Source organism: Portunus trituberculatus, chromosome 13, assembly GCF_017591435.1.
Source record: "Portunus trituberculatus isolate SZX2019 chromosome 13, ASM1759143v1, whole genome shotgun sequence".
In the NCBI taxonomy this organism is placed as follows: domain Eukaryota; kingdom Metazoa; phylum Arthropoda; class Malacostraca; order Decapoda; family Portunidae; genus Portunus; species Portunus trituberculatus.
Window position 1 is genome coordinate 9,275,774 of NC_059267.1, and position 72,089 is coordinate 9,347,862.

Genomic DNA, 72,089 nt, shown 5'->3' on the forward strand with positions numbered 1-72,089 from the left:
AAATCAGCCTGGTCCAAATCAGCCATGGTCTGAATAAGCCGTACCTCCTAACAAACATATATAAATAGACAAACAAGAATTAGCTGTATGTATGTATGCAGGTATGTATGTATGCATGTATGGTTGTTATATGGACTACTAGTATATGCATGAGAAAAGATAGAGGAAATATGTGTATGTATTGACCTAGTTGTATTTACTTTTCTTTTTTCTTTAGCTGTGATTTGCTGCATTTGAATTAACCAACCCTCAAGCATTTTTTTTATCACACTGTGTTTTCTGTACTTAGCTGGGTGATGCATTCAGCACTGGTGAGATGCCAGATCAAGAGTAAAAAAAAAAAAAAAAAAAAATGAAGTCACAAGTACTACCACACTACTCAGCTCACCTGCTGTGTGCCAACTGTGTCATGACCTTTGCTTTGTGGTACAATGCACTGTCTTGCACAATAGCTGCACTCACAGATGTCCTGTGTACTGCCTTAAAAAACCTCAATGTCACATTCCTTTGAACCATATACACACCCTTCCACACACCAATCCTTTGACTGAGGCAGAACCACACCACTAGGGTGAGTGTACCTCACTGTATTCTAAAACATTTGGCTCTCTCACAAGGAATAATTATCAAAGACTATGGAGGGGATTCACTGGGGTTTTTTTTTTTTTTTTTTTACACTGATGATGTAGATAGAACCACAGTCATGAGCACAGCCTTGAAAGTTCCAACAACTTGTTAATAGTGATCAAGATAAGGAGGTTTAGGTGTGTGCAGTGTCCATGTACTGCCTCACCAACCTGACTAGTAGCACGGATTGTGAGAGTCAAGAGGGGCTTGCTGCATGTCATTGGATCACTTGCACATTTCCTAGCACTCAGAATTGTCTCTTAAAAGAAGTAGTTTGTTTGCTTCATTGTTTACCTTTGTGACTGTTTGTCTTGATGACAGTAAAGCTGAAGAGTTAATTCTTCACAGAGGTGCATTTTCTCACTACATCTTTCACTGAGTAGTCATATTCTTAAATGTGTTAACACAAGGACAATATAGTATAAACTACACTCTCTAGTAAACTGTCCCACTTATAGTATGTATTCACAGCCCTCACATCAAAGAAGTTTCCTTTCTAGATCTTTTCTCCCTATCTTTTCTTCTTACCACTAAGGCACTAGCTATATGTAAAGTGCTTGCAAGAGGAGGAGAAAGGAGACCTGGATGGAGGGGGAGAGAAAGCAATATCTATGCCTCTGATAGTGGAGAGTGGCTCAGGAAACAAGTTAGGAGTGTGAGAAGTCAATAGTTTGTACAGTACATCTCCATCATGCCTCCCACTCGATCATCTTGCCTCCAGTGTAACAAGACCCAATGCTTGTAATCCTTTGTCACATGTAATGCTTTAGAGAACTGAAACAAGTTTAGTTCTGGTGCCTTATTCTGAGGTGTGGATGGGGAAGAGTTCTGCCATAAACAATCGAGGAATAAACTAGAGAATTACTTTACTAAGCCATTCCAATCAGTTATATTAGGTATGGATTTTATTTATATAACTATCTTTTTTTTCCATCAGATGTGATGCAGAAGATGGCTTGCGATGGAAGAAATTCACCAAACAAAATAACGTTCAACCAAACAATGCTATCTAGATTTATTTGAAACACACTGAAAAAAATGGACAATTTACAGTTTCACCCAACCAACGATTTTCTGATGTGGTTTATGTGTTTCTGGTGAAACATGTAGTGAATTGATTGATGTTCTACATCACTTCCGTCGCAAATGCGTAGTTTTCAAGTTATGACTTTTTCAACTTATGCCTACCTCTCATCCCCAACGATCTTGGGGGACCTGTGGGAAATTGGAGTTTTTGGGTGGGGGAGTATATACTGTATATATATACAGTATATATATATATATATATATATATATATATATATATATATATATATATATATATATATATATATATATATATATATATATATATATATATATATATATATATATATATATATATATATATATATATATATATATATATATATATATATATATATATATATATATATATATATATATATATATATATATATATATATATATATATATATATATATATATATATATATATATATATATATATATATATATATATATATATATATATATATATATATATATATATATATATATATATATATATATATATATATATATATATATATATATATATATATATATATATATATATATATATATATATATATATATATATATATATATATATATATATATATATATATATATATATATATATATATATATATATATATATATATATATATATATATATATATATATATATATATATATATATATATATATATATATATATATATTTTGCATGATATAATACATCATAATATATATTACATATGATATGCAGTGTTATGCCCGTTACTGATAACAGGGGATAATAGGGGATGGGGGGTACTTCGCTAAATGTAGTGGAGAGAGCCAGAAATGTAGCGAATCGTTGGCAACACTGCTCAACAATAACACAGCAAGGCTCACGTCAGCCGCTGCCGCCACCACCTCTTCCGCTGTCAAAAGGTGTAATTTATGTATTTTTACAGATTTTTGGTGTGAGTTTGTTGATTTTGGACCTGTTTTGCAATGCGCGTTACTCGTTTTAATACTCCCCCACCCAAAAACTCCAATTTCCCACAGGTCCCCCAAGATCGTTGGGGATGAGAGGTAGGCACAAGTTGAAAAAGTCATATAACTTGAAAACTACGCATTTGCGATGGAAGTGATGTAGAACATCAATCAATTCACTACATATCTCACCAGAAACACATAAGCCACATCAGAAAATCGTTGGTTGGGTGAAACTGTAAATTGACCAATAAAATTATTAATCACTATGTGAGGCAGGTGTCACTAGCTGGGTAAACATTGCTCCTTCATCTGTGAATAAACCTTGCTGGCTAATTAAGTTCTTGATTCAAAATTATATTTTTCTGAAAAATTTTGCTGTATTCTTAACAATTCTGGTGTTTGTTTTTTCAATGAAAATTGCCAGGTTCTCCTTCCTCAAAATTAGAGTATAAAACAGAAAAAAATAAGGATTCCCCATAAATAAAAAAAAAAGAAAAAAACTAACATCAGATTCTTTCTAAATACAGCAAAATCTATCAGAAAAACATAGCTTTGATTCAGAAATAAGTACATTACTAAAACAAACTATTTTACCGTGACTAAACCCTGGTGTGTCCCTGTCACTGGCAGACCCAGGTGTGAGGTGCCTACCTGGTAGACTGGCGCCGCCCCGCGCCCTGGCGAGGGCAATGAGTGAGTATGAGATGAGCAGGGAGTCCAGCAGAGGCTTGGTGATGTGGGAGTAGAGGTGCGCAATGCTGGAGGTGAAGGCCGTGATGTCCTCGGTGAGGCAGTGGTCGGCGTTCTCCAGCCTACCGTCCAGGTTGGACACGCGGTAGTAACACTGGTTGCGAAAATACAGGTCGTAGGAGTACTTGACGAGGCAGGTACGAAAGGTGAGCGCCAGATGGGACTCCAGGAAGCGGATCATGGAGTTGATGAAGGTGGCGGGCACGGCGATACCGATCCACTTGGTCATCATGAGTGCAAACTTAGCTACGTCCTTCCTAACGATGTACTTGACCACGCGGCCCTCCAGCTCCGCCACATAGATTGACAGGAATGTCCTGGTGACCAGCGTGACGGTGTGCACGGCCAGCAGCACCGCGGACTTTGACCACACACCGGGAATGATTATCCTCATCAGCTTCCTGAGCTGCATGAAGAAGTCCCTGTTGACGGCGGGCCCGCGCTTCTTCTCCTGGATGATCTCCTCCCTGTTCTTTTCCTGAGGTTCCTGGCAGGTGAGGCCCAGCTGTATCTCCCGCACCTTGGGGTACACCACTTTGTAAATATACAGAGCCACCACCACACTCATCCCGCCCCTCGTCAAGTTGGTCTCACTAACATTGAGCTTTTGTGAAGTGTCACGGATCAGTTTAGACACCGCGTTCGTCATTGTTCCGATATTCTGTAGGTTTACTTATCTTATAAAATGTATATATCACACATTTAAAGCCAACTGATGTATGTGGGGAGCAGAAGCGGAAGGTCGATGTGAAGTACGTATCTGTTCCCCACAAGCGCCAGACTACGACTGCTGCAGACTCGAGTCGAGTGCAGACGACACACACACAATTCGCGGGAGTTTTCTTGTCTGCCTTTCTAACGGTATACAATTGCCTTCCTTTATTCAATCTCATGTCGTATATAGAGGATTTCTATTAATTCTAATTTTCATGATTTTATTTTAGTGATATTTTCTAAATCCTAGAATCAGTATCTTTCCATTGCATTTACACTCCCATAAAACTTTCCTAGTTTGTGACAGTACTGCAGTCTCTCACATTCACAGATATGTAAGGCTATGATTGATTGATTGATTGATACATTTATTGTTGAATTAATAAATAATTACAACAAAGGAGGAGGATGGGCCTTGCCACCCACCCTCTGGGCAAGGACTTAAGGTTAAAGTATCACAAAAATAGATCTGGACAGTATACACAGCAAAATTACAAGTATTTCAATAAATAAATACACATATTGCACACCTTACTGCCTAAGACATCCTACAGTCTGGGAGCAAACTGAGGATATTCCCTGAGTATTTCCTTGAGGGTGGCAGAGTCTAGGAGATGGTCAATGAGGCTGTACAAGTCATGCTGACCTTGTGGCCTAAATTTAGCAATGAGAGGACATTCACAGACCAGTTAACTTTATTTAGATATTCTGTTATTTGATCAAGACCACTTTCTAAGAACACAATGATAATGAGTTTGATTTTCAAGTATATTTTGCTACAGATGATGCTGAATACTTATTACAAACGTTTGCGGAATCATGGAAACCTCTGATAACGCTGAAGTGTTTGTGAAGAAGGGCATGTGACTCTATTTCAAAATTTTACCATGTACGATGTATGGAATGGGCTGGCATGTTTCATTGCTTTATAACCATGATTCTTAGTTTCTCCCATATACTATACTTTCTCTCTCTCTCTCTCTCTCTCTCTCTCTCTCTCTCTCTCTCTCTCTCTCTCTCTCTCTCTATTTATGCGCCCCCCCCCCCCGTTACCATAAATATTTCTTATCCCCTTCTTGTACAGCCTTATACTATATGCATACCTGTTGTTATTTCTTACTTGTTGCTTTGTTCCCATATTTACTTATGTATCTATAATCAATATGTATACTCCCTACTTGATCCTTATCTTCTTTTCCGATTTTCTTACAGTGTCAAAAGCTCCACGTTGTATCCTACACTCATGATTTACCACACCACACACCAGGACAGCGAGGCCACAACCCCTCGAGTTACATCCCGTACCCATTTACGCTAAATGAAGTGAACAGGGGCTATACATGCATCCATTTGCCTCTTCGCTCTTGGGACTCGAGCCCAGGCCCTCTCAGTTGTGAGCCGAGTGTGTTAACCACCAAGGCAAAGAGAATATAAGGTTGTCTCAGCTAAGGGAGACTGGAGCACAAAATCTGAGGGGGGTGGTAGTAAGTAAGTAACATCACGTTTAAGAAGGATCGGCCGGTCTCTGACCTGACGCTCAGCTATGGACTGTACGTGATCTATAGTTAATAAGTATCTTGATCTCACCCACGTCCTAGAAGGTGCTGGCGCCATGGTCCATTTCACCTGGTGGATACCCTCTCATGTGGGTATCTCACTAATGAAAAAGCAAACCGCCTCGCACAGCGTGCCCTCCAAGATGACACAGTGGACCCTGGCACTGAGTACACTCTGGGTTATGTTAAGAGTAGCATTAAGGACTTTGTACATAGTAGCATTAGTGATCAGTTGGAACTTTGTTGCCATAGAGGCAGTGGCACTAGTCTTCATTATGCACGTGTCTCCCAGAGCTGCAATTTGGGCGCCGACCAAAGACAGACACGAGTTGGGTACCCTACCAACAGAAGATGCAGGTGTCTTCCTCTCTCGCCTTACCAGTGTTGTGTACACGTTCTCCATACAGTGCCCTCTCTGCCTCACAGGTGCCTTGGACGCCCCCAAATGCAGTATACAGTGAGTGACAGATGCTGCGCGCATGTGACGTGGGATGATTCACGTGCCCTTGGATGCCGCTGACTGCGTGATGTATCTGCGTGTGCATGTCTATATAGACTTCAATAAAGCACCCAAGTGTAGGTACCCCAGTGCCTGTCCTTTTCACCCAGTGTGCCTGTGTGTCTATACTGTCGTGTTTCATTCTGTCTGGTCAGTTTCCTGCCTTTCGCGCATCAACTATAGCCGCCTAGTAAGTGTTGTGTGGTGGTTAAGAATATGTGTACCTGCGTCTTTGTTATAAGCTCCATTGAGCGAGCTAGTTTTGTCAAGATTTTGCCTGAGTCTCTTCAACACTTATGGTACCCAGACCCGGGAGCCTTTAGATCAGTGGTTCTTAACCTGGGATACCTGTACCCCCAAGGGGTACGAAACCTTAAACCTAGGGGTACGAGACATGGCAGCCAGTGCAATGGTACCGTATATTTATCATGAGAAAGCAGAACATATTTTCCTAATTTTTCTCTTACTATAATTGTCTCAATTTTTTAAGCTAGTGGTGTAAACACTATCACTAATCTTTTTCATATGTTTGTATAGTATTTATATTGGAGGGGGTACGAAAAATTTTTCTGAGATATTAAGGGGTACGGGCAATGAAAAAAGTTAAGGACCACTGCTTTAAATGGATTGTACTAGAAGGTATTTAAGCCCGGTTTATTGCCAGAATGATGACTCAGGGTTTGAAAGAAGCTCGCAAGAAGAGTGGGTCATCCAAAAAGGGTGGATGTCACGGAGTATGAAAGAAATCCAAGATTTATGTGAAGACACTGACACCAGCTTTGAGTTGTTAGATTCTGTCTGATGTTTGTGTTTTTGAGCAGCGGCTGGTGGCCTTTGATGGTCTTCAGGCCGAGGTTGAGTTACTGCCAGATAAAACCTGATGACCCTGAAGCAGATATTGATGAAACTGACAGGTTCCACAGATCTGTAAAACTTCTCAGCCCGCACGAGACCCAGGAACCATCTCAGCTTAGCCGGACTATAGCTTGCGCTTGCCACCAACAAGGTAATTATGATGAAGGCAACCAACAGGAAAAAAAAAATAAATAAAATAAATAATAAATAAAAAAAATAGAAAATACGACTTGTTAGTCTGGGAAGTTAAATAAAGTACGGCAAATAGCTCAAGAAATAGATGGAAATTATTGAGTAAATGGAAAAATAAGTAGAGCAATCAATTGACTAATAAGTAGACAGGGGAAAAATGAAAGCTCAAAGCAAGATAAGTTGGTAGGGCCGTAATCCTCAGCTGTGGGATGTAAACAGAAAGGCTTAGTGAGTGAGCGGTGGGCCTCTATTTAACATTCAATATACCAAAAATCCTTACCACTGAGCCTCGCCATTCATCAGCTGCCGTAAGTAGATTGTCTGAGCTTTGGTTATGCTGTGAGAGTTCGTTGATGAAAGTCATGTGTGTAACAAAACTGAATGAAATGTAGGAGTGTTTGTGGCACAGGATTTAACTAGGATGGAGCAATTTACATTTTCACCCATCCATGGAATCTGTCATGTGGCTTGTGTTTTTCTGGTGAGAAATATAGTGAAATGATTGATGGTATATGTCATTTCCGTCGCAAATGAATATTTTTTGAGTTATGACTATTTTGAACCTCCAACTAAAGCCTACCTCGTTCCCAACGATCTACGGGGTCCTGTAGAAAATTGGGTTTTTTGGATGGGGGAGCATTAAATTGAATAATGTGAATTGCAAAAAAGGTCGGAAATCAACAAAATCACATTATAAAATCTGAAAATTGAAACTACTTTGATGTCTTTAGCGGCGATCGAATGCGCTGCGGCGAGCGTTGCTTTGTTTATATCGACTCATCGAGTAGCGTTGCCAACGCTCCGCTTCCAGCTATACCAGTTACACTAGAGTCCCCCAAGGGATACTAAACGAACCCAACCTTAGAACCTTGTAGCTGGGAGATGGGCCCCCCCCCTCCAAGGGTTCCTAACTAAAACCCAGCATAATTATCTAGCCTATTACATTGGGTTTGGTGCTTTGCCCTACTGAAGTAGTCCCTCAAGCTCTTCTTGTTTCCTGGCTCCCCCTTTGTAGCTCTTTCAGTCAGTTGACATGACATGGGAATGAAAATGTGCTAATCAAAACTAACTTGACCCTAACCTTAGCCTAACCTAATCAAGCCTAGCTAATGTAACCTAGTTGAGGTGACACACGCCATTAATACATCTTCCTCAGAACCACCTCTGACCAATAGCGTGGTTATGGTCTGACCATTTTATGAAGATCGTTCAGGTGTTGGCTTTTTCGGGGATTTCCTGACCTGTGGCGGTGCCAAACCTTGTACTGGGCAAATTATGGGATTAGAGCCTATGTGTCAATGAGAACCTTGCTTCCCACACACCACTCTCTCTCTCTCTCTCTCTCTCTCTCTCTCTCTCTCGCTCTCTCATTCTGGGTGGTAGCAGGAGAGGAAGTGACCCATGGATTAACACGGTCACTTTGACCTGTGACCTCACTCGGTCACCCAAAGGGATGTGACAACACTTGGAGGAAACGTTGTCAAGTATTGTTGTGTTTGCAAAAACAATGCAAAATATATTTGAAAATAAACAAATTACTCTAACTTGCCTTTTTAGAGTATCACAATGAATATGTACTACAATACCATTCAATTACGAAGTATTAAGTACCTGACTTGAGGTGCATATTGGTGCATGTGTGACAGTGCCGCAGGTTGGGAAATCCCTGAAATAGCCAACGCCTAAACGATCTTCATGAAGTTGTCAGACCTTAGGTATCGTTAGCTCGGTTAGGTTTGGTTTTAAAGTTGCTTTTAGTGTAGTATCCTTTGGGGCTGTGATGATTTGTATACAGCCAGAAGCGTGGAGTTGGCAACACTACTCGATGTAAACGAAGCAGTGCTTGCCGCCACAGCCATCAAAGTATTTTCAGATTTTTTTATGTGATTTTTGTTGATTTCCGACCTTTTTAGCAATGCACATTACTTATTTTAATCATTTCCCACCCTAAAACCCTGATTTCTAACAGGTTCCCCAAGATCATTGGGAATGAGAGGTAGACATAGCTATGTTGAACTTTAGAAAAAGTTATAACTTGAAAAATATTAATTTGCGACTGAAGTGATGTATACAATTAATCATTTCACTACATTTTTCATCAGAAAAACACACCTAAGCCACATGATGGCTTTCATGGTTGGATAAGAGTGCAAATTGACCCAAGGATTGTGTTAATGTTTACTCTAAGTCCTTGTCAGTAACTCATGACATATGCATGTCACAGTAGTATATTCACAAGTCAAACTATAGAACAAGGCCTTTCTCCCTTTTGCAACGAGCTTCCTCCCCAACACAAACAAACTTGGGGACCTGTTAGGAAAGTCAGGGTTTTGTGTGAAGAAAGGCAAAATAGACCAAATTTTGCAGTTTCAAAAAGTCTTATGAGACCATGCTTGGCAAAATTTGAAAAATATTGATCAAATCTAACCTAAACTAACTAAACTTAACTCATAATCGATCCTAACCTAGGGGAGGCAGAGACTCACCCTGCTCTTTCAGTTACAAATTCCTAATAGAATGATAAAGACTACTGGAATAATACTTATATGGGTAAATATTTACAACAAGCCCTTCTTCCCTATCTTCACCAATTCCCTCCCAAAGAATAGCAAGCTTGGGGACCTTGAGGGAAAACAGGGTTTTTAGTTGGGGAATGCTAATATAGACCATTTTTGTCACTTTTTAAAAGTCTAAGGAGAAAAATGCCATTTGAATCAAACAACTTTGCCAACAATATACCACATTTGTGGCTGTATCCACTACATCTAGTGAAAACCCAAATGAACACTAACCAAAGCCAACATTATAACCTAGCTGGATGGCTGTTCTCCACCAACCCACCCTCAGTTGTTAAAGTACTTAAAGTACTCACTCATTTTACTTGATCAGTGACAGTTCATAGTTTCCTGAATTTATGGAGAAGGTTATAACAATTGGGTAATTATTGTTTAATGTTAGAAAACTAAAGCATTCTGAGTTACTTCTTTTCTCTTTAGCTAAAGGTCCTGGAACAAGATGGCCGATGTACGGGACATCTTGGAGCTGGAGAGGTCCCCAACACCTGAGGTGAGCAAGGAGGTCATCCTAGGCCTGCGCAAGGATGCACCCAAGAGGAAGAAGGAAAAAGAGGTGATGCGGCGGCCAGAGGGGATGCACCGGGAGTTGTACGCGCTACTGTACTCAGACTCTAACAAGGACCTGCCACCGCTGCTGCCCACTGACAGTGGTGAGTCTCCACCACACACTGCAGTCTGGCTTACTGGATTTCCTCTTAAATGGAAATTGAAAACTGTGTCATAACCTTCTAACTTACCTCAAGTTATGCAAAAACTGCTTATGTCTGTATTTACTTACTGAATACTGCTCAACACTTCAACACTAAAATTCAAATTACCAAGTGACAAGATGATGGGTTCACAGTCAGGTAAGCCACAAACAGCTCAAAAGAAGCTATAATTTTTTATTACCTGCCAAACAATCACTCCAAAAATAATCATAAGGGATAATAGACAATAATTCCTCATATTAGTACAAGTTCATAAAAATTTCATTTAACAATGCAGTAAGAAATCATTAAGTCTTTTATCATCAAGTCTTTTATTTCTTTTCATTAAAGTAATTAGGTAACTCAGTAATGCATCACTTTTCATCAGCACAAACACTAAAAACAAGGAGATACACAAGCATATTAGTCACATAAAAATCAAACATGTAAAACCAAAGACCATAAAACATGTGATCATTATATGCAAAGTACCACAACTAATATTCCCTCACTTCTCAACATCAAAAATGAATGGAAACAACATTATACTGGACACATGAAACTGAGACACTCAAATTTTTCTATTACTTACGATAAGGCAAAGCAGAGAGTGACTAAGGATTTTGTGGGGCTTATCCCAACACTTTAGTTGTCTGACCGAATTCTGAGGGTGTCACTCTGTACTTAGCTTTATATTTGCTTTGATCTGCATTAGTGACAGGCTTACATGCGCTGCTACATGCAAGGATGCCTTGAAGGTCTAATTTGTGGCTAGTTTAATCATTCATCTCTTCAGTCAGTACTTCAAGATTACCCAGCTAATTATGTCTTGGTTTTCAATGCTTCAGGCTTATAAAAGTTATGTCTTGCATGTGGTCTTTAGCAATCTATAGACCTTTTTTTGGCTGAGCGATCCATGAAAGTAAAATAATTTTAAATATATTTCTGGGAGAGCCATATATTTTTTTTATCAATAAATACAACTAAATGCATTCATTTTTTAAGTAGAACTAAAAATTTTAGAATATAATAATGATCTGAATTTATTCCTTTTATTACATTATACAGAAGCTAATCAATAATAAATTAAATACGTACTTCTTACCAAGATGACGAATGTAACTTACGGTGCTGCATGGTTTTGCTGATGGTTTTGTTGTCTGGTTGATACTTGGTCAGGTTAAGCTTCATGCAGGCATTGAGGCTTCCATTTGTTAAATGTGACCATAGGTTGGTATTTCAGATGCGAGAACAATTACTCACATGCATATGTAGAGCCAAACATGGCCAGTACAGCAATGCTTACATGCATCAGTGTGTGATATGCGACTGGAAGCGTATTCCAAGTATTGAAAATCATCTGGTCTTTGGATTTTTTTTTTTTTTTTTTTTCCCCTGTCCACTTGTGCTTACTTGACAGCTTGGATAATCTTTGGAGCAAAAACAGGCAGTTAGAGACTGTATTTTCACCAGTTTGTTCAATCATGTTTTTTACTCCCACCAATGACACATACTTTAAAATGGCAACAGAATTATTCATTATTCATATTGTTAAGAAATGTTAGCTAAGATTTTATCTGTGAGTCACATGCAGTCATAAAAAGAGCCATGTCTGGCTCACAAACCATATCCTTGGGGGATTTCTTTATGGGTGGGGAAAAGTGGGTGTCATGGCTACGATAATTGGTCTCTCTTGTGATCATTATGAGTTGTTTGAGAAGAGCACATCTGACTCATTTTCACAAATCTGGTGTGAAAAAATAGCAAAATTGTATTAGTGAATAAAGATTTAAGAATAAGTTATGTTCCTCAATATTTCAATAATTGCAAAATTAATTTGTTAACTGGCATCAAGAATGATTGTATATTTTTCATTATCATGTTTTTTTTTTTTTTTTTTTTTTTTTTTTTTTTCATTGCTCAAGGTTCCTAAGACTGTCCTTATGTTGTGATGTTATGTTACTTTACGTCCTGCAGCTGGCCAAGGCTACAAGAGTGTAAAGGCAAAGCTGGGCATGAAGCGAGTGCGGCCATGGAAGTGGATGCCGTTCACCAACCCGGCTCGCAAGGACGGCGCAGTGTTCTACCACTGGCGCCGCACCTGTGATGAGGGCAAGGAATATCCCTTCGCCATGTTCAACAAGGTGATAGGGAATGTTGCCCTTCAAACTTTCCAGCATATTACTTCCTGAAATAGCATTTCCCTGCAGTGTCCAGAAGTTTTTGTTATTATAACAGTTGTGTCTTCTTTCTGCATTGCTCCATGAAAGAAGGCCTCAGGATAGGTAGCACACTACTGGAGACTAATAGCTTGTGTCCCCGGTGTATGAAAAAAAGGGAAACATGCTCACAAAAGGATATTAGTACCTTTAAAATTGGCATGTACTTGTATGGGATAGAACAGTCTTTAGTTTATAAATTTTTTGTGTAAGTTGGAAAAATAAGGAAAAAATGAAGAAAGAGAGTTATGAATTTGTTATTTCTAATACATATTTAGAGTGAGACATGTCCATTGATCTTCATTCTGTTTTATTTTGTTTTTCAGAAAGTTGAATTGCTCAGTTATTCAGATGCAGAGTACAGTGAGCACCTGCTGTGTGAGGGTTGGACAAGGGCTGAGACAGACATCCTGTTTGAGTTGTGCCACCGCTTTGATCTGCGCTGGCCCATCATCCATGACCGCTGGCCTTCTCACCTCACTGCGCGCTCCATAGAGGACCTCAAAGAACGTTATTACAATGTTACCAACTGTCTCAAGAAGGTATGATGGTTTCTTCTCATGTTTAGATGGAGGAGGTAGTAGTATATTATTGAAACGATAATTTACTCTACCTATTTTACCTCTGCTCTACTCACTAGGAGTAAATTATCGAAACAGTTATTTACTCTTAGTGAGGTTGAGTAACACTAGTTCTGATCTGGACTGGTTCTGGTCTGCCCGATTCTGGTCAGGATCAGTTCGGGGGCTGCTGTGAACTTACCATCAAAGCTAGCTGTGAACTCGCTGAACGTTTCCCTTTGTGTCTTACAACTCAATTGGGCAGTCACGACCTGTCCTCTAAAGACACCTCTCCCCTTTCACACAAAACTACAAACACTTGCTACACACACACACACACACACACACACACACACACACACACACACACACACACACACACACACACACACACACACACACACACACACACACACACACACAGACACACACACAAGGAAGGGACGATGTCTGAGAGATGTTAAAAAATTTAGTTTCCCACAAAGATGTGTTGAGACTTGGAACAGTTTGAGTGAGGAAGTGGTGTCAGCAAAGAGTGTACATAGTTTTAAAGAAAAATTGGATAAGTGTAGCTATGGAGACGGAACCACACGAGCATAAAGCCCAGGCCCTGTAAAACTACAACTAGGTAAACTAGGTAAATACACACACACACACACACTTCACTTGAAATAAAAAAAAAATGGTGACTCCAACAACAGCCTCAGAGTCCCTTTTTGGGGAGGGGATCATTAATGTCCCCAGGTTGGACTGCTTTCTCTGTATTGACCATTAATGTCCTGACATCCCCATCAACTTTTACTTCTTTAACTTCAACATTTGCAGTCTTAGATCTGTAGAACACTATCTCTCCTCTGCTAAACCTCATCTTCTTTTTCTTGCCGAAATACAGATGTCTGAGGCAACTGACAGTAACCCTTTTTCTATTCCCTCCTACTTCCTCTATCCTCATTTTTATTCCAAAGCTGGATGTTGGATCTTTGTGTGCAATGACTTGACTTGCTCTCATGCTCATGCTCTTCAATCTTTCTAGTTTTCCACCACATGGCTTCAACTCAATAAGCACTGTAACTAAATTTATCTGTGTTGTCTATCCCTAACTCCTCTGACTATAAGAAATTCTTTGACTATTTTGGGGCCCTCAGAACCATAGGGTCTCAAGTGCCATTTTTTAAAAACAAAGAAATGCATCTAAAGTTTATGAACAATAACTCCACTTTTAAGAAAGATAGTTTCAACCAAATTTCAGACGAAAGCCTTGCTCTTCAGAATTTTCATCTCTAAGAATGAATAAAATGTATGGTGTGTTTGCTTTCATACATTACATTGCATGACTTGTGATTTAAACTTGATAAAAGTTTTAACTGAAGTATATGATTTAATAATACAATAAACTACATAAGGAACAGCATCATAGGCTAAGTATTTTGAAAATAGGAGAAAATACAAGTATTGGTACATACTACAGTACAATAGTTACATAAAAGAAAGCAACAAATTGAAGGATGATTAATGAGCTGTTAGAGGAAGTCATAAGAAAATAACTTATTGTCCGTCAACACTAAGATTGCTCCAGGGTCTGGGTCTGGGTAGTGTCCCAGAGGAATGTGTGGTAGTCAGATTTTCAGGAAAAGTGTAAGCTGTCTTTGTAAAAAGTGTGTTCACACAAATTGAATAATATCATCAGTAAGCTACAATACGCTTTGAACAGTAACCCAATTGAATTACATTATACTAGAAGAAAGCAGAAATGTGACACATTTTTTCTTTTTGATTTTCTATAAGGTGAAATGAAGGAATGATTCACTACCATGTCAGACCTTTGGTAGGCAATATTATTAAACTGAAATGTTTCAGTGTAACAAGTGGAAAATTTAAGTAAAGAAGTAGAAATAGAAAAAAAAAATCATATGACCATATGCCAGCAGTTCCTGTTTGTGTGGATGACAGGATAGCTGGTAGACCTAAACCTCTGGGAACCCAGCCCCATCTCTATCTCTCTCATATATATATATATATATATATATATATATATATATATATATATATATATATGTATATGTATGTATATTAGAGATTGACCGATATAGTTTTTTCAGAGCCGATACTGATACCGATTATTAGTGGTCAAGGAGCCTGATAATTGGAGCCGATATTTATTTGTAGTGTATATATATATATATATATATATATATATATATATATATATATATATATATATATATATATATATAAACATGTTTTATTTGCCTTATAAGTTTATTAACACGAGAGAAAAGGGGAAAAGAATAGGAGGTTGGGGGAGGGCATGAGAGAAATTTTCATAAGTTACTCCTGAAAATGTTTCTATGAAATTGCTCACTACAAACAGTTGGCAGCACCGGCACTATCCTCCAAACTTTAACCAGGGGCGAATCTAGGATTCTAGGCGATCTGGGGCTTAACCTCGAGGGTGCATACGCTGATTTATTTATTTTTTTTTTCGCTGCCATGCACACCGAAACTACAATTTCTCTACTTCAACTTACCACCAATTCAAAGTGGACATTAGGCACGGAGAAGACTTCAGAATTAATTGTAATGTTTGGTGCACATTACACTCACACTATTCTTTTCCTCAGATCCCAGACCAGATCTGGGGCTCTTGGAAAAACATTTAGGGCTTGAGCCCAATTAACCAACCCCTAGATCTGCCAATGACTTTAACCCACACCACAACTTCCTTCTTCTACATGTTTCTTGTTCTCCACCGTGTGTGTAAACACTGAGCATACACAGCTTTCACTGCTGATTGGTTGTTGCCGTGGCTCTGCTTGTAACCAATCAGATGCTGGAGACAGAGTAGTGACAACAGACAGAGAGGCACGGCTGCATCAGAGCCAAAATAACCTAGTTTTAAATTTATCTCTTATCGGCCGTCAAATAAAAAAAAAAAAAAAAGGCTGATGCCGATGTGCGTCAAAATGCTTAATATCGGCGGTCAATAATTGGTCAATATATATATATATATATATATATATATATATATATATATATATATATATATATATATATATATATATATATATATATATATATATATATATATATATATATATATATATATATATATATATATACACACACAGGCAACCCCTGCTTAACGAACGTTTAGACTGAAATTTCGCTACAACAAACGTTTACACAATGAAATTTCGCTACAACGAACGTTTCCTTTTACTACCATCTGCTCGTATAATGAACACCAAACTCACTTTAACGAAATTTTATTCAGGTAATTTTTTCCAAGTTTGAAAGCCCTTTCATATCATGCAAGCCGACAGGATTTTGAATACACCAGCACCTCTCATGGACAAAACATGCAGCACTCACTCCCCTACCCTTCCCCGCTCTTAGTTCAAAACAATAACAGCGTCCAGTAGCAGCTCAACCTCCCTCGCTCAACGTGCCACCAAAACGCCCTGCAACCAGCCCTGCAATTTTACCTAGCGTTGCTAAGAAGAACCGATTATAACAAGTTTGACCCCTGACTTGTGCTTCCATTAAGGGTAAACAAAGCAAGAGTGCATCAAAGTACAGTAAATGGTTTCATGAAAGTAAAAATTATGAAGTTAAACATTTAAGTAGTTTAATTGAAGACTAAATCATTATAATGTACACTGATGTATGTATGTAAGTAACTCTATAATGTTGATGATCTTAAATTTATGAAGGGAGGGAGAGTGGAGCAGGAAAGACGCTAGCTGGCAACCTGTGGAATGTAAATAAAGGACGCATCATTGTACCACATACAAAACTTATGTACCACATTTCCACAAGGCTTTCCATTTTATCCATTGCAGAGTCACGAGTTCAGGTGGTTCTTTTAGCTTGCAAGGAAGATACTGTCTCACCAGCCTTCTTAATAGAGTCTGCTGACTTGAAAATAGTAGAGACAGTAGATGGAGTCAAGTCATGGTGGCAAGCAATGCTATTAGTTTTCTCACCTCTCTCGTGTCTGTGAATAATATCCAGCTTCACTTCGAGAGTAAGAGACTTCCTGGTCTTAGCAACGCTGGGGGGACATTGCAGGGCTGCAGGGTATTTTGGTGGCATGTGAGTGAGGGAAGATGAGCTGCTGCTGGACGCTGTTATTGTTTTGAACTAAGAGTGGGGAAGGGTAGGGGAGTGAGTGATGCGCGTTTTGTCCACGAGAGGCGCTGGTATATTCAAAAGCCTGTTGGCTTGTGTGATACAGCGGGACTTTCAAACCTGGAAAAAATTACCTTGATAAAATTTTGTTAAATCGAGTTTGGTGTTCGCTATACAAGCAGATGGTAGTAAAAGGAAACGTTTGTTGTAGCAAAATTTCGTTGAGTGGACGTTCGTTGATTGGAATGTTGTATGTATATATATATATATATATATATATATATATATATATATATATATACACATACAGGAAGCCCCCACACTTGGCGAATCTCAGCTTGGTGAAATTCACTTTTGGCGGTAGGGTGGCCACGGACCACCGAGTGCATGCTTGACAATTTGAATTCAAACTTGGTGGTCCCCTGACGGTGGCATGGCGAACCACACGGCTTTCCGGTGACATCAGACTTCTCTCTAAACCTATCAGAACGCAGTGTGAGAGTCCCTTTCAGCCATATTGTTTGTGCTACTCTCTGTTCTGCTAGCGTGGGAACGAATTCTGGCGATTTACCGTCAACAGGCGGTACCGGTGGGGGGAAGGACAATGGTGGTAGCGGCAAGGACGAAAGTGGGCGAGGGAAACGGGTGGAAAAACGGGAGTTACAGCCTCTATATCATGTCTTATTAGCTTTACTTATTGTTTACTGGTCTGTTTTGTACATGTGTTCTAATATGTGAAGGCAAAAGATTTGATTTCAGCTGGAAACATGGTATTTCAGGGATCAAAAGATGGACTTTGGCAATGGCCAGAGACTGATTGAGGCATTTTTTAGGTAATTTATCTGGTGTAAAGAACTCGTGCTTGGCAAAATTCGCATTTGGCGGTAGTTTCGCCAGACTAATTAGTTCGCCAAGTGCAAGGCCTTACTTTATATATATATATATATATATATATATATATATATATATATATATATATATATATATATATATATATATATACATTTTTGACTTCACAGTCTTCTCTCTGATCGCCAGTATGCCTTCCGTCAAGGTCGCTCTACTGGTGATTTGGCTTTCCTTACTGAGTCTTAGTCATCCTCTTTTAGAGATTTCGGTGAAGCTTTTGCTGTTGCTTCATTAGACATATCAAAAGCTTTTGATAGAGTCTGGCACAAAGCTTTGATTTCTATCCTCTGCTGGGAGGTTTGAAGACATTTATCCCAGTCTTTTGGCTAACCATTTTGAATCTGTAAGGGGAGTGGGCTTTTTTTTTTTTTTTTTTTTTTTTGCCAATTTTCTCCCCTAACATATAATAGAGAGCATTGTGTTGTGTGGGTATGAAGACATGGGGGTCACACACCAGGCTTCACCTATCAGTTGTGTCATCATTTAATTCTGTCATAGCTGTTTAGTCAAATAGTAATGCTGCCACTAGCTGGTACACATTTATTTACGCAGGAGAGTCACTGGCCAATAGCAATAAAAATTTTGAGGAAAAGAATAGTCCCATTTCAGTGCTAGTTCCCAAAATGCTGAATAGGATGTGTCTTTAAACCTTTGTTTTGAGAGAGTTCATAACAAAGAAAGGAGGAAATACGGAAGCAAGCAGGGAATCTCAGTGTTTACCAGAGAAAGGGATGAAGATTGAGAATACTGATTAGGTCTTGCAATAGAAAGATGGACAGAATAAGAATGAGAGTCTTATTTTGAAATGTACAGCAAACTAGAGGATTTTTATTAAAACTGTAGTACTTGGTCAAAAGGCACCAGATTATGCTGATGAAAAAATTGTGTTGGTGTCTTTTAACTAAATGAGTTGTATTAAGAATAAAATGGATATGCTACACATTAAATAAGACCATATAGGAATACACAGGCAAGTCAGCAAGTGAAAGCATCATTTAGTGGCAGTGTTGCAATGCTCCCTTGTGTGTGAATTGCTGTGACAGGTTCAACCTTTCTATGTGATATTTCATAGGACTAAAAGCAGTGAATGAAACTATATTCGTATCTAAAAGAAAGAAGGAGATGAAAAAGAACAGGTTTGTGGCCAGTACAGTGTTTGGAAATGAGTGATCATTGATTAAGGAAAGATATGCTAAATAGCGGTGTATGGATTATTAGTAATATTAAGGGATGTGGCCAGTTGTGCTGTGCCTAAGCTTCTTGGGTATAATAGGATGGTCCATGAGATTGTCCCTTTCTACCAGGGACTAGCAGGGCTAAGAGTGTGCATGATGTGTTAATTTTTGGTGTTTTGTTTGGCCCACCCTGTGTGAGATTGCCAGCCTGGTGTATAGAAGGTGTAATAGTAATGTTTTCATCATTTCAGGTGAACAATCTGACAGGACCAGAAGGCAAGATTGTGAATTATGATGGTGATCACGAGCGGCGGCGCAAACAACAGCTACTCAGATTGTGGGACAGAACACCCAAGCAGGTGATGTGTTGTGGCATGATGCAGTGGTGGCCAAGAGTCTGCCAGTGCACTGCACTCCTTGCCACTGTCTTTTGTCTCCATCAGTCTTAGGTTCTCTGATCTAGTGATAATCTTATTATAAAACCTTAAAAGCTAATAGATTCTGAGGAAATCAGGGAACTCAACATATGTGAGTGAAAGATTAAAAACCACAGCTTCTTGATTTGACCTCCTAAGAATAGGCCAAATGTATATTTACTGGAATTTAGTGTCTCCTTTCTAGTATTTTCACATTACTTGGACATCACCTGACTTATGGAAGGAATAAGACTGTAGATATACTTAGGAACATGAGAGAGTAAGGGAAGCTGCAAAAAAATAGTCAACTTACATGTGTCTCTGTAAACTATGTCTACCTATCATGTCTATCCTTAATTTTATCTATTCTTCTTAATCTTCATAGTGACAAACCCAACAACCTGACTGCTGACTTCATACCTGTCTTCTGTCACTATTTAACAACCAATTTCTTCCCTTTGTTTTATCAATCAAACTATCAAACATAAAACTGTTATTTCTAGTACTATCCTGATCATTGTGTCAAAGGGTTTTGTTTATATCACTCTTATATTTCTGATCTATTGGAATATTAGTTCCCTTATAATCTACACCTCTAATGAATACAAATTTTAAAATTTTGTACCCATTATATTTTATTAACCATTGTTCTCCTTACTGACTCAAAGACTTGCATTCCTTCTGTGCAGAAATCAGTTCAGAAGTGCACATTTTTGTCTAGATGAGATTTGATTCTCTCTCTCTCTCTCTCTCTCTCTCTCTCTCTCTCTCTCTCTCTCTCTCTCTCTCTCTCTCTCTCTCTCTCTCTCTCTCTCTCTCTCTCTCTCTCTCTCTCTCTCAACAACCTTATCAGAGCCTCCTGCTTTGTTGTGTACTTTTTATGTGGATTTTCCTTACATTTACCTATACTGAATTTTTTTGCCATCTGTTTGTCCTTTGTTCATCATTATTTGAATATGGCTGCTGGACAGTTGCATTGGAATATGGCTTACCTGTTTTTGTATTACATATATCTGAAATTTACCTGTCATGACCAGTTCCATTATTTAAATCATTTTATATCATGGAAGTTCTAGAACTTATTTTATGTACACGTACTTAACCTCACTTAGATTTACAGCCATTCATTGTAACTCGTGGTTGACGTTGACCTGGTCTTGCTTAAAATTGCCCCATCTACTGCATTTCTTTTCCCATACATCCTAACATTAAGAGCCTTTGATGGGGCACCTTATTAAGTGCTGTACTTCAGTCCTGGAGATATATCATAACCAACATAAACTGTTGTGCCATCAACTTTATAAACTCAACAAGTTTGTTTGAGAAGCCACACTGTGAGTCCTTTATCAACTTATGCTTTTAAAAAAAGTCCCAACGTTTCTCACAGTTATCTGCTATCAGTATTTTTCTAACATTTTGAGTCAAGTTGACTAAGTAATTATGGCTTGGCATCAACATTTTATTTGCTTTTAAGATGAGAGCTGTATTAACTCTCTACACATTGATGGGATTGCTCTTGATTCTAAATGTTCACTAATAATATTCATACTTTCTTTTGATATTTCAGAATGCATTTCATCTTACTCTGGTGATTTTAGGTTTTCAATCTATCTCTTGTTTCACAATCTCTTTGGCTTTTTAGTTCATTCATCAGTACCCATGTGAATGATTGATTTCATAGGATTTATGAGTTTATAATGATGGAATAATACAAAGATCATGTATATTTGTGTCTTATCTTTATGATGCTAAGCCTTTATGAGTGTTGCTGTGGTGGTGTCTTCAACACACTTTGCCTGTGTCTCATAGATTGAGGAGGAGCAGCAGCTTATCAACGAGCTGCGCAAGATTGAGGCTCGCAAGAAGGAAAGGGAGAAGAAAACTCAGGACTTGCAGAAGCTGATCAGCGCTGACACAGACTCCCGCAAGATGACTAAGACCACCAAGAAGAAGATTCAGCAAACCAAGGTGGCCAAGCTGGACACAGCGGTGAGCAAACAATTTGTGTCTTTTTATCGGTGTCTGCATGAAGGCCCATTGGAAAGGCCATTATTTTTATTGTTATTATCACTGAAGGTGTTTTTTAGGTTTTAACATAAAACTAAAGAAGCTGCAAGTTTTTCTTTGTCCATAAATAGAAATTTAATTTCTGTATGGAGTGAGAGAGCATGACTTTTATTTTATCTTCAGAGATCTATTTATTTATTTATTCATTTTGTTTGTGTATTTATTTATTCATTTTTTTCATTAGTGAATGTGAAGATTTTTAAAGGCAATATTTGCTTCATTTTAGCTTGAAAAATAGAAATTGTCCTTGATGTTTTTTTTTTAATCCAGCCAATATGTTTATGCTTGTACCTTTAGGATCTCATTGTAAAGTGGTATCTTAACTTGTTGATTTGATATGATGTACCACTGTTTACTGAATTTCAGGTATAATGACCCCTTTTAGGTTACTAAACATCACATATTATGGCATATTTCAGAGTTATCAAATGCATGCTTTATTTTTTTTAACATCCTAGGTTTTACAATGTGGGACACTTGGCTGTATGACAGCCTGTGAGGGACCTTTACGTAAAATGGGTGATGAAGCAAGTGTGTGTGTGTGTGTGTGTGTGTGTGTGTGTGTCAATATGCTTTTCAAACGACATGCTGATAGAAATAGTTACTCCCAGGTCCTTTTCTTCTCTCCTTTTATTAATTTCTTCATTTTCCAGGTAATAAGTTCTCTGAGCACTCCTTCCAAACTCCATCATGCTACATTTCTTAGCATTAACCCTTGTGTGGCGGTGATCGTTCATGAAGGATCGCATCGGTACATTTCGTGCGGCGGTGATCATTCATGTAATCATGATTTTTCGCGCCACTTCTTTAAACTTCCCGTTTTCTTACTCAAGTCAGAGGACGAGTGTATGTATCAGGCAACACTGTCCACGAGCTGAGTTGCTAGTTTTACTACTTCATCTCGGTCTAGGCTCACATCTTTCCATCTTGGAGGAGACATCTGGCAACCCCCATAACACTGCGGGTGGAATGTCCCCTCCGCATGAGGGGAGATATCACAACAACGAGATGGATAGTGGTATATACATGTCATTTGGGAGTGATGTGGATTTTAGTGAAAGTGAAGACAAGAATGAAAGAAAGAAAAGAGAGAGAGAGAGAGAGAGAGAGAGAGAGAGAGAGAGAGAGAGAGAGAGAGAGAGAGATTAGGAGAGTAGGGAAAGGCCTAGAGTCAAAACAAGCTGACACATATCTCTCTCTCTCTCTCTCTCTCTCTCTCTCTCTCTCTCTCTCTCTCTCTCTCATTGGAAGTACAATTTCTTCACCCAAAAGATATGCCTAGAGAGAGAGAGAGAGAGAGAGAGAGAGAGAGAGAAGCGAGATAGCAAGAATTGGTGTGCTGGTATCGCACTGAGGGTTGTTTCTCCACAGCGGGTTAAATCGTGGCTATCAGGAGGAATATTTGATAAGCAATAACTTTGCTGTCAGAGATCGTAGCAAGCTGCAAAGTACATCAATGTAATCAGAATTTCAAAAAGAAACATATTTTCATGAGTAAAACTATCTCCTGTGATTTTTTTAAGTTTACCATTTTACCCGCAGATGGGAATGATTAATTTATAATTACCCCATTGCACAAGGGTTAAACTCCATATTCCATTTCATTGACCATTCATGTGTTCTCAATAAATCTTGATTTAGTGCTTCACAGTCCTGATTTGAGACTCCTCATGATCATTGCATCATCAGCAAAGAGACTTATATAGTTAGTTACCGTATTTTACGGGTTACAAGACGCACTTTTTTTCCTAAAAATACCCTGAAAAATACTAGTGTGTCTTCCAAGATGAATGTTGTATTGTAAGGCAGCATCCAACCTCAAGTGAGCTTGGACACTTGACAGATAGCGACCTGGATTTGTATGTTGAGTCATTACATTATGATGTTAGCTTAAGTACCATTTAATTTAGCCTTTTATATTATGTAAACTCAGTACTTAGGTGTTACAAGTATTTACAATACCATAATCCTTCCTGTAGCCTACTCAGCGTGTGGAGAAAACGGGCCGCTCCCTCGTCTCATTGCAACACACACATACATGCACACGAACGCACACGCATCATGCCAGGTGCCTTTATACCTTTATTGATAGAGCATCCAAGTGGCTTACTTATTCAAGCAAGTCAAAACTCCACTTGTGAATTGTATTCACATTGATAAAGCCTATGAAGCACGACTGCAAAATGAAATAAATACAAACTGCAGCACTGACATGTTCGGTTTCGGCAATCGGACAAGTGATTCCGTAATGTAAACAACAGGTCCAAAACATGCCATCACCCGCCACTAAAACAAGAAGAGATGGACTGTTTCACTGTGTATATGTATTTACGTATGGTGTTTTTATTTACATAGTTTTAAATTTGTGGTGAGTGCTTCAGCAAATTTGTAATGAGTGATGAAACAATAGTGTCTTGCAGACTCCTTGCTTCTGATGTTTTTGTATTCAGTGGTTGGGTATATGGTGAATGCGTTCTTGTATGAGAATGACTTTTTTTTTTCTTTGAAATTTCTTTCAAATATTAGGGTGTGTCTTCCAAGATGCAGCGTCGTACAAGCCGTAAAATACGGTACTCCTTGCGGCATGTTGTTAACATAAAACAGCAAACATGATTGGTGTTAGTGCCGAACCTTGCGGGACTCCATTTATTACTTCTCTCCAGTATGACTTCACCTTGACAACTGTCTTCATTTCTCTACCTGTCAAAAAGTCAGTCATCCACTTTAATAATGATCCTCCCAGTCCTCCTATATTTTTCAGTTTCCATATTAACCTTTTGTATGGTACTTTATCAAGAGCTTTTTTTAAGATCCAAGTACAGTGGAGACTCAATACTCGAATCTTTTCAATACTCGAATGCAAAAGTTTGATTTAATACTCGAAAAAATACCTTATAGTTGAATGTCCACACATGTGGTTGTAAACAAAGGCTCCTTAGCCTCTCCCTTCCCTCTCCGTCAGTTGTGCTGCTGTGGTCTTCAGAATAACATTCTTATGCATTCTGTCTGTAGTTCATAATTTATTGATTTATATTAACACCAAAGGCTTATTAGTGGTGAAAATCTCTGGTAATTGAACAGCTGCACACATGGTTGAAAACAAAGCTCTGGCGTCTCCCTCTCTGTCAATGCCAGATACCATATTACCAGTAAAAAGAAAAAAAATAAAAAAATTTGCTGGTATTCTGGTATACTGGATTCTATTCCTGCAGCAGTCTTGAGAAAAACAGACTTCTGCGTTATGTCACTAGTTTTCCATTTAGAAACTTAGTGACACCAAAGAGGCTTATTGGTGGTGAAAATAAAATTTTTATATTTTTATTTTATTTTATTTATTTATTTATTTATTTATTTATTTGTTTTATTTATTTATCTTTTTTTATGCAAGACGAAGACCTGCCAAGGCCAACAAAATATTATAAAAAAAAGGCCCTAAAGATGATTTTTATAGGTTGCCTTTGCCTATGGCTGAAACCAACTATTATCATTGTTATCATTTTACCTCACCAGAATTACTTTTCTTTCTTCAGCCACCAAGTCTGGAAAGTTGCACAGGCATCAAGTTTCCAGACATCAAGTCATCAGGAGTCAGTCTCCGGTCACAGCGCATGAAGCTTCCAGCCAGTGTGGGACAGAAGAAGGTGAAGGCAATAGAACAGCTCCTCACTGAACTGAATTTAGGTAAGTTTTAGGGGAACTTAACTAAATATGGATCAGCTTCAGAAATAGGAGGCAAGCTGGATAAGGTAGTGTGAAGTAAATGAGTAGCTTTTAATGTTTAGATTAATGTACTTAAAAATGAGGAAAGTAGCTTGAAGTGTTAAGTTTCAGGGAAGATTTATGGAGTCCCTGGACAGAATTAGAGGCCTCATTGGCATCCCATGGTATGTAGTTTCCTCCTTTGGCAGGATTCTGTAAGGTGATAGCACTCGTTAGAGTTGTAATAAACAGCTTGATGGTTAATCATTGCACTAGAAATGGTTGGCACTTCCTTGACAAGAGACTTCAGTGATCAGGATTACATTTATATATATGTACCAGAAATAGTATTCACCTTCCAGAACAGTTACCAGGCTTCTTGTTGATACCTTTGAGAGCAAATATTTAAAAGTCAGATGTCTTTGTAGTGTTGTATTGAATGATGTAAGTTATTGACACTTGCTCATAATATAACTGTAAAAGCGAAATATTTTGTTGTCAGGGAAGGATACAGTGAGAGTGACAGTGTTAAAATACATATAAGTTGAATAATTTTAGACAATGACGATCATAAAATACTGAAGTAATGTAAAGACGAACAGGAATTCAGCCACAAGTTTTTGTTTGTAGATGGACACATCATAGTTTTAATCAGTTAATAGGGAAGCTCAAATTGAAGCAGAAGTATGGTATATCCTTTATTATTTGGCTATGTGTCTCACTCAAAAACACCTCTAGTGGAAACATGGTTTTGTATAGATCTTGCCTCTGGCTGAGTTTTGCTACCCTCTCCAACATAGTTTTGGCCCAAGTTTTAGTTTCCTACTCAGCTTTGACAGCCCCAAAGAGGTACTTAATTTTTCTAGGTCAGGATCTCAACTTTCTTGCCTTCTCCTTGACAGAAAACAGCCCCATGGCCGTGGAGGAAGTGTGTCAGCTGTTCAATGACCTACGCTCAGATCTGGTGCTGATGTATGGCCTGCGAACCATCTTACTCAATTATGTGTTCGAGCTGCAGACTCTGAAGCACCAATGTGAGAGTGTCATGCCAGATAAGGTGAGTCAGTCATGCTTCTGCACACACACACACACACAGACGAGACGCGGTAGAGGAAGGACGCAATACCGTCGCTCCCGAGAATCAGCTGATCTTCACTACCTTTGTTTGGGTTTACAGTGGCCTGGGCGATAAGTGTGGACTCATTTTTTTTTTTTTTTTTTTACATGAATACAGTGTTAAATAATAATGAGTGAGAAAGATATTCCATCTAAATGCAGGTATGTGACAAGGGAAAGAATGAAAGCTGATGATGACAATGTTGGTGAGGGAGGAGGAGAATTTGAAGGCTTTGATACAGCGCAAACTTCACTATTTGATAGAGTCTTAACTATCGAACGTAAATTAGATAAATTGATAAAGGAGAGTATGGGAATGAAAGAGAATGAAGAACAGGATAAAGAGCTCCAGAAATTGAAAGAAAGGATAAAAAGAGTGGAAGAAAACGAAACTAGGCTAAGAACCGAAAATGAAGAATTAAAAGTCCAAATAGCGAACTATAAGAAATTGATGGAAGAAGGACTCGGTAAAGCCGAGAAAGAAAAAGAAAAGCTAAAAGATCTAGTTAACAAAGAAGAAGAAAGAGTACAAGACGTGATTAAAAAAGAAGTACAAGCATGGAGAATCCAAGATAAGAAAGACAAGGAATCATTTCAAGAAGTATTTCAAGAACAGTTAAAAGAAAGAGATGAAAATATGACAAGCAAAATGATAGGAGTCCTCAAGAAAAAAGAAAATTTAGTAAGAGAAATTGCAGAAAAAAAGAAGTGTAATTATTTTTGGACTGAAAGAAAAAAATGTTAAATATAGACCAAGAAGGGAAAAAGACGAAATGAAATCAGTAAAAGACCTACTAAAACATCTGAATGACGAGGATAGACAGAACTTAGAAGAGGAAGTAGAAGAAATCCATAGAATGGGACCATATCAAGAAGGAACAGTGAGACCAATTAAGATATTACTAAAATCACAAGCAGCAGCAGAAGAAGTACTATATAGAAAAACGAAACTCAGAGAAACAGAAGGTTGCAAAGATATATATATAAAGAAAAATAGAAACGAGGAGGAAAGGAAGAGACACAATGAACTGGTGGCAGAAGCAAGAGAAAAAATAATGAAAGGTCAGAGGAGGAGAAGAAGGCATTTTTGGAGAATTATAGGAGACAGGATAAGGAAATGGTATATAAAAGAGAAAGAAGAGAAAAGAATGGAGCAAGTTTAACTAAAATGATAAGAACAAGAGATTAAAAATGATGTATACAAACATAGATGGGATTTTATCTAGTAAATTAGAATTAAGAGATTACATAAAGAAAGAAGAACCAGATATTGTATGCCTGGTGGAAACAAAGTTAAATGAGGCAATAAAATAGACATAGATAAAAGGTATAATATATGGAGGAGAGACAGAGTGGGTAAAGGAGGAGGAGGAGTCATGATGATGTTAAGGAAGGAGATAGTGGTAAATCAAGTGGAGTTTGGGGAAGGAAAATCAGAAATACTGTATGTTAAGATGCATATTAACAAAAAGGAGTTAACAATCATTGGAACATATGTGCCACCAAAACAAACTCATGGACTAACCAAGAATATAGAGACATGATAGATGACACAATAAGGAGTCTTACAAGAATCATTAAGGAAAGGAGAAAAGTGATATTGGTAGGAGATTTCAACTGTAAGGAGGTAGACTGGGAAAATTATGAAAGTGGTATGGGGAAGATGCCTGGGAGATAGATTCCTGAACCTAATGATAGATAATTTGATGGTCCAAAGAGTAAAGGAAAACACAAGATTCAGAGGAAACGATGAGCCGGCAAGATTAGACCTAGTTTTTACAAGGGATATACCAATTAACGATGATATAAGATACAAGTGCCCATTGGGAAAGAGTGACCATGTAATATTAGAGATGGATATAGAAGAAGGAAAGGAAGATAGAGATGAATCATACAAAGGAGACCGATTAAATTACAGAAAGGCTGATATTGAGAATCTCAAGAACTATTTTAAAACGTAAACTGGGAGGAGATGGAAAACTCATTAACGGTTCAAGAGAAATATAACTTATTTTTGGAAATATACAAAACTGGGGTCAGGGAATATGTTCCGAAATATAGACCTAAAGAAGAAGGAAAGAAAGATTGGTTTAATGCAAGATGTGCTAGGGCAAAGGAGAAACGAGATGGAGCATGGAAAAGGTGGAGAAGAAACAGAAATCCAGAAAATAAGGAAAACTTCAAAACAGCAAGAAATGAATATGCTAAGGTGAGAAAGGAAGAAGAAAAGAACTATGAAAAGGACATTGTCGAAAAATGTAAGGAACAACCAAAATTGTTCTACAGATTCATAAATGGAAAAATAAGACAAAAAGAAACAATAGAAAGGTTAAAAGGAGAAACGGAATGGTGGAAGACCCAAAAGTATGGCAGAACTGTTAAATAGTAAATTTCATGAGGTCTTTACTAAGGAATCCAAATTTGAAAGACCACAGGGTAATAGAGAGACTGTCTATATGAAAGAGATTAAAGTAACTAAGCTTGAAATAAAAAAGTTGATGACGGAATTGGATGAGGAAAAGGCAATGGGACCGGATGAAGTCTCAGGCAGAATACTGAAAGAATGTAGGGAAGAACTAGCAAGTCCAATATACAACATCATAAAATGCTCAATAGAAAATGGAACAGTGCCAGTGGAGTGGAAAAGAGCTGAGGTGGTTCCCATATATAAGAGCGGAAGGAAGGAAGAACCTTTAAATTACAGGCCTAACTAGTGTAATATGCAAGATGTGTGAAAAAGTAATAAAGAAGCAATGGATCGAGTTTCTTGAAGACAACAAAATATTATCAAATAGCCAATTTGGTTTTAGAAAAGGTCGGTCATGTGTGACAAATTTATTGAGTTTCTACTCTAGAATAGTTGATAAAGTACAAGAGAGAGAGGGATGGGTTGACTGTATTTATTTAGATCTAAAAAAGGCTTTTGATAAAGTGCCACATGAAAGATTACTATGGAAGTTAGAGGAGAAGGGTGGCTTAAAAGGAAGCACATTGAGATGGATGAAGAATTACTTAAGGGGGAGAGAAATAAGGACGATAGTTAAAGATATGAAGTCCAAGTGGAGAACAGTAGACAGCGGAGTGCCACAGGGGTCAGTATTGGCACCAATACTTTTTCTCGTATATATAAATGACATGCCAGAGGAGTGAACAGCTACATAAATCTGTTTATGGACGATGCGAAACTGTGCAGAGTCATTAAACAAAAGAGGATTGTGAAATACTACAGGAAGACTTAAACAAGATCTGGAAATGGAGCAAAAAATGGGAGATGGAATTCAATGTGGACAAAAGCCATGTCATGGAAATGGGAAAAAGTGAAAGACGACCAGTGGGAATCTATAAGATGGGAGATGGAGTAGAACTAGAAAAAGTAAAAAAGGAAAAGGACTTGGGAGTGACAATGGAAGAAAATAATCAACCGGTTAGCCATATTGATAGAATTTTCAGAGAGACGTATAATTTGCTAAGGAATATTGGAGTAGCATTTCACTATATGGACAAGGAAATGATGAAGAAATTGATAAGTACTAAAATAAGACCTAGATTGGAATATGCAGGAGTTGTGTGGACTCCCATAAAAAGAAACACATAAGAAAATTAGAGAGACTACAAAAATGGCTACAAGAATGGTTCCAGAATTTAAAGGGATGGCATATGAGGAGAGACTAAAGGCAATGGATCTACCAACCTTGGAGCAGAGAAGAGAGAGGGATCTGATACAAGTTTATAAATTGATTAACGGAATGGATGAAGTGGATAATGAGAAACTGATCCTGAGAGAAGAATATGACTTTAGAAGCACAAGATCGCATAGTAAGAAACTAAGGAAGGGACGATGTCTGAGAGATGTTAAAAATTTAGTTTCCGCAAAGATGTGTTGAGACTTGGAACAGTTTGAGTGAGGAAGTGGTATCAGCAAAGAGTGTACATAGTTTTAAAGAAAAATTGGATAAGTGTAGATATGGAGACGGGACCACACGAGCATAAAGCCCAGGCCCTGTAAAACTACAACTAGGTAAATACAACTAGGTAAATACACACACACACACACACACAAACACACACACACACACACACACACACACACACACACACACACACACACACACACACACACACACACACACATATACCTTACAACTAGGTGAATAAAGAGAGAGAGGAAGTCCTGAAGACAGCTCGTCTCCGGCTAAGGACTGGGGAAGGGGAGAAATTACCTATGGTGTTTACAGGGCCCGGGTATCTCTGTGGGGTACAGTTAGTGTCCTGTTAGTGTCCTACTCTCGAAAAGTATAGAAAGTGGGCCATTTTCAAGTGAAAATGGAGAGTGGTCTAATCAAGAGATCGGTGTTTTGTTTTGTTTTGGCCGAAACAGCTGGAGATAGAAATCATGCAATCTACGCCTATAAATTTGAGAGACTTTGAGGGGTTCGTGACCACTCCAAGTGGACTAGATAAATTAGACATGGATTCCAGAATTCAGGCATTAGAAAGTAAGTTTCTAAATATTAGATCCATAGAAGAAAAATTAGATAGAGTCATAGCAGAGAACGATATCTTCAAAAAAGAAATCTATATGTTAACGAGAGAGAATAAAGAGCTATTGTAGGAGAAAGTGGAAATGGAGAAAGAAAATCAACATCTAAGGAAACGATGTGACGAGATGAAGGCTAAACTCCTCGAAATGGAAAAGATAATATCCGAAGGAGACTTGGGGAAGGAGGAATGCCTTAACCTAATTGATGCCAAAATGAAGGAAGTGAAACATGAACACTAAGAAGTACAAAAGTCCTTTAAGGAGATAATGAAAAAGCAAGAAGAAGAAAATAAAGCAATTACACAGAGTGAAATGGTAAAGGCATTGAAGGAAAATGAGTATGTGGTGAGAGATATTGCCGAAAAGAAAAAATGCGTGATCATAACAGGTTTGAGGGAGGAAACTAACAGGAACTGGCAAGATAGGAAGGATAAGGAAAATGACAGGATTAAGTTTTTACTAAATAAGATCTCCGAGGAGGAAGAATGCCTATATGCTGAGGTAGAGGAAAGTGAGAGACTAGGAGCTTTTGAAGAAGGCAAGAGTAGACCATTAAAATTGAAGTTAAAGTCTCAGGTGGCAGCTGAGGCCTTGCTGAGGAGGGCCTGGAAACTTAAAAGACTATGAGGAAACCAAACAATTTACATAAGAAGAAATATGACACAGAATGAAAGAATGAAAATGAAAGAGCTTGTAACTGAAGTGAGAGAGAAGAATGAGGAAAGAACCGAGGAGGAAAAGACCAAGTTTTTTGGAGGATGAGAAATGGGAGGCTGAAGAAGTGGTGGATAAAACAAACGGAATAAACATTACACTGACTGAAACATGGAAGAAAGAGATTAGGAATGGAATTCAAGTAACATACACGAATATAGATGGATTTCTGTCTAAGAGGCTAGAATGTATGGATTACCTAAGAAACAATGAACCGGACATAATGTGTGTGGTGGAAACAAAGTTAAGGCCTGAAATAAAGCTAGATTGGTTTGATGTAAAACACTACAAAGTATGGAGAAATGATAGAAAGAATAAAGGAGGTGGTGGTATAATGGTTTTTACTAAGAAGGATCTGATAGTTAAGGAGGTGAACTTTAGTAAGAGAAATTCATAAAGGGAAAATTAAATAAAAGGGAGGCAATAGAAAAAGTAAAAGTTGGGGAAGAAGTATATGAGGATGCTAGAGATATAGCTGAAATCTAGAACAGTGATTCCCAACCGGGGTTCCGCGGGACCCTGGGGTTCCGCCGGCCATCACCAGGGGTTCCGAGAAACCGTAAAATAATTATGTGCTATTACAATATGACAGTGATCTTAATTCATAATTCGTAACTCCTACTCAACAACACGTCACAAACACTCTCCAGACACCAACATACTCGTGCGTGTCAGTCAGTACAATGTATATACTAGTAATGAGAGCAAATGCTATGCATAGAATTAAGGGAAAAAAAAAAAAGTGTTATTACCGGTGCGGATACGCCTTCATTCCTACTCCGCTAGTTTGGTGACGGGTCGGGTAGGAGGGTGACGCAACCCGGTACGAGTATCATACGTGTCACGACCCCCAGCCCAGCCGTTCACACCTCTTCCTTCAGTCAGTTTTGAGCAGCGCAACCGAGTGAAACGTTGTGTTAATTAATCTCACCAGTTAATATTAGTTTGATACTGATTTAGAAGACTGCGGCATGTTGAAATATTTGAAAAGAAAGCATGGCAGTGGAGAGGAGGACAGTGACGATGAGTCACAAATACCACAGCCAAGTACGAGTAAAGGAAAAGTGAGCGATGTTAAAAAAAATCGCCTTTACAATGACAGTTATCTGGCCATTGGCTTTACATGGACTGGAGAAGAAAAGTGTCCACTTCCCTTGTGTATTGTTTGTGGAAAAAAGCTCGCTAACACAGCTATGGTCCCAGCCAAGTTAAAGCGACACTTCAGTACTAATCACAGCCACTTGTCAAACAAAACCGTGGATTATTTTCGAAGACTCTTGGATTCACAGCAGAAACAAAGAAAAGTTTTTGAAAGGAAGGTAACCATCAGTGATAAGGCCCAAGAAGCAAGCTATTTAGTGGCTGAGCTAGTTGCCAAGAAAATGAAAAGTCACACTATCGCAGAAAGTCTAATAATGCCTGCTTGTAAAATAATTGTGAGAACAATGCTAGGTGAAGAAGCTGAATGTGAAGTAAGCAAGGTTCCTGTTTCTGATAATACAATTAGTAGGCGTGTGGATGACCTGTCCAACAATATTTCTGGTATTTTGTCAGAAATACTGCAGAATAACAACTTTGCTCTCCAAGTAGATGAGACAACTGATATAACTGGTAAAGCTCAGCTGCTGGCATTTGTACGATTTGAAAATGAAGGTGAAATAATGGAAAATTTTTTATGCTGTAAAGAACTGCCAGAAACTACCAAAGGCCACGACATTTTCAACATCTTGTCTTCTTACCTGGAATCTTATAATTTGTCATGGAACCAGTGCGTTGGAATCTGCACTGATGGTGCTCCCTCAATGATTGGTTCAGTACAAGGCTTTGTATCACGCGTGAAAGAAAAAAACTCTGAAGTCATAACAACTCACTGTTTTCTCCACCGAGAAGTTCTGGTTTCAAAAAGTATTGGGAATGATTTAAAACAAGTTCTTGATATAACTGTGAACATGGTCAACTTTATAAAGCAGCGCCTCTGAAGTCTCGCATGTTTGCAAGGTTGTGTGAAAACATGCAAAAAGACCACGTGACGCTTCTCCTGCACACAGAGGCTCGATGGCTATCGAGAGGTAAAGTTTTGTCAAGGGTATTTGAGCTGCGACAGGAACTGCTGCTTTTCTTCAAAGAGAATAATAAAGCCAGTTTCTGTGAGTGTCTTGAATCTACAAACTGGCAAATGAAATTAGCATATTTAGCAGATATTTATCAGCATTTAAATAACTTGAACACCAGCATGCAGGGTGCAAAGGAAAACATTCTGACTTCCACAGACAAACTTCTTGCATTTAAGAATAAACTCTCTGTTTGGAAAAAGCACCTTTCAAGAGGAAACGTCGAAATGTTTCCACTCCTACTTCAAGTTCAAACTCAGACTAAATATGAATATGTCATCCCATTAATTACAAGTCATTTGGGATCACTGTCAGAAAAGCTTCATAAGTATTTCCTCCTTGTCATCAGATATGTATGACTGGGTGAGAAACCCCTTCACTGAGTTCTCACCAAGTACAGAAAACCTACTTAGTCTGCAAGAAGAAGAAGAACTGAGTGAATTACAGTGCGATCGAACCTTGAAAATGAAATTTAATGAAGTACTACTTGACAAGTTTTGGATTTCAGCAAAGCGAGAGTACCCTGTCATCTCAGTAAAAGCACTGAATGTTTTACTCCAGTTTTCAACTTCTTACCTCTGTGAACAAGCATTCTCATGCCTGACCATCATTAAAAGCAAATCAAGAAATCGTCTTCTGTCTGTCGAGGAAGAACTGCGCGTGTGTCTGTCAAAAATTCGGCCAAGAATTTCACAGATACGCAGAGAGAAACAAGCCCAAGTGTCACACTGAAGGTGTCATAACATTACTGACTTATTAGTGTGAACTCTCATTTGATGTAATATTAGATTTTATATGAATTATATTGCTCAAGTACTTTTCGTAAAAATAATATATAAATTAGAATACTATATATAGGGGTTCCTTGGAATATGAAAAATTATTACAGGGGTTCCTAAGGTGTAAAGGTGAGTATCTAGAAAGTGAAAACATTCTGAGTGAAAGGCAGTTTGGTTTCAGAAAAGGAAGATCGTGTGTATCCAATTTATTATGTTTTTATTCAAGAGTGACTGACATACTACAACATAGAGAGGGATGGGTGGATGCTATCTACCTGGACTTGAGAAAGGCCTTTGATAAAGTACCACACAATAGACTGATGTGGAAACTAAAGAAGATTGGAGGAGTAAATGATAAACTAGCAAAATGGATGGAAAATTACTTAGTGGGAAGAGAAATGAGAACAGTGGTGAGAGGAAGAAGTCCGAGTGGAAGAAGGTAACCAGTGGAGTTCCACAAGGGTCAGTGCTGGGTCCCATCATGTTTTTGATTTATGTTAATGATATGCCAGTAGGAATTGACAGTTACATGAACATGTTTGCGGACGATACTAAAATTATGAGGAGAGTAAAGAATGTGGAAGATTGTAACAAGTTACAGGAAGATCTTGATAAAATATATGAGTGGAGTAAGAGTGGCAGATGGAATTTAATATAAACAAGACCCATGTTATGAAAATGGGAAGAAGTAGATACAGACCAAACAGGGATTACAGGCTGGGTGATGAGAAAATTAAAGAGACCAATGAGGAGAAAGACTTAGGAGTAACCGTGCAAAACACTTTGTCACCGGAGAAACACATTAACAAGATATTTTGGAAAACATACAACATGCTTCAAAATATTGGCCTTGCATTCCACTACCTAGATGAAGGAATGATGAAGAAGATACTATGCACTTCAATAAGACCCCAGTTAGAATATGCAGCTTGCATCTGGTCACCGCATATGAAGAAAAATGTGAAGAAGGTGGAAAGGGTACAGAGGCTAGCAACAAGGATGGTACCAGGACTCAGGGAGTTAGACTATGAGGAAAGGCTGAGGGAACTGGGGCTGACCACATTAGAAGAGAGAAGAACAAGGAGAGACATGATAACTATGTATAAATTGGTGAACAAGATTGACATATTGGACAGAGAGTTGATAAAGATGACCACAAGTAATCATCTCCGAGGACATGGAAAAAAACTAATAAAAGACATCTGTCTAAATGACGTGAGAAAGTACAGTTTCCCCCATTGTAGCATTGATAAGTGGAATAAACTGAGCAGTGATGTCGTTAAAGCAGTGTGTGTCAATATAATGAAAGAGAGATATGACAGGAGTGGCCAAGGAGGCAGGACACAGAGAACTTAGCTCGGGCCCTGTAATACACAAATAGGTAAATACAAATAGGTAAATACACACAGTTGTATGTCAAGGACACACTGCAATGTTTCATAAACAACAGAATTAAGACAGATAGCAAAACAGAGTCTCTATGGGTAGATATCAAGGACGGATCTCAATCAGTAGTAATGGGTTTAGTGTACAGGCCACCAAATGCTTCAGACCAAATAAACTCTTCCCTATGGGAGGAAATAAATAGAGCAGCCAGGTACAGTAAGGTATGTGTGGTAGGGGATTTTAACTATAGGAATGTTGATTGGAGCTTGATGGTAGGTAACAGGGAAGCAGAATTTTTTAGGGTCATTCAGGATAATTTTTAAAAGCAAATCATTTTAGAACCCACACAAGGAAATAGTATTCTAGATTTAATTCTGACAAGCAGGGAAGAGGCAGTTATGCAGGTGGAGGTTGGTGGCCAGCTAGGTAACAGTGATCATAAAGAAATATGGTATACACTGAAATGGCATGAAACTTTTAGAGAAAAGAACAATAGGAAAGTACCAGACTTCAGGAAGGCTAATTTCGAGGGATTAAGGGGGTTTTTACAAGGGGAAGGCAGAGATTGTAAGGTAAGGTCCAGTATACAGGTAAGAGAAGGAAAGCAGGATCAGAGAAAGGGGGTGAGGGACAGCGGGGGTAGAGAGAAAGAGAGAGAGTGAGGCCGTGGTGGGAGCTGGATTAGGACATGAGAGGAATCCCGGTCAGCTGAGGGTTAGTGAAATTTAAACCGACTTTCTAAATAAAATATGCGAAGGTCAGATAGCTAATATTCCATATAAAACAATAAAATCACAAAGCAACTGCTCTAAGTGGATAACAGACAGATTAAAGTGATGCATAGGGCAAAAGAGGAATATATATAAGATGAGGAGATGAGTCTTTAAGGCCACTATACCATGAATTAGTAAGAACAGTTAAGAGGTTAACGAGGAAAGCTAAGAGGGAATGTGAGTTGAGGGTAGCCAGCCAAGCAAAGACAGACCCCAAGGGATTTTTGCAGTTATATAGGTCCCTTAAGGACACTACAACCTCAATGATAACATTTTGTTTCATGACTGTTAGATCTTGTCACTATGGTAGTTAAAAATATTTTTGTTAGTTACAAGATCAGTGTACTTATATGAAATATTAGTCAACCATCCTATCTGGTTAAGTGACTTTGGTCAAATGAAAAGCTGGTCAAATTTCTTGATCCTGGCTGGGAATAAGAGCAAGGTGACAACATAGAACCAAAACCAACCGGGGACTGATGTTTACCACTCGCCAAGGGTGCTAGCGTCACCTGGATTTGCTAAATTTGGCTGCCTTTGGGTTGTTCCAGGTCCAAACTTTGTTCAACCTCCAAGGGTAAAAATTATTGAATTTTTTGTTCAAAGCCCGAATTGTTTGAAGTCCGAGGGTCTACTGTACTTCTTTCATTCCTGTGCTGCCTGTCCCTTTCCTCCCCTACTTTATGGTACCTCTCTTGAGTACTGAACATCTGGCAAGTTTCTTTTGATTCTCACCTCACTTGGTCTCTCTCTCTCTCTCTCTCTCTCTCTCTCTCTCTCTCTCTCTCTCTCTCTCTCTCTCTCTCTCTCTCTCTCTCTCTCTCTCTCTCTCTCTCTCTCTCTCTCTCTCTCTCTCTCTCTCTCTCTCTCTCTCTCTCTCTCTCTCTCTGCTATTAAGCCTGTTCCCTCTGATTTCCCTTCACTTTGCGTATTCCTTCTTCTCTGTCTACAGTCTTTGCCTCCCAGCTTCACTTACCTCTTCCCTTTCCTCTCCATATGCAGGCCCTTGTTTCATCCTTCTATCACCCTCCTGTAGTCTTCTTCCATTCCCTGTTTCCTTTACCCCTCCATTGCTTTCCCCTCTACCTTTGTTCTTCTGTCTTCCCTGCTAACCAAAGTCTGATACCCCTCCCTGTTTCCTCATTCCCACTTTGCTCACCTTCCTACTCATTCTGGTAGAATCCATGTCTACAGTGATTGCTCTAAATCTTCTGTTGGTTTGGGTTGTGCTGTCCTTTTCCCTGATACCTATTTTCAATATCATCTACCTCTCAAGGCTGGTGTCCTTACTACTGATCTGTTGGTGATAACTTTTTGCCCTCCGCCACATCTGCTGCTACCCCACTTTTACCATTTTTACCTCTTGATCGTCCCTCTCCCTCTTACCTTTTTCTTCTCATCCTCTTATCTGTGACATCCAGGACTAGTTGTTCTGTCTCCTTCCATCACAAATCAGATAGTTTTTGTTGGGTACCTAGCAGAGTTTTAAACTGATATTGGTGTCTAGCAACTGGAAAAATCAGTCACAAAACAAGACCAACATGTTGGTCTTATTTAGTCGATTTGTGTTTTTGTTTATGTTGTGATGTCATGGAGAGAGGTTCAAAAGTGTGGTGTTGATGTAGAGAAGATTTTAGAGTTGGTTAGGGAAAAAGAGCACATCTAGGATCCTAAAAGTGAATTTTACAGCAAAAAAAAAAAGCTTACTCAAATCGGCATTTGATGAAATAACTGCCACTCTCCTATGACTACTTCCTTCTATATAGGGTGTTATTGGTGAGAATTGAATACTTGTGATTTAATTTGATAGCAATCATCATCACCAGAGAAAGACATCTTGTTGGGTAGCTGTTTGTTTACATTCACTTCCCACCAACCAGCTGATGCTTCCCAGTTGCTGTGAGAATGTGTTATGGCTAGGACTCAGTTGATACTTCTAGCAACTTGCAATTTCAGTCACATATTGACACTGTGTGAACCTGCCTTTACCCTTCCTACTCTTTACCTTTCCTCTCTCCTTGTTTCTGATTATTTCCCAGTTTTTCATTCTTTTCTTTATATTTATTGGCAGTCTTTCTAGTCTATCCTTGCTTCTTAATAAATCTCATGCTATCAAGCCTTCTGTTTTCCCTTGGCTTAATCCATCCCATCCTACATACTAGATGCTAGGAGACTGCCCTAGCCCACTTATATATAGACCACCCCATACTCATCCATTTTCATTTGATGTTGTGTTCTTGTCCTCCTTTCTGCCTATCTTGTGGCAATCTTTCCTCTCTTCCCAATTTCCTTTCATTTCCCTCCTTTGCAGCTTCTTGTCTTGTTGCCTTCCCCCACCATCCTTCCTTGTTCTGTGCTCCCTCTCTTGCTGACGTTCTCACCAAGTCCCATTCCTTTTCTCTCACTGCCCTTATGTCGTTTTTCCGTGCCATTAACATTCATCTGATCTAGCCCCTCCCGATCCTTCTCCCCTAGCCCCTGCTTTTCTAATAGTGTCATATGGCCTTTGCTGCTTGGCACGTTTTTCCCTCATATTACAATTACAGTTACAATCTGCTTCCCTTTAGTCTTCTCTGTAAGGCTGCGTCTGTTACCCCTTGACCATTCACTCACACTCAAATGATCTCTTACACAGTTTTTTCCACCTCTACTTCAACCTTATCCTCTTTCCTAAGTACACTCTTTCTTCTATTTACTACTCATTACCGTTTTTCCACCTCTAATTCAAACTTATCTTTCCTAAGTACGCTCTTTCTTGCGCATTTTGTTAAATTAACTAAGGAACTTTGGTTGTTCCTTTAAGTTAGAAGAGGAAGTAGAGAATTAGACACAGTAATTACTTCCAGGGAAGTCTCAGTTTATTTCAACTCTTTCTTCATCAGGATATACAACAATAAGGTTCTGAAGGGAATGTAAACATGAAATTTATGTACTTAGTGCCTTCCTCTTACTTAGGTGTTGGAAATCCCTGAGGCACTCACCATTAATACTGGGGAGGAGTCACCCAGCCGGCCCCGTGCCATATCCGAGATGATTGATGCTGTGGCTACACCTAATACTCCCAACGTGAGTACTGTGCTACTTACCCACATGGATAATAAAACTCCTCATAATTTGGTACTCGAGATTTTTTTTACAACAAAAAAGTAAATAAATATTGCAAATGACAAATTAATACTATAAAGATTTTCTAATAATAATATAATGCTCACACAAACCATTGTTTGCTTCAATTTATTACAAAATATGACATTTAAATATACTTATAAGTTGTTCCTTGGTTTACAGAGAAAGCGGAAAGCAGCATTGGAACAAAGTAATGTCCTAAAGAAGATCAAGGCGCGCACTTAGGCTTCAGCACCAGGTGAAGCTTTCATCACAACCACAGCAGCTGTCTGCACCCAGCACATGTTGATTGGATCCCCCTCCTCCCCAGTGCTGGTTAGTTGGGTGAGAGGCAGGAAGAGGCAATACAACTGTGCAAAATGTCATATTTTGTTTTCTCATTGAGGAAAAAGTATTGTAATTTTTTTTTTTAAGTAAGTGACTTTTAATGTTTTTTATATAATTAAAATTTCCTTAAGAAAGGTGATTTTACCTGAGTTTAGAGAGAGAGAGAGAGAGAGAGAGAGAGAGAGAGAGAGAGAGAGAGAGAGAGAGAGGAAGGAATAACATTTTCCAATTACATGTGAATTGCATAGAAAATCAGCCTACATACATACAAGAACATGAAAACAAATTAGATAATTATATGGAAAAAAAATTTCTTTGTCCCAGACAAGTGTACTAAAGGTGATTGAAAAGTTCACAGCTGTCTTGCACTGAGACACCTATCAAGAAGAATTACAGTTTGGGAGGAAGAAAAGATTATTAAACTCAAAGTAAATTTGTGCTGAAATGCAGTTTGTGATAAAAAATAATTGAGAGAATAGCACTGATACTTGCACTAAAGTTTACTGAGACAACAGGAGGAGTATAGAATATGCTGCAGCAGATGAGATCTTGAGACACAAGAAATTTCTAGTTTTGGCATTGTGAAGGGAAAGCAATGAGAATAATTATGAAGTGTGTTCAATATTCACAGTGATAGGCAGTGCCATTTCCTAGACCAGAAAGGTGTGTAGAGTGGAGACTCAATACTCAAATTTAATTAGTTCCAAATGGCTGTTAGAGTATCAAAAAGTTCAACTACCAATACCTATGAATCAGGTGATTTGTTCTAACTTAAAACCTTAAGTTTACAAATTTTAATATGAATTTTTTCATAATTTGATATGTACTTCCTGTAAGTGAAGGCTGATGATGGATAACATAGAAGAGGAGGAGAGAAGGGTGGGGAGGAGGAGAGAGGTTATTCATCAGAGGATAAGTCACCATCCATGAAAACGTCTTGTAACTCATCTCCTGGTGTGATTCCTGTGAATCCACTATTGGAGGGCTATGGCTTAGTAACACTTGCACTCTCACGTGATTCCTTATTTTCACCACTAATAAGCCTCTTTGGTGCCATTGTAAGTTTGTCAATGAAAACCTACTGACAGAACGCAGGAGAATGTCAATGTTTTCACGTCTGCAGCGGGACAACTGGCAGCGGCAGGAAGGTAGAGGCCAGGAGCCTTTGTTTACAGTCAAGTGTGCAGATGTTCGAGTACCAGATATTTTTTTGAGTACCAAGTCAAACTTTTGCATTCAAGTATCGAAAAGTTTGACTTCAAAGACATTTTGAGTATTAAGTGTTCCCTGTATATGTGTTCAGCCGGTTATGACATTCAGGGAGAGTCATTTGTACTGTACAACCTGATACACCATCCATTTCCATCTGGGGAGGGGGTGGCGTAGTGGATAAGGTGGTGAGCATGGGATCTGGCAGATGTCCATGCATAGGTTCGAATCCCACCACATACCGCTTTGAAGCTATGCCAATTGTTGAGTGGTTTAAAGTCACCTACATGTCACCATGAGACCTAGGTTCTAGGTAGTTACACCAAAGATGCACTTGGGTGGTGATATGGGCCCTAATATGGGTACCATTAATGGGCGGAAGTTTAACAGCGCTTCCCACATATACTCTTCAAGTATGCCTACAAGTGCTAGAGGCCACAACATTAAAAGAAAATAAATAAATAAAAGAAAAATATCTGGCCCCATTGCTTCTGACATCCAGCTAATCCAATAATCTTCCAATATCCTCCTTGTGCACTGTGATCTCCTGCAATCCTTGGCAATGCAATGTCCTATTGTCTTCTGTGAAATCTGCGGTGAACACCGTTTTGAAGCTCTCATTCATCATTTCACAAATTTCCTTCTCTGTTTGGTATGTCTTCCCTTCTTTAATTATTTTTTCTTTTGTTTCCTTGTTCTTCGTTTTGCCATTTATAAACTTGTAGAAAAGTTTGGGTTCGTCTTTGCCTTTATTCACTACATCTTTCTCAAAGTTTCTTTCTTCCTCTCTCCTTACTCTAATATATTAATTTCTTGCATCCCTGTACTGCCATCTTTTATAGTCATTTTTCTGTTTTATGAGTTTCTTCCAAGCTTTATTATCTTTTGTCTTTCTAGCTTGTATGCATCTAGCATTGTACCAAGCATGTATTTTTTTTTCTTAACTCTATAAACAGGTACAAATTTTTTCTGTAAAAATATTTCATATTTCCCTTGTATTGTCTTTCCATACATAATGTTTCTCCACTCAATATCAGCAAAATAGATCCTTAATTTTTCAAAATCCTCTCTGGCATAATTTAATCTCTCTCCTTTATAGTCCTCTCTAACTTATCTCATCTTCCTCCTGTATTTGCATCTCTAATGTTACATGATCACTTCTCCCCATTGCACTAAGGTATTGTATGATTGGTGGTGGCTCTGGTTTCTTTGTGAATACTAGGTCAAGCAACGATGGTTCTTCTTCCCCCTGTACCTTGTTGACTCTTCCACCCATTGATCCATTGTATTAACCATAGTCAACTGTAACACTTCCTCGCTCCACTGTCCAGCATTATCCATTACTTCCATCTCTCTCCAGTTTATTTTTTTACAGTTAGTCTCCAACTAAAAGTATTCTTCTATCTCTTCTTATTATGTTATCTAGGCACTTAATCACCTCTCTTTGCATATCTTTATGTTCTTCACCATGTTTGTCTTTGGTGGCACATATGTAACTATAATTTTTCTCTTCTTCACTTCCTCTGTTTTCTTTGTTACTCCCATTACTTCCACTTTATCCTCTCCTAATTGCACATCCTCCTCACATATTATCATGAACCATTATTAGCACTCCTCCTCCCCCTTTATCCTTCCTGTCTTTCCTCCAGCTATTATATCCTTCCTCTTTAAAGTTAACGTGGATCTCTTCTCTTAGTTTTGTTTCAACGATGCACATTACTTTCCTAGCCATAATTTCCTGTACTGCCACTTGGGATCTCATTCTTACTTTCACTGGTCTCCTACCCTCTTCACTGTATCTTCCTAGCCTGATCACTTCCTCCACCTCCTGGTCCAGCTCTTGCATGCTGTCTTGAACTTGTTTGATAAGTTTTGGCCAATTCTCTTACTTCACGTTCTCGTGAATTTGTTTGGATTTTTCTTTTCCTTCATCCCATAAAATCACGAAACTTCCTCTTATCCACTGTATCTTGCACAAGATCATCTTTCTCCTTAATTACTTGAATTACAGCGACTTTTATGTTTTCCTGAATTTGTCTCTTTATAACCTCAGAAAATTTAACTTTTTCCTCTTCTTGTTCCTGGTTTCATGCGTTTCATAGTTCCTTCAGCTTGTTTTCACCCGATCCACCTTCTACCCTATCCACAATACCATCCTGCACTTAACCTGTAAGCTCCTTAATGAGTTTTTGCAGTCTTGATGGCTTTTAGTATATCATTTTGTTTCTTTATTTCTTGTATCTCCTCCTTTAATCCCTGATTGATTGCACTGACCTTCTCACATTCTACTAATCTCAATTTCAGCTTTTTGTTTTCTGTTACCAGTTTGTCCTGCTTGTCCATTAAACTCGACATCACTTCCTCCATGTACCTTAACTCCCTTTCTATGTTAATCAATCTTCTCATACTACCTCTTTCGTCCGTAAATCCAGAAAAATCCTTGTCCATAATATCCTCAGTCAGTTTCCTTAGTCCAACAGGTGTTTCAATGTACCATTGGTATTCACAAGATGGGCTATGTGTGTGAACAATGTACCATTGGTATTCACAAGATGGGCTATGTGTGTGAATGCATGCGAGTGTGCACGCAAGCATACATGGATGTTGCATACAAGCGCACGGGCATGAAGGAACCATAAGAAAATAACTCAAGATAACTTACACATACTTGTACAGCTTAGCAAGCTCCCTATGAGTAACAAAGATTGATTCATACAGACAGAAAGTTTGCCTTTCAAAATCAAATGCATGCATATGATGAAAGAAGATATTATGTGCATAGAAGCCTACCTAATATAAAAAGCAACAAGGTTTGTTACAGAATTTGTTATTGAGAGAATAAAACTTTTTCCAGAAATCTTACTATATAAAATGTCCAGACTGCTAATGGAGACATGAATGGATATTACTCATAATTTTCCATTGGATAAGTAAAAAAATGTTTACCATATCAACCTTACAGACATGCAACAGGGTAAATTTCTCTGCAGACATAACACTAAACAGCACAAGTAGGTACATTCAGGCATAGCTGGCTACAGACAGCTGGAACACTCTGTGATGCCGTCCAATATCCCCTCCAGTACTAATGCATCATCTTACATGCCCATATCAATGTCTCACAGCAATATTGCTTTGGACATGGTGAAGCAGCTATTTGTGGTGACTGCTTCAGCCTGACTTGATCTCAGAAAATTAGATTGATCTCTTCAGATATGATCAATACTGTAGTTAACATGACCAAAAGGTGTCAAAGCCAAGAGACATCAGTCCTATTATTGTGATTCAATTGCAATGAACACACTATCTGCCTGCAACTCAAAGAGCTGTGTAGTAAGCACAATATACATTCTAATAGGACATGGGCAATAGGAAAATTTATTACTTGTCAATCCAGCAAGCATTTTACGTGTGACTCAGGATGGTTCTTAATACTTTTCCTATAATGTTTTTTACAAATGCGTGCAAATAATATTGTCAGGGAGCTGGAAAGAACCACCAATTCACTTACACATTAAATGATGATCAGATTGCCAAAACTGATTGTCAAAAATTGGAGTGACGGCACACATGCTGTACATGATGGGTAGTGATGTACTAATGTTGCCTTGGAAGGAATCAGGTATTGAATGGATGGATGAATGGCTACATTATTCCTTCATCAAAATAACAATAATCAGTCATATACACAAATCCAAGACCAAAGTGCCAGTACAAACTCCTTACACATCTTGTATCTGACCTTTTTTTTTTTTTTTTCACAATGTCCTGCCAAATCTCGATATCATCCATCGAAGAAAAAAATTACTGAAATACTACATGATAACACAATATACATTATTGTAAAACACAATCAACCTGTGCCAGCACAGGCTGCACTTAAAATAGATACCTAACATTACACACAGCCACTAATAATAATAAAAAATATATATATTATGTCTCCACAAAGATATATAAATGTTAGTTTTAAAAGATTTTTTTTTCCCCCATACCAAGCTAAGCATGATTACTGAAAAGTCGATAAAAACCAAATGCCAAGCAATGGTGGTGAAAGTGAACAAAGGCAAGTAATGGTACACCAGTCTCATCATGGGCAACTTCAAAACATGAATTTGAACACTCGTGTATTTGTGTTATGTGCAAATATCAAAAGTGACAATTTTTTATATGCAACAAAATTTACTCTCATGCATTTAGTGCAGGACACGGTGCTACAAAACTTACTAGCATTTCATTCCCCCACCACCACATTGCTTCCAGCTTCATCCTCAAATGGTTCAATCAAAATGAGAACATAACATTGCTACATCTTCAGATGAAAAATAAGCCTCTGAGTGGAAAACACATACAATATCTCTTCTTTAGCTGTTAGCTGATTGTCATGACACATCCAAATGATCACTGCTGCATTACACTCATGGCAAAGAAACAGTTCTAATGACACCCACCCTAGAGAGATCATATTTCTGGCAATAGCCTCTGGTACTACATCTCATACCAAGCAGTCACAAACAAAAACCCTTCTTGCTCCATTAACTACGTATATACCAGTAATGTCTAACAAATTAGATGATCTAATAAATCGCATATAATATCGATACTGCTATTGTCCATATTTGTTGTAAAAATGTGCCCAAATCTATTTGGGGAGATGAAAGATGGAGCCATAGAATGTTACCTCCTATAACAATATAAAGATAGGAATGCTCCTTGAGCACTTCTTTCAAGACATGACCTTTGCATAAAATTATGAGATACGGTGCATTCTATGCTTGACTGATGTACTAACAACTGTCTTGCAGAAAAGTTGATTGCTTTAACCAGTAATTTTCTTAAAATTATCCTCCGTTGAGAATGAGGGAATTCCTACATTCCCAGTATACCATGAGCAATGAGTAATGGGCCAGCACTGAGGGTGAAGGGTTGGAATTTCATCCTGAACTTGCATTTAACTGAACAAAAGCTAAAGATATTATCTATGTACACCCCATATTCATCTTATACAGTCATACTCTTGTTCTTAAAATTTATAATATGTGAAAACAATGCACACATGCACTACAAGGCAGTTTTTATTATAATAATAATATTAAGAAGCTACACATGTAGCTTCTTAATTAAGAAGCTGCACACAATTCCCACAGAAAAAATAAAAATGAATACTAAAGAATTACAAAGCAAAAGGTAATGCAATGCAAGGTAGAGGTTTGTGTGCTGCCTCAGTTGTTGGATCAGGAAAGTGCAGCACTTGAGTTTATAAAAATCTTTTGCAGGTAGAGTGGTAGAAAATTTTACAGCAACAAGTTTATATAATATGGAGTCACATTTTCAAAATTTTCTCAACATGACAGGGTTCACAATTGCAGAAATTATTTCGACAAGATCCTGACATGATAATTCAACTTAAACTAAACCATCAGAAAGTAAGTCTAAGACACTGAGCATGAGATTTGCCATCCATGATGGTCTCAGGCTTGAGTGTCATGTGGTGAGACAAGTCGGATAAGAAGCCACTTGACATCACACATACACAGAAGAATCTTCTACCGATTTGTTTGTGCGCAGATTACTTAAATGATTTCTTTAAGAAACCATCTTTCTCTTGAAACCATACAAAGTGCCAAAGCATCCAAGTTGTTTTTGCAATGTGATTATAACAAATTGTAACACATAATACATCAGTATCTGAAATCCCAGAAATATTATTCATTGCTAAAACAGGATGGGTCCACCACCATGAGTGTGTGGCAAGGACGTGTCCAAGGCAATCATATTCAGTCTTGATGAAGCGGAAAGTATCACACAGCCTGATGCCACAGATTCAGACATGTGAAGATGCCACCAGTGACTGATGACTGGCTATGCAGGACATTAAGCAGAAGATCCTTACAGCCTTAGTGGCACCAACATCACAACATTCTGAAGGTAGGAGTTGTACTGGAACTCGCTTGTGCCATGCAAACTTCGGAGCCACCAAGTCAACCGGTGCTAAGTGGGAGAGACAGCACAGCTGACCAACTGAAATCAGACATCTTATCCTCTCTGAGTAAGCTGAGGAACCGGCTTGAATCAGATTAAGAATGTGTTAGTTTCACATTGTTTTTGTACTTTTCAACCAAGCCACCCAAGCAAGTTTGACACAAAAACAGCTTGTACTGAGAAAATAGGGTTTTGATATGCTAATACTTCATTGTTCCTTTTTTACATATTATTTCTTAGTTAATAATATGTTTTATTTCTTGACTTCCAAATCAGCATAATTCAACTAAAATATTAGTCAAATTACCACACTTGATGCACTACCACAGCATTTTCTTTATGATTTTCATAGACTATTTTCTTACTTATAATATGGTGATGCAAAATTTCAAAACAGTAAGGCAATATCACTGTAACAATATATTATCAAACACCAAGAGGCAAACAATAAACCATTCATTCATTTTTCATTGAGAAAATTTTGCATTTTCTTAAACTAATAAGCTTGTTTCATATCACACCAAATATGATTTTGTCACGATGATACATTCCTGACATCATAATGCTGCAAGGTTTCTTTTGCACACATATTCTGGTTAAATTCTAAGGTGAAGTTTGCCATTACCAGTATCTGCTGATCAGTTGACAATTTGGTGTCTCTTGTACTCAGCAAAAGAATATAAGGGAAGCTACAACAAACCAGTAGATTCGAGTCCAGTTCACTCAAGCAATGTTTTCCTTTGTTTCTGGCTACTTCCATTCCCATAGCACAGTGTGGGTATCTCAGTAGCAAGTTCTGTCTCTATTCTATCATCAGGATGATCACCTTCCCTCATGTTTCTGGTGGCTAATCTGACAAGAGGAAAGGCTTATTTCATAGTTTTTTTCTAATATATATGATGAAAAGAAGCACGTAAATAGCTGTGAAGCCAATTTAGTGTAATAATAAATCAGTACAAGTAGACATGTATGCCACCAGCCACCATAGTGCAGTGGTATTATATGGGATCACGAGGTCCTCAGATACACAAGTTCAAATCCTGGCCATCATCCAAAGTTAGAAAGGGCATCCACTTGGAGTAATAGTTTTCAAATACCTGAAGCACTCAAAGCACAGTCCTTTGTTTTAACCCTATATTAACTACAAAACTGGAGAGAGAGAGAGAGAGAGAGAGAGAGAGAGAGAGAGAGAGAGAGAGAGAGAGAGAGAGAGAGAAAATAAGCACATACATAGCCTTCTTGACAGCCAGCTGTTGCAGACTTCTTCATCCCACTCCCTCATCCAGCACACAATAAGCAAAATGTGCATTCCTTCCTGGTTGTCAAGTAGTGCGTGGATAGTCCTGGTGGTGCCCTAAGACACTGACCAGCACAGGATTTAGGTTAGAACAAAGTGCAGGGACTGAGTGAACTACTCCTTAATGGTGAAACAAAGTTTCTGGGAATGTGATATGCCAGATTGCCTGTGTGAAATGCACTTTATATGTGGTAGTTCCTGTGTGAAACATACCTACATCTACCTATCATTCCTATCTATATGCATGTTCAGTGTTCCTTTGAAGCTCCTAGTTAATCAACCCTATTTCTCAGTCTAGCCCACAATTCTTAAATGCAACTTATCAATCTTAAAACTTTCTTCTATTCCATTACAATGTAATCACATGCTAGACTTCAATACGAAACATTCTCGTGATACACATTTAAACTTTAAACTGACATCATAATTCTTGGAGCATGAACAGTAATCTATAAAGAACAACCAATTAAATCAAACAATTATAACAGAGCTCTAGTTGTGATTGTAATTTAGATTTCTCCGCAGGTTTAAATGTATGACAAAACTTAATAGTGTATCAGATTAAGACACGCACTTCTATAATCACTAGAAATTCCAATGTTCTGGTTGTGACACAAAGTTTGAAGACTCATTTTCTGAGCTGGGTTCACTGATTCTTGGTGCAGTCTGTCATACAAGTTAACTCTTAAAAGAGTGAGCTGGCATATAACATAGAAACAAAAACAAATAAATAAAATAAATAAAAATCGTATATTAAAAATATTTGAAAAATCATTAACAAAACCTAAACAAAATATAATCATAAATCTAAACTTTAACATAGGTGATTACAACAGAACTTAGAGCATACAAAATTTCAGAGAAATAAAATAAAATATTCATCAATGTATTTAAACACCAAGCCAACAACCCCCAAGGAAAGGAGAGGGCAGTGCTGACTCAAGATATCCACACTCACACTCTCACACTCACACATAGGTATAAGAACATAGGCATCTCCAAGAATAAATAAAAATATCACATTTTAGTCTCTAGACTAAAATATCTTTGCATATACACTCTCATTTGGCTCATTCATTCTCTTGACATATTCAGTTATTTTTATATTTTTGGTGAAGTAATACTACAGGACACATGACAGACTGGCCTGGAGGACAGCAGTATCCCACAAATGCTCTGCTGCAGCTGCCACTGAAACTGTGTTTCCACAATGACTTTATGTATGCCTCAGTTCCCACCCACTGATGCAGTGAACATGGATGCATCTTTTATTGCTACCTGCAGTCCACATGGCACTGCTACACTCCTGGATCCAGCCTGTCATGTGTCCTACAAATACAAACACAAATATGGCAGCTTTCTCAGCACCACACCAAAGTATCACCATATCCATCACCAGTGAAATGGGAAGACAGTGTTATGGTACATATGAGAAACAAGAGAGGAGGATGAAAGAAGGGTAACCGAGGACAGGAATAAATAGGAAATAGCAACTGTTGTCAAGGTAATTTTCCTTAAGGGAATTCTCAGGAGCATGCAAAAGGTGTAGGTATGTAGATAGATAAAGCCATCCATCATTGGCTTCATCAGAACATTTACTACAGTGATGGAAACAAAAGTAAGCTTGACATGATATCAGAATGATCAGAATCTGTCCTGGATGATCCTCAGTGTTCCAGCCTTAAAGGTACGACACATTCACCATGACATCACATTAGTATCTAGTCCAGTAATTATTTATTCAGTGATATTCATCAAATGTTTCCATTTCAAATACTGCATTTAAATTACAAAAAAATATGCCTTTTTCCTGCAGTGTGTAATTATAATACTCCAACATGCTATAAATCTGACCCAAAGAATTTAATAAAATAGTATAATACAAAACAATATCAATGCACAATAGATATGATAAAAATACTGTCTCATAATTGCAACACAAGGACTGATCATTTTAGGTTGGTAACCACAGTGTAGCAGCTCACACTACACCAATCAACCCTCTCACTGCACACTTCCACACCTGAGACAGAATGCTAGTGCTAGGAGAGATAATTTCCTGACAAGAAAATTCACAGCCTCACCTGCCACTTTCCATAGGACACCATTCCAATCCCAAGATTTATTATAAATAGTTTGTACAATAATGGGTCTCCCTCATTAACAGTATTTTGGATCTGCCTTAATTCAACTCCAGTGTAAGGGAGATATCTCTAGAAAATCAACAGTATTGAATCTGTATATGTAATCCTATTTGCTGCTAGTAATATGCAATCATGATAATTTTGTGACCCAAGGAATTCTTAAAATGTGTTGGAAGCAATATAATGCACATGTCTTCCAATAGTGAGCTGCGGGAGAATAGACACTGGAGCCCACACCAGTGTTCATTGTGTGTGACTGTTGGTAAGTAAGTAACACAACCTCAACTGTCCAGACAAATAATGTTTTTTGAACACAAACATCTCTTATCACAAGTGTCACTGGCAGCAAAAGATTCAAGGTTGGGATATTTGAGCAGCAGCGTGTTATCCTAGCATGAGGTCCTACAACAGATACCTGAAGGATCCTGTAACACACTGAGCAGAGAAGCAATACAGAGAGAGAGATCAATAATGCCTATGATTCCTTTGCCTTCAAGGCTTCACTACTTCATTACATGTAAAGCATTCCAGACCAAATTTATACTAATCCACTGACCCGTAACTTAAGTCTAACAGAAATGAGGGAGAGGGAAAAAAAGGAAAAAAAAATAAATAAATAAATAAAAAAACTAAAAAAAAAAAAAAAAACTTTCATCTCATTGCTGTGTCTATTCTTAATGGGATTCTATGTAGCATAACTTATCACTAACACCATCACCCAGCAGCTTGTCATTAAAGCTTTGCAATGAGCCACACCTTGCATCACATCCTCACAAGACAGCATGACTCAACACACATGCCACCATCCAGATTGACTGAGTGAATTCTTCATACAGTCACACAGGTTGGGAATCCTTCATTAAGAATCACAGCTCTGGGAAATGTTTGAGTGTTGACCATGCATGACAAATAAAAACTCGGTGACCTGCAGGATTGCACTTGGTAGTATTTGTTACCAGAAATAATGTGGCTCTAATGTTTGACACAGCAACTGTATTCCTTGTATAACCTGTGTTGATCTCACTATTCCTACTAAATATCAGATGGACACGATAGAGACACCACTGTGAAATAAAATGGGGTTAGGTGGTGGAGACACTGTTAACGACATCTCATGTGATAAAAATATACATTTTCCTCTCTGTACTTTCTTCCAAATTTATCACTTCATCCCAGCAGGCAGTGGCAATTTTCCCCATAAGAATCAATGTAAAATGAATTTTTCTATTCCCAGAGACTTCTCAACCCATTCTTAGTATTATGATGCTCCTACTGCTCAGATGGCTGCTTCATAACATCAAAATAATTTTCCCATAGGAATCAATGTAAAATAGATTAATCATTTCCTGGACTCAGACCTGCATTTGAGAGAGCGACTCGCACCCTGCAGTTCCTGTAGCACATATCCTTTACAAAACGCTTTTGTGCACCTCTCAACTGGAATAAACAAATGATCGTCATTGCTACAGCAACAACATTTAACTGACAGCAAGATGGCATACGTTATCTTCCTGACAACATTTATCATGTATCAATAGCTGTCCTGGAGGTGAAGCATCTCTGTGTTGCAATCAGCTGTGATGACAAAATATGTCTGACAGTCACTCCCACCCTGAACACACAGTCATGTGCAACCTGTCTGTCCCATGGCCTCACATTAATATTTCACGTACTACTCTGTCGATCGTTAGTATTACTCTTTGTCTGCCATCCTTTTTGTAACTATTCATAATCACTTGTAACCAATGACTCCACAGTGTTGGCAAAATGACATGATGTGGCAAATTGGCTCATAGGCAAAATAACCAGTTACCAGCTCTCCAATAGAATCACATCTAACTTATATATTTCAAAGATTGAATTACTGTCTTGCACTCTGTTGTCTCCCCTCCAAATATATAAAAATGGAGGATATATTTTGAGAAATTATAAATTAGTAATAAATAACAGCTTTTGTTTTGCATTCTAATATTTGAAATCAGTAACTTTGTTCCAGAACCAAATTATTGTTATCAAAGTAATTTTGAGTTCAAAATCTTGTTCAATAATTAATTTGTTCTCATCCTCCCTGTATCACCACTACCCTCTCACCTTCCTTGCACACCACCACTACTCTCTCATCCTTCTTATATCACCACTACTCTCACCCTCCTTGCATCACCATTCTTTCTGTTGGTTTGTATGCAGTAGGACTGAAGCAAATGTACCAGTAAGAAATGACAAGAACTTCATCCATTTCCTTCTCAGACTCATCATGAGTAACTGCTGATAATACAAGGAGAAAGTCATGAGTGAGGGTAGGACATGCTTCCAGTATTCTACAGACAATGAAGAACAGGTAGGAAGAAACTCTTCCTTTTGAAAAGTTTTTGTCATGTTCATACAGGATTGCTAAGTCCGTTTTCCACTTTTTTCATTTACACATTTCTCATTTCATATAATCTCTTGTTTAGTCCTTTCCACCTCTTCCTTACTGTCTCCATTGTCCTTCTTTTGTATACAACCAGATCTATCATTCCTTTACTCAATCACATGCTTCAAATACTTTCTCTTTTTCTTTACACCAATCCATTCCCTTCTGTATCTCTAACATTTCTTTAATCTTTGTTTATTCCACTCACCACATCACTCCTCCCTCTATCTATCCTCATCATTTCCAGTCCAGTCTCTGCTTAATATACTCAATGCTATATAATTTACCATTCATTTCTATGACATCTTAACAAGTCACACACCAGCAACATTCATCATTAATGGTCTCCAAGTCCTTATAACAAATCTTTAGTAATCTGCCTCATCTTTCCCTATCTTGAAAATCAGTGCAGCATGTCCATCTGATATTCATGAATTTTAGGCCACAAGAATTAATAAATAAATTACTCAGGTTCTCAATTATGTTTTTTACCCATCACATCAATGATGAAGAATCCTTATCAAACTATCTCCACTGTGATAAATATACTTGAAATCCAAATCACTTCCAACTGATCCTATTGAAAAATAACTTAGATCAAACAGTGCAAAATCTAAGATATATCACTGGATAAATGTGGATTATACAGATTTTATAACAGTTCGTAACACAAGCCTCTAAAATTTTGAATTAAAAAGTGCAGCACACTTATAGTCCCAGACAATCCAAATAAGGGATTCCCAACCTGTAATGACTTATTGAGGGAAAAAAAAAAAAATAAATAAATAAATAAATAAATAAATAAATAAAAATAAAAACATTAAAAATGCAGTCACTCAAAATGGCACTTACTTATAAGAGGTTGACGGAATTCAGATGAGAGAGAGAGAGAGAGAGAGAGAGAGAGAGAGAGAGAGAGAGAGAGAGAGAGAGAGAGAGAGAGAGAGAGAGAGAGAGAGAGAGAGAGAGAGACTACCATCCTCTTACAAGCCTCAACATTTGTTTCTCTTTACAAATTCAATATTTCTGATAACTGGATTGCAGCCGCAAGGAACCCAAAGGCCAGTTTGATGGCTTGATCGGTGTGAGTATTCACCAGCAAATATTTGTGCAGCAATGAAAGGTGTTTCAGTGCTCATATATCTACTCTAGAGGAAAAGTTAAAAAAGTTCTGAGACACACTGTAATAAACTTAATTTGAAAAAAAAAAAAAAAAAAAAAAAAAAAAAAAAAGGACATACCTAGAGAGTTTTCTTTCCTTTTCCTTCAATAAGTTGTATCAGATTTGATTCAATATTTACTTACTATACATTTTTTTCCATTGATATGTTTTGCCAATCATTTGGAATTTGGAAATCAAGAAAATATTAAACTGGGCAACTGATCAGACCTTCACTAAGCTTGTACAGTAAGTAGCCTCAGGTGTGTAGGATAAATCTTTGGTTTAACCTTTGAAGTTACGTTTTTCAGTAATAAGTACTTAGGTCATACACGTGTTTGCACACAAGCCTCATTTACCAGCCGAGGGTGACGCCACTCCAGACTCTATCAATGGCGTCCATCACTTCCTTTTTGTTGATGCGGAAGCTCTGCCATGAGTAGGAGCGGAAGCGAGGGTTTGAGGTGAAGGTCAGGGATTGTGTGTCTACCACCTGGTTGTCTCTGTTACCTTTGTTGCCTCTTACCTTCCCTCGCTTGCTGAATGTGAACTTCTGGTTCTCTTCTTGATGTTCTGCTGGAACTGAAGAATATAAATCTGCATTATTTATGAAACTTATAATGTATGTAAAATGTAAAACATAAAATAAGTACATACAATAAGGAAGAAGCATCCCCACAAGCCTCATTACCTGTAGGTGTAGGCTTGTTGGCACTGTGCTGTGCTTTGCGTTGCTTTCCTTTGCTAGACGCAGCTTCTCTTCGTCGTGGCGAAACATCAGAGTTTGACCGGAGTTTCATGACCCATGCCGCTTCCTCCTTCAATAAAAAAACAAACAGAATATTCAGCAACATCAAAACCTTCATATACATGAAAAGAAAAAGCAACCAAGTTTTAACCTATACATACGTAACTCCTTGAGAAGTGTTTAGTATGTATATATACAACTTTATTCAGACCTTTCGTAAGTCCTTGAATTTTGTCTGTATATATGAAATTTGTCACTAACAATAACATAGAAGTTTATGACAAATCAGAAATGAATCTTTATATACATATATATGTGTTTTTGGCTTGTAGTTATTACGGACTGAATACTTCAGTAGAAATTGAAACATACTTAGGGATTATTTTCTTTTTTCCTGATGCATACAATGTCAGAGTAATAAAATGAAACAGAATACTACAGTATAAAAGAGGGATAAAAAAAAAATGGCTATAAATATTTTGGCGTGCTTGAGACATGGGGTGTTGCCACATGCACATTCAACCATTTTCCTGAACAAACAATTCTTGTTTATCTATAGATATTTCTGATATAAAAAAAAGTATTTATCTATTACACACATTATACAGTTGTGGAATGTGTATGAAAAGTAGACAATAAAAAAAAAAAAAAAATATATATATATATATATATATATATATATATATATATATATATATATATATATATATATATATATATATATATACAGTAAAGTCCCGGGTTACGTCGGTCTCGAGTTACGTCAAACTCATACTTACGTCAGTCCACTATAAGGCAATTTAAGAATAAAAATTGAAAATTTATAAATCGTAAAGTGCGGGATTTATTGTTATTGTTGGTGGTTGCCCACCACACCGCCCGCCTCACGCTTGAATACAATAACACCCTGCCTCAGTTCCACCACACCGTCGCCCCTGGCAATAGTGTTATTCTACTTCTGCATTTACTGAATCAAGTTCTTAGTATCTTGCTCAATGGCACCAAAGAGAAAACTTCTTAGTGACAGCAGTGATGGTAAGAAAAGGAAAACCATTATGCTACAAGAAAAAGAGGACATAATTAAAAGACATGAGAAGGGAGGCAGCAGCTGTGTGTGAGGGAGGGAAGAAGAAAATGGGAAGCCCGTTACCATGACAACGGGGAGGTTGACGACCTTGAGGGCTCGCACACCCATCACAACAATAACAACTCCGGAGCCTTTGCCTGGGCCACACGACACTCGCAGCTGACTTGCACCGTCTGCGCCTGTCTGCTGATCCCTATTGCCCTTTCCTATTGCATTTCCTGCCCGCTGCCCACGCTTCTACTCCCACCGCACTGCACTACGCTCCCAGCTGTCCACCCTGGGCGTCACAACATTCGACCTGCCCACCCTTCTGGCGGCCTCAGGCGTCCACCCTTCTCTGCAACCTGCAGTCCTTCGCGTTCATGGCCCTGATCAACAACAAAAACAAGCTTGTGTTTCATATTCCTACATAGTTGTAAATAATATAACAATATAACCTTTAACTTACCTGAATGACCATAAACAATGATTGGTTGAAAACTCCATAATATGCTTTGAAATGTACGGAAACTCAAGTTACGTACAAAATCGACTTATGTCATGTTTCAGGAACGTAACTCTGACGTAAACCGAGACCTTATTGTATATATATATATATATATATATATATATATATATATATATATATATATATATATATATATATATATATATATATATATATAAATTCCCCTTCCTTAGTCTGACATCATGAGCTCAGAAGGAAAAGTATTTGATAACAAGTATGGTATGGGAGCCACACTTCAGCTCATCACATTGGAATGATATATATATATATATATATATATATATATATATATATATATATATATATATATATATATATATATATATATATATATATATGAAGCAATTCATAATTTCTTTTAGATTATATGGGGTAAATAAAAAAAAATACCCCAAAAAATGCAACCTACCATGACCCCAATATTTGAAAAAGGGGTTGAGAAGTGACTCACCTGAACACAGTTAGCAAAGGTGTCCCTCTGCTGCTTCCTCATGTCCACTCCTTGCTGTAACTTCTTGTTGCTGTCAGTGGAGGTGGCCGGCGAGTGGCTGTGTCTGGTGCCGTTGTGGTGTTCCCCAGTGGCAGCAATGGTGGTTGTGGTGGTGGTAGTAGTGATAGAAGTGCTGGTACTGCGGTGCCGGCGCCGGCCCTCTCTGCCACCAGTGCAGCCATTGCTGCCACTGGCACCACTACGATGCCTGACAGCCACCCACTCTCTCAGTGGCCTGCATATAGAGTAAAATAATGACCTTAAAAAAAAAAAATTATAAAGAAGAGATCACTGTCAAGATGTGGAGGATGACATAAAATTGTTAGATAAGCAGGACACTATGAATCTGTTTGGTATGCTGGACACTATGAATTTGTTAGGCATGTTGGACACACGAATCTGTTAGCTATGCTGGAATTTGTTAGGTATGAGGGGAATATGAATTTGTTGTGAATAAAAGAAACTATGAATCTGTAATGTATGAAGGATATGAATTTGCAAGGTAAAAAAAGCAAATTAATTTGTAAAGTATGGCCAAGAGAGAGAAGAAAAAAAAGGCTAAATTCATAGACAGTTGGTGAAAATAGAAAGATTTGTCCTAAGGAGTTTATTAACAGAATGAGACATACAGAGGCTTGGTCTTTGTCAATGTGCAAGATTCTAATATGACAGGCCCCTTAATAAAACATGAGCAACAGTTCCATACTCATTGCTTTCTTAACCTGTTAGCTTTCAAAGAGGTAAGTTAATGACACTTTCCTCAACTTTTTCTTCATAACTTCTGCAACATTCGTGGTCTTTAATCTATTTTTCAATCTGTGGAACATCACCTCTCCTGTACTAAACCTCATCTTTTCCTCACTGAAACACAGCTGCCTGAGGATACTGACAGTAGCCCCTTCTCTGTTCCCTCCTACTTTCTCTATTCTCATTTTTGTTCCAAAGCTGGATGCTGCGTTTATGTATGCAACGACTTAACTTGCTCTCATGCCCACATTCTTGAATCTTCCGAGTTTTCCACCATTTGGCTTAGACTCAATAGTCACTCTCTAACTAAATTTATTTGTGCTGTCTATCTCTCCCCCAATTCCTCTGCCTATAGTAAATTCTTTGACAATTCAACTTCCAAAGTGGAGCACATTCTGTTCCTCTACCGCATAGTGTAGTGGTTAGCACGCTCGACTCACAATCGAGAGGGCCGGGTTCGAGTCCCGGAAGGGGCGAGGTAAATGGGCAAGCCTCTTAATGTGTGGCCCCTGTTCACCTAGCAGTAAATAGGTAAGGGATGTAACTAAAGGGGTTGTGGCCTCACTTTCCCAGTGTGTGTTGTGTGTGATGTGGTCTCAGTCCTACGCGAAAATAGGTCTATGAGCTCTGAACTCGCTCCGTAATAGGGAAGACTGGCTGGGTGACCAGCAGACGACCGAGGTGAATTACCCTTTCGTGGAGATCTCCATCCTTGGAGATTTCAATGTTCACTGCCAGCTTTGGCTTTCCTCTGCCTTCACTGACCATCCTGGTGAACTAGTCTTCAACTTTGCTGTCCTCCATGACCTAGAGCAACTGGTGCAACACCCTACTTGTATCCCTGACTGTCTTGGAGATACACCCAACATTCTTGATCTCTTCCTCACCTCTAATCCTTCAGCTTAGCTGTTACCATATCTTCTACGTTGGGTTCCTCTGATCACAATCTCATTTCTGTATCTTGCCCTATTTCTCCAATCCCTCCTCAGGATTCCCCAAAGTGGAGGTGCCTCTGGCGTTTTGCCTCAGCCAGCTGGGGGGACCTGAGGAGGTATTATGCTGATTTTCCCTGGAATGATTACTGTTTCCATGTCAGAGACCCATCTCTGTGTGCTGAACCATTAACAGAGGTGATAGTGTCTGGCATGGAGGCATTCATTCCTCATTCTTTTCTCAACCTAAATCTTCTAAACCTTGGTTTAACACAGCCTGTTCTCATGCTGTACATGATAGGGAGATTGCCCATGAAAGGTACTTCAGCCTTCCCTCTCCTGAATCTCATGCACTTTATATTTTTGCCCGGAATAATGCCAAGTCTGTTCTTCAACTTGCCAAACACTCTTTGTATAAAAAAAAAAAATGTAAAAATCTCTCAAACTTTACCTCCACTCGTGACTTCTGGCATCTTGTTGAAAACATCTCCAATAACTTTACTTCTTTATCTTTCCCTCCTTTATTTCATCCTGATGGCACCACTGCCATCTCATCTGTCTCTAAAGCTGAACTCTTCTCTCAAACCTTTGCTAGAAACTCCACCTTGGATGATTCTGGGCTTGTCCCTCCTCTCCTCCTCCCTCTGACTATTTCATGTCTTCAATCAAAATTCTTAGTAATGATGTTTTCCATTCCCTCTCTGGTCTAAACCCTAGGAAGGCTTATGGATCTGATGGGGTTCCTCCTATCGTTCTCAAAAACTGTGTTTCCGTGCTTGCACCTTGCCTGGCCAAACTCTTTCATCTATGCCTATCGATTTCTACCTTTCCTTCTTGATGGAAGTTTGCCTACATTCAGCCTGTTCCTAAAAAAGGTGACCATTCTAATCCCTCAAACTACTGTCCTATAGCATTAATCTCTTGTTTGTCTAAAGTTTTAGAATCTACCCTCAATAGGAAGATTCTCAAACATGTCACTTCACAATCTTCTACCTGATGGCCAGTATGGCTTCTGTCAAGGTCACTTTACTGGTGATCTTCAGGCTTTCTTTACCGAGTCTTGGTCATCCTCTTTTAGAAATTTTGGTGAAATTTTTACTGTCATGTTAGACATATCAAAAGCTTTTGATAGTCTGCAACAAAGCTTTGAATTCCAAACTGCCCTCCTACAGCTTCTATCCTTCTCTCTGCAACTTTATCTCAAGTTTCCTTTCCGACCATTCTATTGCAGCAGTGGCAAACGGCCACTGTTCTTCTCCTAAATCTATTAATGGTGGTGTTCCTCAGGGTTCTGCCTTATCACCTACTCTCTTTCTTTTATTCATTAATGACCTTCTTAACCAAACTTCTTGTCCTATCCACTCCTACACTGATGATACCATCCTACATCTTTCTACATCCTTTCAGAGACGACCAACCCTTCAGGAAGTCAACAGATCACGCAGGGATGCCACAGAACGCCTGACTTCTGATCTTTCTAAGATTTCTGATTGGGGCAGAGAAAACTTAGTAGTGTTCAATGCCTCAAAACTCAATTCCTCCATCTATCAACTCGATACAACCTTCCAGACAACTTTCCCCTCTTCTTCAATGACTTTCAACTGTCTCCCTCTTCCACACTGAATATCCTTGGTCTGTCCTTTACTCATAATCTTAACTGGGAACTTCACATCTCATCTCTTGCTAAAACAGCTTCTATGAAGTTAGGCATTCTGCAGCCTCTCCACTAGTCTTTCTCGCTCCTCCAACTGCTAACTCTGTACAAGGCCTTTATGGAGTACTCTTTGCATGTTTGGTGGGGTTCCACTCACACAGTTTTATTAGATAGGGTGAAATCAAAAGCTTTTCGTGTCATCAACTCCCCTTCCTCTGACTGACTGTCTTCAGCCTTTCTCACTGCCGGAATGCTGCAGCTCTTCCTATCTTTTATCACTATTTTCATGTTAACTGTTCTGATCTTGCTAACTGTATGCCTCCCATCCTCCTGTAGCCTTGCTGCACAAGGCTTTCTTCTTCCTCTCACCCCTATTCTGTCCAACTCTCTAATGCAAGAGTTAACCAGTACTCTTAATCATTCATACCTTTCTCTGGTAAACTCTGGAACTCCCTGCCTGCTTCTGTATTTCCAATTTCCTACGACTTAAGTTTTATTTTTAAGAGGGAGGTTTCAAGATACAGTAATACCTCGAGACACGAACGCCCCATTATACAATTTTTTTATATAAGACGAAAATATTTCATATAATTTATGCCTTGAAATATGAAGATATTTTTAAGGTAGATGGTGCAGCAATCGCTCGGCTACCTGCGTCCACCTGAACATTCAGCCCGCGTTGTGTATCGTTGTTCATCCTTTGTGCATGTATGTGTCTATGCTCCTCGGCAGTGTGTATTTTTTCTTAAGTTTTGTGAACTCAAGATCATGGGTCCCAAAAGTACACTCAACCCTCGATTTGCCGGACCTCCATTTGCCGGATTTCGGATTTGCCGGACAAGAGTCTGTGGGGAAAAAAAAAAAAAAAAAAAAAAAAAAAAAAGTCCGGGACAAGTCGATTTCAAACTACCGCGCCAGACAAAGTTCGCAAATCGGGCACTATAGATGGCAGCGCGGGCGGACATACACGTCTAGTACTGGACTGTAAACAAGTCTGCCGCGTCACACGAGTGTTGTGCTTACGTGTCGGCGGCATTGGCATGTGTTACGGCCCCACGTGGTGATGATGATGATGATGATGATGATGGTCGTCGGAGGTTTTGCCTTTGCCTCGGCACCTCCTGTTACTTCTATTCTTCCTGATCCTGCCTTTCTTTTATTTTTCTTTCTCTTGTCTTCCACATCTGGTGCAAAGTCTCTTTCTTCTCCTCAGTTTTGTTTTTCTGAACAAAAAACGTCTGATTTATTTTCCAACTTCCTGGTACAGCTGGTGCAGGTGCCGAAATGCCGTTAAAGACAACACTATGTTCCCACCGGAAATTTTTGCCGTTAAACACGGGATTCCGGTAAATCGCATGCCGTTAAAGCGGGGTTCAACCTGTATAGGGTAAAGTCCGGCAAGGGGGTAGACCCCCGGACATTTTCCATTGCCGGACATTTGCCATTCCCGGACAAGCCTTCCCCCCTTTTAGTCCGGCAAATCGAGGGTTGAGTGTAATAGTTTGGCAAGAAACATACAAAATAGCCTGTATTCACATGCTGATTACACTTAGAAATTCAATAAACGAGTCAGTACAAATGGTGTTCTGCCCACAAGCAACTCTTCCTCTTTGCAATGCAAAAAACCAGAAGTCTCTAGATGTCATGATTACCAAAATATCACAGGTTGAATGAGGTAGTATCATCGGTGTATATGGCCTTGCTTCCGATCGGGTTCAGCGGCCTTGGCTAAAGCGATAGAAAATGGGCCCCCTGTATCCTCTCTCTCTCTTTCTCCTATTGCCTGTTCTGATATCACTCTCATTCAAAAGTTGTCTCCCCGTAACATGGCAAGAGACCTGAGGTATAAAAGTAAGGCACGCAGGAGAGGTGGCGGAATCAGACAGTGAAATCACTGTTGCTCCCACCATCCATCGTTGGTGACACAGTGACGTAGAGCATATGTTTACTCCTGATGTGTTGCCAGCTCACAAGCAAAGAAAACAGGAAGAAAATAGCCAAAATACAGCCGTGAAAAGCCTAAATGTCTATAGACGTGCCCCAAGTCTTGTGTGATGAACGTCTATTGACGTGTCCTGAGTTTTGCAGATTAAGTTGTTATTTTGGGCAATATAGTACATTTATATCATACATACAATAAACACTGTATTCATCAAATCTATATTCAGTTGGTATTTAAAGCATGTTAATTTTGGGGGGGGATAAATAATTCATATCACAAGAACGAATTAATTCTATTTCCATTAATTTCTATGGGAAAAATTGATTTGATATATAATTTTTTTTATATACAATGATCATCACAGAACAAATTAAATTCGTATGTTAAGGTACCACTGTATCTATCCCTATCTTCTGGCTAATTCCTTAAAATCTTTTAGAGAACTTGCAGTTTCAGTGGGCATTTTTTTTTTTTTTTACATATATTGTTGTCCTTGCAGGTCTCCTTGTATAAAAAAAAAAAATAAATAAATAAATAGATAAAATAAATAAATAAATTAATTAATTAATAAAAAAATAAATAAATAGATAAAATAAATAAATAAATTAATTAATTAATAAAAAAAAAATAAATAAATAAATAAATAAATAAATAAATAAATAAATAAATAAATAAATAAATAAATAAATAAATAAATAAATAAATAAATAAATAAAATAAATAAATAAATAAATAAATATATATATATATATATATATATATATATATATATATATATATATATATATATATATATATATATATATACAGTAAGGTCTCAGATTACGTCAGAGTTACATTCCTGAAACATGACGTAAGTCGATTTTGTATGTAACTCGAGTTTCCGTTCATTTCAAAGCATATTATCGAGTTTTCAACCAATCATTCTTTATGGTCATTCAGGTAAGTTAAAGGTTATAATGATATATTATTTACAACTGTAGGAATATGAAACACTAGCTTGTTTTTGTTGCTGATTAGGGCCACGAACACGAATGACTGCAGGTTGCCGAGAGGGGTGGACGCCTGAGGCCGCCAGGAGGGTGGGCAGGTCGAATGTTGTGACGCCCAGGGCGGACAGCTGGGAGTGTAGTGCAGTGCGGTGGGAGTAGAAGCGTGGGCAGCGGGGCAGGAAATGCAATAGGAAAGGGCAATAGGGATCAGCAGACAGGCGCAGACGGTGCAAGTCAGCTGCGAGTGTCGTGTGGCCCAGGCGAAGGCTCGGAGTTGTTATTGTTGTGATGCGTGTGCGAGCCCTCAAGGTCGTCAACCTCCTCGTTGTCATGGTAATGGGCTTCCCATTTTCTTCTTCCCTCCCTCACACACAGCTGCTGCCTCCTTTCTCATGTCTTTTAATTATGTCCTCTTTTTCTTGTAGCATAATGGTTTTCCTTTTCTTACCATCACTGCTGTCACTATGAAGTTTTCTCTTTGGTGCCATTGAGCAAGATACTAAGAACTTGAGTCAGCAAACGCTGAAGTAGGATAACACTCTTGCCAGGGGATATGGTGTGGTGGAACTGAGGCAGGGTGTTATTGTATTCAAGCATGAGGCGGGCAGTGTGGTGGGCAACCACCAACAATAACAATAAATCCTGCACTTTACGATTTATAAATTTTAATTTTTTTTAATCTTAAATTGCCTTATAGTGGACTGACGTAACTACGAGTTTGACGTATATATATATATATATATATATATATATATATATATATATATATATATATATATATATATATATATATATATATAGGCAACCCCCATTTAACGAAGGGGTTACATTCCTAAAAAAACACTTCGTTAAGCGAAACTTCGTTAAGCGAACCGATTATAACAAGTTTAACCCCTGATTTGAACTTCCATTGAGAGTAAGCAAAGTGAGAGTGCATCATAGTACAGTAAAAGGTTTAATGAAAGTAAAAATTATGAAGTTAAACATTTAGGTAGTTTAATTTAAGTCATTATAATGTACACTAATGTATGTATGTACGTAACTTTATAATGTTGATGATCTTAACTTTATGAAGGGAGGGAGAGTGAAACGGAAATACACTAACCGGCAACCTGTGGAATGTAAACAAAGTGCGCATCATGGTACTGCATACAAAACTTATGTACCACATTTCCACAAGGCTTTCCATTTTATCCATTGTAGAGTCACAAGTTCTGGTGGTTCTTTTAGCTTGCAAGGAAGATGAGGTCTCACTAGCCTTCTTAATAGAGTATCTTGACTTGAAAATAGTAGACAGTAGATGGAGTCAAGCCATGGTGGGAAGCAATGTTATTAGTTTTCTGGCCTCTCTCTTGTCTGTGAATAATACCCAGCTTCACTTCGAGAGTAAGACACTTCCTGGTCTTCTTAGGAACGTTAGGCCACATTGCAGGGTGTTTTGGTGGTAAGTTGAACTAAGGAAGATGAGCTGCTGGTGACGCTGTTATGTTTTGACTGGGCAGTGAGTGGTGCATGTGATCTTGATCTTGATGCTACAGGTGACACAGAATTTCTTCTGAGTCAGGCCTTTGTATCGGCAGAGCCTGTGTTGTCCACGAGAGGCTTGATCTTGATCTTTATTCTATAGGTGTCTCAAGATTTCTCCTGAGGCAGGCCTTAGTACCAGCAGCTCCTGATGTATTCAAAAGCCTGTCAGCTTGCATGATACAGTGGGGCTTTCAAATTTGGAAAAAAAATTACCTGGATAAAACTTCGTTACAGCGAGTTTGATGTTTGTTAAACGAGCATATGGTATTAAAATGAAACCTTCGTTATAGAGAAATTTCATTGTGTGAACCTTCGTTAAACGGGGGTTGCCTGTATATATATATATATATATATATATATATATATATATATATATATATATATATATATATATATATTGGTACTTTGTTAATGAACTCTAATTCAAAGCCACCACTGCTTCATTTAACACCCAAATGCTGCATTTCCATTGTACAGTGGTTCCTCAAGATATGAGTTTAATTAATTCCATGATAGACCTCTTATCTCAAAATGTTTGTATCTCAAAAAAATTTTCCCATTGAAATGCATTGAAATGCCATTAATCCATTCCAGCCTCGTTACAGCGAGTTTGATGTTTGTTAAACGAGCATATGGTATTAAAATGAAACCTTCGTTATAGAGAAATTTCATTGTGTGAACCTTCGTTAAACGCCTGTATATATATATATATATATATATATATATATATATATATATATATATATATATATATATATATATATATTGGTACTTTGTTAATGAACTCTAATTCAAAGCCACCACTGCTTCATTTAACACCCAAATGCTGCATTTCCATTGTACAGTGGTTCCTCAAGATATGAGTTTAATTAATTCCATGATAGACCTCTTATCTCAAAATGTTTGTATCTCAAAAAAATTTTCCCATTGAAATGCATTGAAATGCCATTAATCCATTCCAGCCTCCGCAAAAAGAGCATCCCAATTTTTTTTACATGTTTTTAGGTAAAAAAAAAAATAAATAAATAAAATAATAATTATTGTATAGAAACATAGTAAAACATAACAAGAGAATATAAATAGATAAACTACTCTTACAAAATTATATTCATCTCGGAGGTGTGCACTGCACAGGACATTACCCTACCGCATCCCCACCCGCACTTGGGACTGTCGATCAGCTGAAGTGTACAAATATAGCCAACAATAGAAGATTGGCTGTTCTAATAATCACAGAAAAGCTCAATGACAATCCTGCAAACATTATTCATTAAATATATGTAAGGAAGAGAGAGAGAGAGAGAGAGAGAGAGAGAGAGAGAGAGAGAGAGAGAGAGAGAGAGAGAGAGAGAGAGAGGGGGGGGGGGGGGCAGGCAACGACGCTGCCACAGAGTTTTGTTTACCTTGTTCCCTCCCTCAGTGATAAGTGACGGTGGAGGAAGTAGAAGGAGATGGGAGAAATTTGTTTTGTCTTTTCAGTTACATACACATACGTATATACTTGATCAATGCATAAAAATATATAAAATAACAGCAAAAGTTTACTTAGTGTCCTTACCATGGAGACATGTTTTCAGCTAATGGTGGTGAATGGCAGAGGAGGAGGGAGGGAGGGAGGAAAGGATGTAGTACCATTTACAGGTAAACACCGAACGTAAATTAAAACTGCACTTTCTTTATACAAAAAGAAAGTACAAAAAATAGCATGAAAATGATCACAACACACAAGAAACACATAGATACTAGCTAAGCTGAGACTGGACTGATGTGCCGAGCTGCTAACTAGCAGCAACATCCCCAAGCATGACTCGTACCTCTAAACAAAAAATTTACCAAATTGTAGCTCGTATCTCAAAAAAAAAGTTGTATCTCAAGTAGCTCATATCTCAAGGTACCACTGTATTTGTCACTGTACTTCTTGTTTTCCTCTAAAACACATATTTCTTAACTCCCTGCATTCTCTTATTTCTTTAAGTAGCCCTTTAACTTTCATTAGCCACAGCTTCTATAACTACTGTCTTTTTATCTGTTTTTTTAACTACTCATATGCTAATGTTCATAATGAATGAATAAATTTGTATGTTTATTTATAAATTCATCAAACTTTCAATCCAATGTCTGTTTATCTCTTGACACATCCTCCAATATTGTTTCCCATTCTCTCTATGTAGGAGGGAAAACTGGCCAAGGGCAACAAAAACTGTGATTGGAGAGAGAGAGAGAGAGAGAGAGAGAGAGAGAGAGAGAGAGAGAGAGAGAGAGAGAGAGAGAGAGAGAGAGAGAGAAAAGGGCCCACTGAGGTGCCAGTCCCCAGTCAAAAAAGACAAATGTCTTGAAACTTCCCTCTTAAATGAGTTTCAGTCAAAGGTAGATGAAAATACAAAAGTAGGATGGAGTTCCAGAGTTTACCAGAGAAAAGGATGAATGACAAGAGTATTGGTTAACTCTTGCATTAAGAGGACAGAATAGGAGTAAGAGGAAGGGAGGCTTACAGTTAGTAAGATCAGAGAAAAGTTGGCATGGAAATAACCGTAGAAGCTACCAAGAAATGCAACATTGCAGTGGTGATAAAAGTCTGAAGATAATTAGTCAGAGGAGAGGAGATAATAAGACAAAAAGCTTTTGATTTCATTCCTATCTAATAAAACAGTAGTGGAACCCCCAAACATATGAAGAATAATCCATAAATAAATGGATAAGGCCCCTGTACAGAGTTAACAGTTGGAACATGAGAAAAACTAGCAGAGACAACTCAGAATGCCTAACCTCATAGAATATGGCAGCTGATATCCAGAAGTAGAGAGAAACACTCACTTGACAAAGGGCATCACCATGTAGAACATATTGGTGGAGCCATTAACTTTATTAAAGCTGCGGTCATTTTTGTGGGAAGGCAGGTGGTTGATTGAGAACCATTTGAGCTGCTTGATCTCTCCTTTGGTGCGAGGAACAAAGTCAATATTCGTGGGCACTCCTGGGATTATGTAGAGGCGCACATACTGCTCCCCGATGGATGTCTCCAGGAACACATTGGGATCAATCAATGGTGAAATGTCATATCCTGTCTCCTCTAGAACCTGTAAATAATACTTCACTATACAATCATGATATTTTGAATGTCATTAGCTGAATCACTCAGAGATAAATACAGATCCTAAATACCATCATTTTATCTTTTGCTGTTATAAAGATTTCCAAAAAGCCTTGCATTTCCTGTTTATCTCAAGTCCTGTTATCTATTGACAATTTCCTTTAAAAAATATATCTGATCAATTACCAGCAAGCTACAGGATTTAATACTGAGGAAATATGGTAGACACAGCAGAAGTGAGTGTGGTAGGTTACTTGACTAGTTACCATGATGGTGCAAAGACATCTGTGTCACTGCCTTACCTCCCTAATGGCACACTTGTGTGGTTCCTCATCCACATTGATCTTTCCTTTTGGGAAGCCCCATGAAGCTCGGTGCCAGAATCCCTGGAAGACAAAATTTCCTGTGTTACATCAAGCAAGCACTTCCTTTGAGATGATTGATGCTCCTACATAACTCACTGAAATAGAGAACAATTAAATATTCTTCCACTTTCATCTTGCACATACATCAACCCAACAATAGATTCTCTACAGCACATCATAAACAATTATGAGATCATCGTAATTTACTCTGGTAAGTGTGCGATGATCAGGTTTCCTCTTAGGCTGTGCTGTCCAATTATGCGTGGTCATGCATGACTTAAGAGCGCTGGTACCAAGGCTCAGATATTCATCTGGAGTTAGGGATGAGAGGATGATGTGGGAGATCACATCACCAGAAAAACAACCATTCACAAAGCATAACACTGAATTTAGGTTAACACAGAGGTGACAAGAGCAAATGACAAAGAAACCATATACAGATATGCATGAAATGACAATATATTAGCATGAGCTATGTAACAAACAGTACCCAAAAAACCCAAGGGACATAAAATGAAATGGTATGGGCGGGCACACATGACCATGCATAGTTAGAAAGCACAGCCCAAGAGAAACCCTGATTATCACACACTTACCACAGTAAGTTACAATGATCTCATAGTTCCTCACCAGCTGTGCTGTCCAACAGTGTGAGATCATGCATGACTGTTCATAGCCTCATCCCTAACATAACAACAAGGTTGAAACCCCAAATGTGCATACATACCTGTCCATGCCAGAAACAATTACATACTCTCAGCCCATGATTTCAGAGTGTTTCTGTCCAAAGGAACCCACAGGTAATATGGTCTTGTTTTAACGTTTAGCAAAAGTAGATTCCCATTTCCAACCAATTGCTTTTTAAAACCTTACCCACACCATTCCTGTTCGAAATGCCGTAGAAGTGGATGCAGACCAAACTGAAAAGGCATTAAACCACACCTCACTTATACCAGACTCTCTCACTATATCCTTGACCCATATAGTAATTGTGGCCTGTGATGCAAGCCCTAAAGGTACCCTGGTTGTTGACAAGTTTATTTTGATCTGGTCTTATTCTCAGCTTCTTTGTCAACTGTAAATACGTTCTAATGATTAACATTCAAAGGAAGAGCACTAAAACTTATTTCTTGCGAATGATGTCGGGCATGAGAAGTTTTAGGTGGATCACCAATTCTAAAAATGATCTCATTCTGGGAAAGCAACATATTCCTGATGTCCAAACAGTCAATGGTTCAAAGCCTTTGCCCAGACAAAAGCATGAGTTAACCTGTTACTTTTTTGGTTATAGTTGAAAGAAATAATTAGGTATTTGTTTCCCCAACTATCAAAAGTCTTTAGTAGCAAATCAGGTTCTCATATCAATCCATCCCTAGGCAGTTTTGAGCGTTGTTTAGCCGCTGACCTCATAAACAAGCACACAATATTGTGCTGGCCTGCTGGGGTCCCATTAATCTTAATTACTGTAGAGATAGCTGGCCTGGCTGCATTGAGGCTGTTATAACTGTAACCAGAGCCATCAACACTACCCTTGTGGAATAAAGAGAGTGAATGATCCAGCAGTTATGTAAAGAGGGCAAAAAAAAAGGATCAACTTGTTCTCATAAACAAAACTCATTCCATACTTTGATATGCCTCCCATATGCCATAAGGGTTTTCTCATCCTAGGCCTTACACAGAAAGTCTGTAACCCATTCCAAAATTCCTGCCCTGCTAAAAGATTCCCTGACAGGCCATACTGCAAACCTCAGATTCCTGACTGGGTACATCCATTTGGGAACCTGAGGCAGATACAAACACCCTTGAGGAAGAAGTCAAGGTGCAGCTTTCAACAGGTGAAGAGCCTCTGCAAACCAAGGTTGAGCCCCCAAACGAGCAGAATCACTAATACTGACACCTTGTCTTCCCTTACTTTTCGACTGATGTCTTTTATAACTCTAAAGGGAGGAAAAGCATAAAGGAGTGAGTCATTACTCCAACAGAATGAAAAAGCATTTGTGCCCAATGTCTCAGGATCTAGTTTCCAAGAATAGAAAAGATGTAACTGAGTGTTTTGATGAGTAGCAAAAAGAACCACAGAGGGTTTTATATAAATTCTGCAAATGTCTCTAAAAACTGTGGGCATTAATCTCCATTCTTTATTGAAATCACTCTCACAAGATGCTAAATCAACTGTAAAATTCATAGAACCTTGGATGGATCCAGCAGATTAGTCTATGTCCCACACACTAGCCCAGTCAAAAATTTTTCTTCAGCTATGTTTAACAAATGTTGTTTAATGCTACCCTAATAATTAAATCTTGCAACAACTGAGGTATAATCTAAAATCAATTCTAGTAATATGCTTATGTTGGACATTATGCAACAAAGCCTTAAGTCCAAAAGGAACACCTTTTAATTCCAGAATATTAATATCGTCTTTTTATGTTTAACCCAGTGGCCAGCAGTAATGATTTCATCTGTACAAGCCCCGTAACCAGACAATGAAGTATCTGTGGATATAAATAAATCTGGGGCTGATGTGCATATTGATTCAATACAAGAATGAATATTAGTTGTCCACCAGTGTATAAGATACTTTGCTCTCTGATCTAGGCATAATAAGGTGTCAACAGCAGCATAATTTCAAGAGCCTCATTCCTCAGAACTTCTAAATACAGTAAAGTCCCGGGTTACGTCGGTCTCGAGTTACGTCAAACTCGTAGTTATGTCAGTCCACTATAAGGCAATTTAAGATTAAAACAATTGAAAATTTATAAATCGTAAAGTGCGGGATTTATTGTTATTGTTGGTGGTTGCCCACCACACCGCCCGCCTCACGCTTGAATACAATAACACCCTGCCTCAGCCCTCAGTTCCACCACACCGTCGCCCCTGGCAAGAGTGTTATCCTACTTCTGCGTTCACTGACTCAAGTTCTTAGTATCTTGCTCAATGGCACCAAAGAGAAAACTTCTTAGTGACAGCAGTGATGCTAAGAAAAGGAAAACCATTATGCTACAAGAAAAAGAGGACATAATTAAAAGACATGAGAAGGAGGCAGCAGATGTGTGTGAGGGAGGGAAGAAGAAAATGGGAAGCCCGTTACCATGACAACGGGAGGTTGATGACCTTGAGGGCTCGCACACCCATCACAACAATAACAACTCTGGAGCCTTCGCCTGGGCCACACGACACTCGCAGCTGAATTGCACCGTCTGCGCCTGTCTGCTGATCCCTATTGCCCTTTCCTATTGCATTTCCTGCCCCGCTGCCCACGCTTCTACTC

General features: G+C 38.3%; 3 protein-coding genes across 5 annotated transcripts in view; 1 reads left to right on the forward strand and 2 right to left on the reverse strand.

The window, feature by feature from the left end:
* LOC123503013 (ATP-binding cassette sub-family D member 2-like) overlaps positions 1 to 4,211 on the reverse strand; it is a 62,769-nt gene extending 58,558 nt beyond the window's left edge. Inside the window, 1 exon segment of the mRNA XM_045252372.1 lies at positions 3,307 to 4,211. Within this exon segment, the coding sequence (XP_045108307.1) occupies positions 3,307 to 4,054 (748 nt within the window). The 5' untranslated portion in view covers positions 4,055 to 4,211.
* Positions 4,212 to 7,411: 3,200 nt separating this feature from the next.
* On the forward strand, positions 7,412 to 40,668 carry LOC123503187 (DNA methyltransferase 1-associated protein 1-like). The gene is made up of 10 exons (XM_045252734.1): positions 7,412 to 7,529; positions 10,218 to 10,447; positions 12,464 to 12,630; positions 13,032 to 13,247; positions 19,732 to 19,839; positions 21,706 to 21,885; positions 25,494 to 25,644; positions 26,565 to 26,719; positions 40,037 to 40,147; positions 40,370 to 40,668. Exons 2-10 carry the CDS (start codon positions 10,237 to 10,239, stop codon positions 40,430 to 40,432), a joined length of 1,362 nt encoding a protein of 453 aa, XP_045108669.1. The 5' UTR covers positions 7,412 to 7,529; positions 10,218 to 10,236; the 3' UTR covers positions 40,433 to 40,668.
* A 14,170-nt stretch (positions 40,669 to 54,838) lies between these two features.
* LOC123503105 (m7GpppN-mRNA hydrolase-like) overlaps positions 54,839 to 72,089 on the reverse strand; it is a 40,275-nt gene continuing 23,024 nt past the window's right edge. For all 3 annotated transcript variants that reach the window (XM_045252531.1, XM_045252533.1, XM_045252532.1), the window contains 5 exons: positions 68,759 to 68,842; positions 68,180 to 68,442; positions 57,533 to 57,806; positions 55,430 to 55,556; positions 54,839 to 55,320 (listed from right to left, as the gene is read on the reverse strand). In XM_045252531.1, coding sequence (XP_045108466.1) covers positions 55,094 to 55,320; positions 55,430 to 55,556; positions 57,533 to 57,806; positions 68,180 to 68,442; positions 68,759 to 68,842 — 975 coding nt within the window. In that variant the 3' untranslated portion in view covers positions 54,839 to 55,093. The remainder of the gene's footprint in view (positions 55,321 to 55,429; positions 55,557 to 57,532; positions 57,807 to 68,179; positions 68,443 to 68,758; positions 68,843 to 72,089) is intronic.

What these genes read in the sequence shown, in the direction of transcription:
- LOC123503187 (XM_045252734.1), top strand. Translation starts at nt 10,237, where the DNA reads ATGGCCGATGTACGGGACATCTTGGAGCTGGAGAGGTCCCCAACACCT. An exon ending in GCTGCTGCCCACTGACAGTG is followed by an intron (nt 10,448 to 12,463) that starts GTGAGTCTCCAC and finishes TACGTCCTGCAG; the next exon opens with CTGGCCAAGGCTACAAGAGT. An exon ending in CTACACCTAATACTCCCAAC is followed by an intron (nt 40,148 to 40,369) that starts GTGAGTACTGTG and finishes CTTGGTTTACAG; the next exon opens with AGAAAGCGGAAAGCAGCATT.